Source organism: Dendrobium catenatum, unplaced genomic scaffold (assembly GCF_001605985.2).
Source record: "Dendrobium catenatum unplaced genomic scaffold, ASM160598v2 original_scaffold_21676, whole genome shotgun sequence".
Classification (NCBI taxonomy): domain Eukaryota; kingdom Viridiplantae; phylum Streptophyta; class Magnoliopsida; order Asparagales; family Orchidaceae; genus Dendrobium; species Dendrobium catenatum.
In genome coordinates this window covers 130354-202442 of record NW_021340136.1, presented here as the reverse complement: position 1 = coordinate 202442, position 72089 = coordinate 130354, and the positions used below count along the sequence as shown (strand labels likewise).

The window sequence follows — 72089 nt, the reverse complement described above, 5'->3', positions numbered from 1 at the left end:
ATTTATATATTATTTATAGATGTAAATTATGCTCAATATATAACATAAAACAATTATTTATATAAAATTTATATATTATTATAAATTAATTTTTATTAAAATATAATTAAAATAGAAATAAAAATAAATATATAAAAAATAAATGAATAAAAAATAAAAAATAAATATTATCAACTAACTAAATAAATATTAATCATATTATAGAATTTAATTAAAAAACCATTAAAAAATAGATGTTTTGCTTTGTATCGTGTATACATGAAACCACGGAGGACTTTTTGCTTTGTATGGTTTAGTTTCACATCACTTGTGATGTTTTGCTTTGCATAGTTTATATATCTTTTTGCTTTTGCACATGATAGGAACTCATATGGAGTCATGTGAAACCATGTGAGATTGTTGCAATTAATTATATAATCATATTCTTTAATATTTATTTAAGAGTTTTAATATATAATATTTATATTAATTGATTAAGTTTATCATTTATTTAATATTAAATAAGTTATTTAATTAATTAAAAAAATATTTGGTTCCCGGTTGAACCGACGGTTCAAACCGGTTCTGGTCGGTTTGATGCACACCCGGTTTTTAAGGGTGAACCGGACCGGCCATCAGACCGGTTCACGGTTGAACCTGTCGGACCGGCCGGTCCGGTCCGATTTTCAAAACGTGGGTAAAAACAGAAAATGCATAACTAAATAAAAATATATAATTAATAAACTAAGATAAAATGGAGGGTTATCAGTCGTCGTCGATCTTAGTCTCTTCTTTTGATTAACGTCCACCGTCGGATGTCCGCATCAATTTGTTTACTATTTCTTTGAATATAAATAAAGTAAATTTGGATATATACTCTTTTATATATATCATCCATTTATTTCACCACGGGGACACAACTGCATTCCTTTTTCCTTTCCTATTTAAGCCTTCTTCATGCATCCTTTGCCAGTTGGTTCATTTCTAGTGCAGCCTCAAGTAATCGTTGGAGATCGAAACTGGGTATGTGCAACAGCACTATGCCTTCATCTTCTAGTCCCTTTATCCCGGAGGCTGTGGAATTCTGTGTATGTCTTTTTGGTTCCGAAAAGTACTTGAAGAGAATGAAGAATTTCAAACTCTTCCCTTAAAAAAAAATTTCAACACTGTTGGTGTCTTTGGAGTTTGTTTTGCAGCTGGTGCTATCCTTACTGAGCTTTTTGCTCCTCTTTTATATATTTTTTTTAATCTTTTATTTCATATTTTCTATCTCAATTTTTATCATCTACTTTCTTGACCTTGCAAGGCTCGTCAAGATGGAAGTGTCGATCATAACCATTCTTAACTCCATCACCGCTTACCACCCCCAACTTCACTCTTTTGATTCTTTTCATTCTCTTTCTTTTTGTCTATCCCTCAAGAGCTTACCATATGCAAGAAATTAAACTTGTGATGGCATTTCTAAATTTTATAATCTCTATAAGGTGCAACTTGTTATACTGACGGGAGTTTGCTGCATTTTATGAAGTTTCACACAGACTTGTTCAAACTTCCATGTTTTACACAGGTGTATCTGTAAAATGTATGTTGGTTTCACAGATGATTGGCTCATTCTTTGCAGCTAAATTATGAAATATGATGACAAATTACAATTGCATAATGATTTTGGAGGTTTTTCTTTTGTCTAGATTTTTCAGAATAGAAATTCAAAAATTAAGTGAGTAACGGCTTTCTTGTATGTTGAGAGGACTGATTAATTTGTTATTTAGCGTTTGTAAGTTTATGTGCTAGAATGGACATTAGTAGTTGTCCTAACAAGCAAATCCTTACCTGTGAATCTTATCAGCATCTTTATGTCAAGTACCATTAAATGCGTATGAATACAAAGATCCAGCTAACTGCAAAAATTTGTTGTTTTGATGCCATTCCCGAAATTCACTCTTCTAAAAGTCTTTCTATTTGGCAGACACAGATTTTCAACTTTAGGGGCGATCGAGATAAAACAATGTTGTCATATTGCCTAGTTAAGCTTCCCTATTATGAGGAATACAAGCAGCTAGTCATATTGCCTAGTTAAGCTTCCCTATTATGAGGAATACAAGCAGCTAGAAGCCTTATCTGCCCGAGATAATATAGAATATGTTTTTTTTATTCTGAATTCAAAGTGTTTGAATCCCTTAGTGATATCACTTGATTTCACTGATGCTTAACACCGAATATGATTGAAATCCTACTAAACATAAATTTAATTGAAATCTTACAAAAACATGGGAGACATAGAAGTGTACAGGATCTGCACATAGAAAAATGTGTCGAGATGGGCTTGGCTTTAATGCCACTATCTGTCGCATAGTAGGGAAAAATAAAGTCATCTCATAATACTAACACAAAAAATTGAATGAAATTCTGAGAGTTTCGTTGGTGGCTGAGTGGACATATTAAAGATGAAATGGCTTCATGCTCCTCATGCAAAATGGCAGATGTATTGGAAGTTGATCGGCTCTTGATTGCTATGAGATGTAATCGATATGAACAATAGCAGTAACAAGTACTATATAAAAGAAGTATAATCAACATTTTAATCACTTAATATTATTATACCACTAATGGGAATGCAATTTTTATACCCAGGCACATTGCCGACGCCCATTCATACCCTCTTGCGAACCATCGTTTGTAGATCCACTGGGTATCTACCTGCAATCTCCAACCTTGTGCCAAGCCAGGTTGATGAGGACATCGGATGATATCGACGAGTCTATCAGCGTAGGAATCGTAGATCGATGGCTATGATTCACAGTTGTTATTTTGATGCATTTATGTTTATGATAGGAAACATTTGGATTTCCAAGTGTTTCTCACCAAAACCAACTAGATCCAAGATGAAAACGGCTGTCCACAACAGTAAAACAGCCAAAAACAGTAAAAAATAGGGAAAATCGGAGAGAAAAATGAAGAAACAACTTGTATTTTACTAGTAGATGCAAGGAAAATAGTAAAAATACAAGGATCCTCTATTCGAGAGGAGGATCGCACTCTCCCAATCTCTAGATCTTGATCTAGAGCCCTCACTATCTAAGAAGACAAAAGAAATTCTCACCAAAACATCACATAACCCTCATTCCTCTCTTTCTCCCTACTTAATGCATTCTAATTCAAAACAAAAGCAAAAGGACCTCTCTACCCTTCCTTCTCCCTCCAAAAATACTTCAATTTTGTTTGAATTCCAAGTGGACCCCACTCCCGAGCTCTCCTTCGTTTCCGCCGGCTTGCTGTCCCGCGATCTTCTTCCGCAAGGAGAAGACCCGGACCGGCTTGGCCGGTCCAGGTTGGGCCGGTCCAGGTTGGACCGGCCTAACAGTTTATTTACTAATTACGATTGTATCCTTTCTTTTGAGTTTGTTTGAGTTGTAGCCCAAGGGGCATTTGAGTTATTTTTATTTTATTTTCTAGGCCTATATATTGTGGCCTCTTCTATTGTAATGGGATGATGATGATGAATGAGAATTCCAGTTATCTTGCTTGATCTCTTTGTGAGTTCTTGAGGGGAGAAACCCTAGGTGAGCGTGAGAGTTATACCTGTCATCCTTTGGAGGATTCTGAGGTTTGCGGTTTATCAAGTTTCTTCCTTTCCCCTACATCCAACCTCCTCCTCCACCCCTAATCAAGCCCTTCTCTCTCCTATCTAAATCCTAACACCCATTAAATCAGCCCTAATTCCCTCTATGCCGCCGGCTCCTATATGCCCCATTGAGAAAATTTGAAATTCAAATTCTCTCCTCCCTCTCCTCCCTCTCCTCTTAAAGAAAATACTAAAATTAATTTCATATTTTCTTCTAAAGTTTTCCCTCCAGTCCTAAACCTAGACCTAGCTGAAATCCCCCTCCCCTCCCAATTCTCCCACATTCATCCTCACTCACATACAAGGTTTATCTTCAAGCCGACGTCGCCCCCATGCATGGCCGATCCAGAAAATGATCTCGGGTTCGTATATGATGACCAAGGAAGAACAGACATTCCTTGATCTACCTTCTTTGATTTGAACTTTAACGTCGACGACTCTGTGGAAGGTTACATTGACCGCATCACCTTCACATTGGCACCGTCAATTGAGGAACACCTCCCAATCGGATCGTGGTCGATTGTGGGACACCCATAAATCCATCCGTCCTCGGAAACCTTCCTACCAACGAAGATCATATGCTTCTTCTTCCTAGTGGTGATCTCTCTTATAGTGTGGAGTATATTCTTTTGCTAACCCTACGAGTGAATGAGTGAAAATGTTCTCAAGGTGAAATCTCTCATTATTAAATTGTGGATTTTGTTAAGCCCTCATAAAAGTTAATCTTGTCTTTGTAGTTTGATTGAATTGTCTTGTTAATCTACGTGCACTTCTTTGCCTAAGCAAGTTAAAAACTACAAATTCCTATAATCTTTCTTTGTTGTGAACGATAACTTTATATTGGAAAGCTTTTAACAATTGCTCTTATTAATTTCTCGCTAACTCCTCGTAGTATCGCATCAAAGGTTGTATTGAGTCAAGCTTTGATGAACTTTAGTGTTGTTTAGCTATGCTTGTTTGCAAACAAGCAAAATGATTTTGGTTGTGACTCTTTAACTCATTGAGTCAAACATTAGTTGTTCATGCAAATGTAGTCTACTTGTTATACATGCTTAGCTAATTTATGAATATTTCTTCATAATTTTTGGATATCCTGATTTGAAGATATAAAAAAAATTATATGAATTTTTTGTTAAAAATTGAAGAAATTATAAAATTAAATTTGTATATTTTATTAAGATATTATAAATATCTTTAACCATATACATTTTAAAATTCTATTTTGACTTTTGATTTTCGTTAATGAAGAAGAGATTAGAAGAAGAGAGAAAAAAAGGCAGGAGAGAAAAAAAAGCTTAAGGTTGTAGAGCCATTTTTGTCTGTCGGTCCAAATGAGAAATTTGTTCGTCTCGAGGTAGGTTACATTTCACCTATTTCAGTTTTTAATAATTTTATATTTTTGGGATTTTCCCTTTCAAATTTTTATTTTCTTATTAAAAAATGAGGATGATTTTGTTTTTGTAAAAACTTTTGTACTTAACTTTTTATATGTTATAGAGATTGAAATTATGAATATTTTAAGTATATTCTAGAATTTTTTTACCAGGTAAATTTTTAAAAGCAATAATTTTGTCTATTCAGAAATTTATTTTGACATCTTAAAACATTGTTTTAGTTCAGTTAAAGCTTCAAAATGATGTTTTACATAATTTTTGTATTTTGGTTATATTTTAAAATAGTGAATTTTTTCATAGTAGTGTTTTTGTTGCCTATCGTTGATGCATTTTAGCAATTTCTTAATTTAGTCTAATTATACTTTAATTAATGAAATACATAAAAAAATATGAAAGAAATGTGATGTGATGTGATGTGATGTAATGCTGGTGCCAATGGGCGACTGAGGATTGATTTTATTATGCCAGCCCTAATTAGTGACCGAGATAAGATTCTATTATGCTGGTGCCAGTAGGCGACTAAGGTGGGATTTTGTTATGCCGACCCTAGTGAGTGACCGAGGTGTGATTTTGTTATGTCGGCACCAATAGGCGATCAATGTGGCTAGTAGGAGACCAAGGTGGGATATAATTATGCCAAAGTTAGTGGACGACCGTGGTTGAAGTCTGCATAGCCCGAAAATATATATCAAAGCTCTTCAAAATTTTCCAATACAAAATTACAATTTTTGAAAAATTATTAGGCGCGACCACTCCCTGAACATCAACGTGACCTCCCCTCAAGGCCATGAACCAAATAAAATATTATACTCCAAAATTTTAAAATTGCTTGAAATTGATTGTAGATGCCTCATTTAGCTATAAAAGTTTTAAAATTGAGTCTATAAAATCAAAAAACGATCACAATGACCCAACATTTAGCGTGTCATGAAGTTGGTCGGAGTGACCGTAGTTGGCGGGCGATGGAGGTCGAAAAGACTATAGTTGGTCGGTGGTGGTCGGAAGGACCGTAGTTAGGTGATGGTAGTAGAGGAGACCGTAGTCTAGAGATTGTGGTCGGATAAATTGTAGTTGGCAGGTGACAGAGGTCGGAAAGATCGTAGTCGGACGACTGTGGTCGGAAGGACCCGTAGTCGGGCGACAGTGGTCGGAAGGATTGTATTTGGTCAACCGTGGTTTGAAGGACAATAGTCGGCGGATGATGGAGTTCAGAAGGAGATCTGGCTTGTCTGTCGGTGCTCGGGCTGAAGTCCAATGACGGTCAGTGTTGGGCATAAATCCGGTTTCAGTTGGTGGCAAGGTGGAAGTTCGACGATAATCAGTGGTCGGGCGTAAGTCTAGCGAGTTGGTGGTCAGGCGGTGGTCGAGGAGTCCGGTGGCAAGAGAACTCTATGATTTCTCTTTCTTTCCTCTCTTCCTTCCCCTCCATTCTTCCACTTCTTTGTGAAGAATGAGGGGTCTATTTATAGTTTTTTTGGGGTGGCATGACTAGTAAATAGGAAGAAGATCAAGGGCACGTTGGGAGTGTTTTGAATGGATGGCCGATATCGACTTCCTTGATCATAGACTATTTAAATAGTATTTAAGTGTCTTAATGATATCATAATTCAGTTATTTTGGACTCGTTGGATTCGTCGTCGAGCCACTCGATTCGACCATAAGCATGTCACATTTGCATGATATTTGGTTGTCCAATTTATGCTTTGAACCCTCTAAATATGCTTTGGGCCCTCAATTTGTACCCATTTTGGCTCAAATTGGATAAAAATTGGTGTCGTTGGGTCCATCTTTTCGAAAAGTTCAGTTCAACTATATGTTTGCTGAAATCAGAGTTCGGATGGCCCCAAATTTAATTTTGGAAGTTTCCAATACAAATTTTCCTCGAGATTTGTGCTCGATCAAAAAATTTTTTTGATGATATATCACATAAGTTTTTAGTTTATGCATTGATTTCAGTTGTAGATATTTAGTAACTTGCTGTACTTTTATGCTCATTATGTGATTTTTATATATTTTTGAATAAATGTAAGGAAATAGTGGAGTGAGGTCAATATGGGAAGTAAGTTTAGGTTTTCTTTTTTGCTTCTGTTAATTTTTCATTTTGTGGTCATCATATCTTTTCGTAATGAGTTGTTTGGATTAAATATCAAATTATTGTATATATTATTTTTGGATTATGGATTAATGTGTAAATATTGGTTGAATAGTAACATATTTATGTTTTTCGCTGTTTATTTTATCTGGTATGAAATTAATAAGTTATGGTTGATGTTTAAGAAGAAAAGTGATGTGAAACCACATAGGAATTGCACATAGAAATTTATAACGATCGAATTAGGCGTCGCAACTTAAACTTAATGTTTCACTTTGAAAAGATTTTACGAATTTAAAATTGTTTAAATTGATATGACAAGTAACCACATAATAAAAGACAATATCTCAAAATAATATCAAGATTATAATGAAAACAAATAGTACAACAATCAAACAATCCACCACGTAACAAAGAGAGAAATCACCTCGAGTTTCCCTCACTCACACTCTTTAAGGGTTAGCAGAAGAAGAATCACCACAATCCAGAAGATGCCACCACGAAGGAGAGGAAGTCGGGGTAGAGATCCAATGAAAATTAGCTGAAGGAGGGGCTATGTGTAGACGACCGGTGATCCACCAATGTCCGGAGGGAAGATGCTTGACTTCTTTTCTTGCAAGAGAGCTCATGGGATGAGAGGAATTCCAAGAAGGTGGGCAAGCAAGAGGGTCGGCTAAGTGTGGAGGTAATTAGGGTTTGTGGGTTCTAGGTTTGGGGTTATGTAAATAACATTAAATATGATATTAATTTCAGATTTAATTAAATGAGGAGGGAAAAGAATTTGAAATTCAAATATGGGTTAGGGGAATTATGGTTATTAAATTCTCTTTAAAATTAATTACCAAGGAGGGTAATCAATTAAGAGAATTAAATTAGGGTCGAGGGAAGGATTAAAATTCAAATTTTGAATTAAAAAATTTGGAGTATGGGGAGGGTCGGCGGCATAGAGAGAATAAGGGGAAGATTGGGAAGGGTTTAGTAGTTTCCTAATGTACTCCTAGTAATTAGGGATGAAATATGAATGACCAATCTAATTTAAAATTAAATTAGATCCCAATTTATAAACTTTCCTAATTTAGCTTTCTTAGTTTAGGAAAATATTTGAAATTTGAATTTCAAATAATTTAGATCTTTCCCAAACCAATTGGGCTATTTTAGGTAGGTGTTAATGATGATTGATTTCATTATCCAAGGGGAAATAGGAAGGGGGTGGCCGGCGGTGGGGCTAGGGCTAGCTAGGCCGGCGGTTTGGGGGTGAAGGTGGGGTGGCCGGCGGCTTAGAGGGTGATTGGGGGAAAAGGCCGGCCGATGGAAGAGGTGGGTTGTCGCTTTAGGCTTTTAACGACTCGAACGAGTCGTGCGAACGATCGTGGGGAGAAACGACGCGAGGCATGGCCTCGACGTGCGACGAACAGCTCGGCGTGGGGAGCGACGTGCTCTGACAGGGAGCAGGTAAAGATTTGAAAATTTTTTTTTGTTTCAGCTTTTACGGGTCAACAGATTGGCCGGTGGTGGTGGGAGGGAAGATAAGGTGGCCGGTGATAGGGAAGAATCGAGAGTCCCGGAATCCACCGGCAGCTGACGGGTGATGCAAGGCCCTCTCCTCTTAAGAACCCACAAAGAGATCAAACAAGAAGAGTTGGGATTTTTCATTCATAATCATCATCATCCAAATACAAGACCAAGGACCTAATATATAGGCCTCATAGAGAAAGAAGAGAAATGACTAAAATGCCAATAGGGCTACAACTCAACTCAACACACAATCAATGGTTCAAATGTAAATAAAGAAAATCTGAACTAATACATAAAATATCAAATATATAAGCTCCTCATCGTAGCCGTCGATCTACGATGCTTCCGGCAGTAGACATTCCGGAATCTCCTACTGATGTCATCATAAAAAAAAGATACAATTCTTTTCAATTTAGACAATATCTTTGTAATCTTACTACTGAATCCCATTAGGTAGCCCTTAAAAAGTTCCAATATTATTTCCAGCAAGCTGCTGGTCCTGGTGTTTATGTGTGTTACAAATCAAGTTCCTTCTCATATAGCGAGATTGTGGAGTTTGTAATATGGTGATTGTGGATGAAGTTGGATAATTAATTGAACAAGTGTTAAGCTACTGCATAAAAGGAATGGTTGTCTTGTGTCCATTAATGATTGGATGGAGTCCTGTTTTTTTGGACATTGAGTACCCTAGGACAATACTCACACGCTCATATTTTTACTTGACTTGTGAGATATGGATCTAAACACTAACCAGCAGGACACAACATGGAGGACATTAGATGTAGTTTGAATGTGTAGCTTCAAAGGCGTGGACTAAACCTTCAGCAATGTAGGTATGGTTTATGAATTCTGGTCAACATTGAGTCACTCGGAAGGATTCAGGAACACTGAGTGACTGGACTTATTTAAGCAAGTGAAAGGAGAGATAGGCCTTCTCATGCAATCTTAGAGACACCTACCCTGAGCAATATTACCTACCCTTTTGGAGTTTAAGCAAACAACTTTGGCTCTAATTGAGGATGAATTATTCTGTGCGGACGCCGAACGCCGAAGCCGTCCAGAGCCCAATAGAAATGCGCCACATCACCCTTACTTGGTACCGCGGCTCGGTATTGCTGGGTACCGAGCTCAATACTTCTCAGTATTGGATGACGTGGCTGCACCTTATTCGTCTTTGGACGGTAAGTTGTGTCCGGTATCCGCATAGTATAATCTATCCTAACTTAGCCATGACTACTAAACCAACCTAGGCTAGGCCTTAGCTTAGGTAGCTTTTACTGCAAGTGACCAATACTTGTGAAATTAGGATTTGCAGTTAATAAGACCTGTGATATGGGGTTTACACTCAACTAATAAATGCATTTCATTTTGCCTGGTGAACCAGCTTTGATTTTTGCTGCACAATGAAAGATCTCTTAGATCAACTACGGCTAAGTTTTGATAAGAGTATAAAGCAGATATAAATGCAAAAGGATGTGAGTAGTTCCGCCTGATTCGGTTTTCTGAAAAAAGCGCCATCATCATGACTTATTTAATAGCCTTGTTTAATGTGACCATAGAAATGTAAGTCAACATAAAGAAGAATCAGTCCCTCTCTTTTCTGAATTTGGCCATCTATTGGTCGATAATTTATTTTCCTGTGATATTGGTGAGATTTGATGAATATTTGGTGATGTTGAAGTAACAGAACCCACATGACTGCACATTGCTTTAAGTACTTCACCCACTACAGAACTGAACAGTCACCATTTCCTTGCACTTTGTTCCCTCACCTAATACTTAATCTATTCATTTATTGCATTTTCAATTGAATATGAATGTAGAATAGACTATAGCTTTTTCATGGCTGCAGCATTAGAAACACACGTGGAAATGTCAGTGCTACAAAATTCCTTCAAATCTTACATTTTCAGAAGCTAAATTGTATGCTTGAGAGCATTAACACATCATAAAGCTACTTTTCTTTAGTACACTTATAGCTGTTGCAAAAAGATTAAGGTTTTGTTTGGGACAGCTTTCTTAGTGCTTCTTAAAACAACTTTTTTGTATAAAAATTTTAATTTTTATATTAGAAAGTTGCTTTAAGAAGCACTAAAAAAGCTGTCACAAACGAAGCCTAAGACTAATATATGGATTTGCTTGAAATCTGGTCGAACATAAATAATCCCAAATTTTTTCAACAAATAGAAAATTTCTAAGCTTTGTATATATTTTTAATAGGTGGCCCAAATGGCCTGCATAGCCTCGTATATATCTTCCATTAGCTTCACCACTATTCTACAATTGCTTGCCTTCTTCATGCCTCTTCCATTTCAAGTTCAGTTTCAAGTGATGCTTGGAGATGGAAAAATATATGCAACAGTACTTCTTCATCTCCTCCTCCTCCCTTTGTCTAATATCATCGTCGTTCTTTGTTTCTGGAGGCTGTGGGATTCTTTGTGTTTGGTTTTCTGGTACCGTGCAGTACTTGAAGATAATGAAGAATTTAAACATTTCCTCTAAGAAAAGGACTTCAAAGCTAGTGGATTTGTTTTGCAGTTGGTGCTATCTTTGCTGAGCTCTTCTCTTCTCTTCACTGTTTCTTTCATTTTTTTTTTTTTCACTTTATCTTTTATTATCCTACTTTCTTGACCTTGCAAGACTTGTATAGATGGATGTGTTGATCGTTATCATCCTTTACTCCATCTTCATTTGCTACTCCCAAGTTCGCTCTTCTGAATCTTTCCATCTTCTTTTTCCCCATCTATCCCTCCAGAGCTTATGATTTTAGAAATTACACTTGTGTTGTTATTTTCAAATTTGATAATCTTGTTGTATTTCAACTTCCTGTTTTGATGAAGTCACTCATACAAAGATGTGCTGAAACTTGTCATGTTTTACAATGCTTTTTTACAATGTATAAATTTATTTCACAGTTCTATATTTTCATCTTCTTGATAATGATTATCTCATTCTTTGCTGCTACTCAATGAATTACATGGCAAATTAAAGTTGCAGAATGGTTTGTTGTTTTATATATATTTTTTTTCTAGAATTTCTGCAGTGTAAAATGTAGAAATTTGCAGTGAAACCAATCGATAAAGCAAATACTTAAATGTTATGTTTACATGAAGCACAAAGTTTAAACTTTAGGGGCTAATAGCCTCTTCAAGAGGAGAAGGAGACTCTCATTCAAGTACTGTGCGTTCAAGTGCACCCATTTGTTGTGCACACTTATAGATTTTACTTGGGATTTAGTTATTCCTGCTTGAAAGATTTCTTTTTTAATCAACATTGTGTTCACAACAAATTTGAAGTTTAATTCATTCAAGTCCTACATAAGACAAGCCTTAGCAACTTCTACATTTTTATTAAAGGCCTCTAACTTTTCCTTACTATGGGAATGCAACCCATTGTATAGATACTCCTTGATTATAAGTTTGAGAACCACTATAGAGCCACCCAATCAAGCATCTTGATGAAGGAATTGATGAATTAAATTTCAGGTGTATTAGAAAACTACCGCATCAAATATTGCTATGTGTTCCTTTAGGTTGGAGACACCTTTAGTCCAGATTTCGGAAATTCTGAGGAGCCTAAATCATGAAAACTGTTCGGTAACATTCATAATAAATCTTACTAATGAGCGGACTCTTTCCTCTTGAGCCAATGGATTTCATAAATCTGGCAAAAAATGGGATTTCAGAAATTCAGGATTTAGCACGAAAAGGAGGAATTTTTCGACTACGGTGGCTTTCATTTGCCGTGAGATTTGGTTTTGCATTTTAGGCCGTTTGGCTGCTCAAATCCGCCTCAAATCTGGCATAAATCCTGCCGCCAAACAGCCCCTTAAAATGTTGAAAGCAAAGGGTATTTGAATGTTAGAGAAAGTGGTTTAACCAAGCTTTCAAGGTAAGGGTTGGGGAAGAGTGATCCCCCTTCACATATTTTCTTACTTTCTTCCAATGATACTTCAAGACTTGGGTTGGACAAGAATATATAAATACGCAAATAACAAAAGGATGTGAGTATATTCTGATTTCTAAAAATAAGCCATCATATTGTCTTACTTAGTATTCATTTGGGACAGCTTTTTTCCTGCTTCTTAAAACGACTTTCTAGCTAAAAAATTGTTTTAAGAAGCAATAAGAAAGCCATCCAAACCAAGCCTAAGTTTCTTTTGGGACGGTTTTCTTTCTACTTCTTAAAACAGTTTTCTAGTACAAAAATTTTTAGTTTTCTATTAAAAATTTGCTTTAAGAAGAACAAAGAAAATCGTTCCAAACGAAGCCTTAATCTCCCTGTTTCCACATCTAAAGAAGAATCAGCCTCTCCCTTTTCTGTGTTTGGCCATCCATTGGTTAGATAATTTATTTTGCTGTGATATTGCTGAAATTTACTGAATATTTTGCGATGTTGAAGTTGCAGAAACCCATAGCAACTCAACAGAACTGCACACTGCTTTAAGTACTTCAACCACTTAGGAACTGAGCAGTCACCATTTCCTTGCGCTAATAGTTAATATATTCATTTATTACATTACCAATTGCATTTATTACATAACCCATTTTTATATTTAAAAAATAAGTTACAATTTCATGATATTAACTTGCTCTTATAATACATGAAAGTATTTCTGTCCAAATAGTTTGGAAGAGAAGAGAATATAAACTATAACAAAATTAATTTTGTACTCAACATAAAGTATTAAAAAAAATAATTTTTTAGTATAAAAAAAATTTGAACTAAAATTTTGTGTACTAAAAATTAAAAATGTTCTTTATAAAGAAATAATAAAATTGTCCCAAAAGAAATCTTCTTTATTTGAGATATTTTTTTATTGTTTTTTAAAATAAATTTTTAGTAGTTCTAAAAAATTTTATGCTATAAAAATTTTTGTATTTAGAAGCTAATTTATAAAATTGGGTTTATTAATAGCAAGTAAGATTTCGAAAATTCTCTAAATTCGGGTTTACTAAATATTGAGAGGGTTAAATCCTAAAAACTGATTGGTAAGAAATTTGTTAAATCTTAACAAATCATATGAGACTATTTGTCAATACTATTTAGGATTTAAAGTGATTAACTCATATGACATTTGTGTTTTAAATATGAGTTACTTATTATTTTTATTTTAATTAATATTAATAAATTGTAATCATGAATACTATAATTACGGCTTATTTTAATAAGTATATCAATGCTAATTATAATGATATTTATCCAATTAAATATTTAATTTTAATTTAAAGTAATTAATCATTTAATTACTATTTACACTTATTATTTCATTAAATTTTATATATAATTTTAATTACTAATTATACTTATAATTATCAAGTTAATCGATTAAATATTTTATTAATAGATAATTATTTAATTAATATTTACACTATAAATAATCGTATTATGTATTTATATTTTAAACTATATCAAATAAGCTAATTAAATTAATGTCTTATAAAGAAATTAAGAATTAATGTAATGCTCTCATAGGCAGGCTAGCTTTCCTTAGGGGTGTCAAAATTTGACCGAGTTGAAACCCAACCAAAATCCGATCGAGAAAATTATGGGTTCGGGTCAACTCGTTTGCCATATGGGTCGAGTTCAAGTTTGACATTTGGACATGTTTTTAAAATCAGGTTGAGTTGACCTGGCAACCCAAAAATTTGACCCCGCTTCACTGCTCTAGTCAGCTCGACCCCACCAGTCCTCCCTCCACGTGCATGCCTCAGCCTCACAGTCACACCTGCGGCCCTGCACGGGTTGCACATGCGCTAGCGCTGGCCTCGCTCGGACTGACGTTTGGTCGCCCTGCATGCTGGCGGTTGGCCTCGCTGGCTCTCACACCTGCTCACAGAGGTCAAGCCGGTCCTCGCAGACCTCGCCCGACGGGCTAAGTTGCCCTGTGCTAGCCTCTTGATCCTCTCCTTACACGTTGGCTTCGCCCAACACGTTGACTTTACCTAACACGCTAGCTTCACCCCAGATGGAATCTACAGATGCTTGCAAGCTAGGTTCTCATTTTGTAAATGGGGCGTGGGGTCGGGGTCGGGTCCGGTTGAAAATCTTGACCCGTTTGTAAAATCAGGTCAGATTTGAGTTAGAACCGTTTAGACAAGTCAAATCGGGTTCGACCCCAAAGATTTGTTTTGGCACCCAAGCTTTCCCTCTTCGGTTTCTTCGTTGCCGTTCGCGTGAGGTAGAGCTCCTAGGCTTCGCTGGTTTGCGTAGGGTAGAGATTCGAACAAGTCGCTTGCCATTGCCTGTCTAGGGTTCGCTTTTCCTGTTCTGCATTGATTTGCTGCTGTTCTGCTTCGCGTGAAGTAGAGTTCTGAAAGAGTCGAAACTTCTCTGCCTCCTCCTCCGACTTTGTTACTGTCGGATCGGAAGTCGCGCCGGGAGCTCGCCGCTAAGGTAACGATATTTCCCCCCTTCAACGCAATTCCTCAGTCGGGATTTTTTTCCTGGCGCCAAGAATGCGTTAAACCGCCTCACCAAAGGATTTCGTAAATCCGGGATTTACCACGAGAAGGGGGAATTTTCCGTCGACCGCTGCTTATGTTTTTTTTTTTTTTTTTTTTTTTTTTTTTTTTTTTTTTGCGTTTGGTAGGATTTAGATCAAATCTTGCCGAAATCCTGCATCCTAACAGGCTCCTAGTATTTTTATACTCTTCAGCTCTTCAAAGCCCTAGGAAGCTAAGCTTCAAAATTACTTCTACGTCATCTCCGTATCTTATATCTCCAATGGAGATCAATCTAGGGAAATTGCCATTTGACCTCGATTTCCATCCTTCGAGTCCGCTTGTCGCAGCGGCGCTCATAAGTGGCGATCTCTACTTGTAAGCAGCAAACCCTCGGTTGTCCTGTACTCAAATTAGTGTTTATAGTTGTTTAAAATCTTATTCAATTCATTTCAACAGGTACCGTTATGGCGCCGATTCGCAACCGGAAAGGTATTGCCGAAAACAAGTGATTTGATTTGTCAGCAAGCTTCTACTATTTTTCCAATATCAGTCATTATAAAACTATTCATTCCAAAGTTATTTTAGGTTGTTGCAGGTTTCAGCGCACGAGGAGTCCTGTAGAGCTGTTCGGTTTGTTGATTCGGGCCGGGGTAATTGTTTATATCTTACCTGTTTTTTTTTTTTTCTGGTTGGTAGTTTTAGAAGTTGCATATTGTATGATCTTTGTTTCTTTTCAGCGGTTTTGACGGCTTCTCCTGATTGCTCAATTCTTGCAACTGATGTGGAGACTGGCAGGGCCATTGCTCGTTTGGAAGAAGCTCACGAGTAAGCTGACTAACTCTGCATATATGGGTGTTTAAATACTTTGGTATTAACATAAATTTGTAAAGATAGTAAGGATCTAAGTTTGTGTGCCTTTTCTTTTGATTAAAGGAATTCAATTAATCGTCTCGTCAACTTGACTGAAACAACAATAGCATCAGGAGATGATGAAGGATGCATTAAGGTGCACTTCCTTGCCGCAACAATCATGCCAATCTTTGTGGTTACTTACACTCTAGAAATGCATAGAACTTTTGTTTATTTAGCATCTTTTTGTTTAGGAAGGGCGGAAATCGAAGTTGTAATAATTGACATGATTGATTCTAGAGATGTCATATGATCTATTGATTTTTTTGAGCTGTTCAACTTGATATCACTGAATACCTCGTATGCTTCATATGCTTTATTACTGATACTATTGTTGGCAAATCGGGATTTGTTATTTATTTTGACTAGAAAACAATTACATGGAGAAAATTCTATTTCTGATAACCTTTTCAATGTTGAGTTCAGAATTATTTCAAATGGAACTTGATACAGGACCACTTAGATGACATGCTTATGGCTTCATTTTAGGCATTGCGTAACTCTTTGATTAGAATAATTTTGGATTGAAATTATTAACAATTCTCAACATCGACTAAAACAAATAAAGAGATGCTGTGCGTAGGCTATATCACATGCTCCGAGCTTTGATATTTTCAAGATAAATAAGACAATTGAAACAATGCAAAATAGTAGTCTTCAATTTAATCCCTAATCTAACAACAAGATTTAGGATGCAAAGAAAGTACACTCAATAACCTACGAATTACTAAGCTTAGCAAGAGCACTTGGAGGAGACTTTCGCGATTACAATCTAACCAATTAAGAATTTAGATTCAGAAGAATTTGAATGCAAGTGAAAAAGAGAAAACCTTTGCTAATGAGAGGTGGCGGTCCTCCACTCGATGCCTTCGAAGTCTTCGTCCATGGCTTCCGTCAAAGCAAATAAGAGGCGTCTCTTGAATAGTCACAAAGAGAAAGAAGTTTCCATTGATAGAAAGAGGATGCAAGCTCCACACCTTTTCTCATAAAATCTGAAAACAGTTTCAGATTTTCAACCAGGGAAATCTGAGAGGATTTCTCAGATTTTATTGGGCTAGGATGTAGAGAACTTGGAGGAGAGCCTAGCCTTAGCTGTGACTAGAGAGATGAGAGCAAACCTCCTTTACAGGTTTTGGAAGAGAGGATTTATTCCATGCAATCAGGAAAGATGAGGGGCGGTGGGGAGAGGGATTTGGCGGGCTAGAGGGGGAGTGGGGCCTTGTTTCCTAAATCAAAATTCTAGTATTAGGAAATAATTAAACCAAGGCAGGAAGGAAAATTCAGCCATGAAAGAGGGGGATGGGTGTAGGAGGCGGTAATGCAGAAAAGAGAAACGGGAGGAATTAATTTATTTCCAAAAGTGAAATTATCTCTCAGGAAATAAATTAATTCAATACAGGTGAGGGGAATTTCGGTCAAACAGGAATTAAAGTGATTTCAAATTATTTCCTAAGTATGGTGTGAGCAAGGGCGGAACTCTACATAACCTAGGGGGGGCAATTGCCCCCCCTCAAAAATTTTTTTTTAACTTAAAGGAGAGTAAAAAATTCATTTTGCCCCTCCTAAAAAATCAATTTTGCCCCCCTAAATAGCTTTTTTGTCCCTACTTGTCATTGCTTAATTCATCTCAATCATACATTGCATTTTTTACTTTATCTTCTCCCAATGTATCTATATTCTATATTTTTTAATTGCTATGACAATAGGTAGTAATGAAGGCTCATTTTTCTATGCAATAAATTTATTTTAGAAATACCTTTTGAAAGTGAGTTAATTAGTGCACAAAAAATCTCTAGAACTTGATTAAGAATATCAATTATATATTTTTGTTTCATGTTCTTGCAATTTTTTTTTCTTTTTTTTGTAGCTAAAAATGAAGATGTTGACAGACATTTAGTTTGGATTTGGAAGCTAAATTTTTTTTTTAGATCAAATATAAAGCTAAAAAATTTTAAAACAACTTTTCATAATATTATATATAATATTTTTAATATTTAATTATTTAATTATTTTTATTTTTTATTTAATTATTAAATCAAATACTTTCCTAAAATAGAATACTTAATTTAGGAAATAATTTGAATTCAAATTTGGATGAATTTGAATTTCAAATTAATCCCAATTAATCCCAACCCAATTAAGAAACAAAATAAAAGAGGCAAGGGGATGAGTGGGCCGGTGGCTATGGCCTTGGCCGGCGGCAAGGGGATTGGGGATACTTGGCCGTGGAGTTTGGAAGGGGAGGGGAATCGGGTGAGGTGGCCGGTGGTTTGTGGTGGTGGAGGGTGGGGAAGTTCGACGAGGGGACGATGACAAAGATAAAGAAGAAAACCATGAACCCGGCCGTCTCCAAGGTTGGTGGGTGATATGCCAATCTCCCTCTCCAAGGGATCTCTCCAAAGCTCTCCAAGAACTCTCAAAGGCTCTCAAACACAAGTGCAGGAAAAATTCTTAATAATCATTCATTAACTCAAAACAAAGGAAATGAGACTATAAATAGTCGGGTACAAAGACTCAAGAAAATAAAAGATCAACTTGCCCTTTGGGCTTACATGCGACCACTCCCATGAAAGGGGTACAAAGGGAAATAATAACGACACCTAAGCAAATAAGAAAATGTATAAATAAAATAAAATACAATCATGACTCAGAAATACAAGGACTCGATCGTGGCCGTAGATCGGAGGCCACGTCTCTAATAAACCTTCCACTCTGATCTGATGTCCCCATCAGAACTCTTGTGCTGTGCAAACTTTACTTGTTTTACTGAAATTTGAAGAAGAGTTTAAAGGGATGGTTTGGAATGAAATAAAGTCATTTTACTTCTTGTCCAGGAGAGCAATCTGCATGTTGTCACCATCTCATCGTCATTTGCTCTTTAATCCAGTAAAGTATTATGATACTATAATAATTGACTTTATATAGCATTATGGAATATAGTGCTGTGAGATGGACCTAATGTTCTTTTTTTTTTTGCATTGATTATTCCTTATTTCTTTTCAGGTCTGGGATACTCGTCATCGTTCTTGTTGCAATTCATTTGATGCCCATGAGGATTTTGTCTCAGATATGACATTTGTATCTGGTACAAAGCAACTTCTTGCAACAAGGTTGTTTTTCTATCTTTAGTATCAACAATTTACAGTACTCCAAAATGCCAATATTTCATTTATATTTATGAATTCTCAACCTTTTTTTTTTTGTTATTGAAGATGTGTGGGTGGGTGGGCCGGTGGGGTGGGCAGAGAAGAGATTAGGATTAAGAGGGGAAAGCAAATGAGTTGATTAATAAACCTTTTTCTTTGTTATTAATATTAATTAAAGATTAATGAATAATGTTTCTATGTGGATGATCTGATGAAAAAAAAAAATCTCTCATAATGAGTTTGAATCAATAGCAACATCCTATGCATAGTTAGGGAGTGAGATGGAGAGCATATAGATTCATACAGTGTGGTCTGTTATTTTGTGAGTAACTAATTTGGCTCACAATGTATGCTAGTATTTCTATATTCCAATGTTCATAACTTTTTTTTTCTCAATGTGCTGATTGCTTGTAAATTGTAATCTTTACACCTAGTGCATGTGTATTTTGGTGAATTATTATTGGACAATTTTTATCGCCAAATGCTTATTTATGATTTTATATTTATGAAACAATGAAAAGTGTTGCATTCTAGGATGAAAAAATTAGTAGTCTTAGTGTTCATTGTACTTTCTTTTTCATTATTATTATTTTTTCGTGTGTGATTGAATTACTTTTCATATATTCAACTGTTTAAGCATTTATATCTAAATAGTTGTGATCCTTTGTTTTAGGTATATTTTGCCTGACAGCTTTAAAGCTGTAATATATTGTTTTTATTTATACATGATTATAATTTTTAATTTTATACCTTTTGGCAGTGGCGATGGGTCACTCTCTGTGTGCAGTCTTCGAAAAAATAAGGTTCCATTAAAATCTCTATTTTGCTATAACGGGACTGTTGTTAGTCATTTGTTTGGGAGATATTATGCACTCAACACACATTGCCTTTATGCTAATGTATCAGGTACAGGCCCGCTCGGAATTTTCAGAAGATGAACTCCTTTCTTTGGTGATAATGAAGGTAGAATAACCATTTTTTTCGTTCAATGTTCATATAGTTCGTAGAATGCATTGGATCACAATAGTTTGCTTATTTGAAATAATTTGCATAATATGAAATACTGGTTATTATTTCCTTCAAGCATGCCATTATTACCAGGTGTATATTAGAGCTTATAATTGAAGATCAGAAGAATATGGGCTTGTTTTTATATATAAATTTGGTGAAATATTGAAAAATCCTGAATTTGATATGAATGATTAGTGATCTCATCATTTTCTTTATCTTGTGTATGTTAATATATGTGGATACATAGAGACATAGAGTAGACAAAATAAGTGTGCTGTTGGTGGATTAAATAAGTTACTAAATTATGATTGATATTTTCTTCCCATCTTGTTTAGCATATCCTTGTAGCTTTTGAAGCATATATAGGGACACAGGAAGTGAACCTGGGCTCAAAATATTATGCCATTGAAAATCCTTCAAATTTTTTTACCCAATTTGCTCAGGACGTATGATTTTTTTCATATGCATATGCTTCACTTTGATGAGGACATCCACCGTTCAGTTCGACATCGGCGGGATCGTAGATTGACGGCTACGATTCATTGTTTTATTTAGGTGTTTTAGTGCATTTATTTTATTTATTTTTTCAGTTTTCCATTTGTACCCCTATGAGGGATTTGTGTCATGTTGTAGCCTGAGGGGCTGTTTGGCAACAAGTGGGATTTAACTTTAGTGGGATTTAATAAATCCTGTAAATCCGGATTTAGTAAATTCGAAATGTGTTAAATCCTAAAAACTGTTTGATATGTTAAATGTTAAATCTTGTTAAATCCTGAGAAACTGTTTGGTAACATATATCAAGATTTATGGCGGTTAGGGATTTAAGTTTAAAGGAGATATTTATGAAATTAAGATCATTGCATAAAACATAATAAAACCAATTTTAGGTCATATAAAATGACCGAAAATTCAATACAAAGTTAATTACAAACTAACATGGACCAAAATGAGAGTTTAAATATTAAATAAGCTAATTATATTAATATTTAATTACTAATTATATCATTAATTAATCAATTAAGTTAAATTAGATAATTAATTTATGCACTAATTCTACTATTAATTATTTAATTAATTAACTTAATTATTATTTCAAGATCTCTTTGTGAGTTCTTGAGGAGGTGGTACTTGAGGATTTCTTTGTGAGTTCTAGTGGAGGTGGTACTTGAGGTTTGTAGTTCTAGATTTTCCCTTTCCCCTACACCTATCTTCCTCTTCCCTACCTAACCGAAGCCTCACCACCCTCCCAATTCCCCACCGGCCCCCATAGCTTCACCGCCGGCCCCTCCTGGCCGATCCAGCCACCGGCGGCTCACCCAACTCCCACGGCCGGCTGCCAGCCCGCCAGTTCCAGCCCGCCGCCCCCCTTGCCTCCAACCTTGCCGCCGGCTCCCCTTTGACCTTTTTTTTTTTTGAATTTCAAATTCCTCTTGATTAAATTATTCCTAATTAGTCTTTCTCTATTCAGGAAAGTCAATTAAGGGAATTTAAACCTATTTTGAAATTCAAACCCTTTTCCCTCTCATATTAAACCAAATTGGGAAGTTATTTTAAATTTAATCAAATCAGAAATTAAAATCAGATTTGATTAGAATTTATTTATTAACCCATGGGCCCCACTTACTTAAATCCCAAGCCCCTCTCTCCTCCCTATATGGCCGGCCACCCCACCCTCTCTCTCTCCCATTAATACACTATTAATCCCCCTTCCCTCCTAGCCTATTTCAAATTTAAAATTCTGAATTTGAAATTAATCCTCTCTTTATTTGGAAACTTGAAATTAAATTCAGGATTATTCCCTCCCTCCACCTATTCCACCCGCCCCTAGTCATCCTCACCCGAGCCCCAACCCATCCACCCTCACGGCCCACTTCCTCCCTCTCCCTCTAGCTCACGGTCAATCCCCTTCCCTCCCCAAACCGCCATTTCCACCTCTCCTCTCCCACTTGTCTCCATCGGTGCTCCTTCATTTCCCGACAAGGATGCATGACGGTTCCAGAAGTTGATCACGGATTCGTTTACGATTTTCAAGAGGAAGTTGACATCATTCAATCATCGTTCTTCGATCCCGGATTTGGGTCCGAAGGCACCGTCGAATAATACGTGGAGCGTATTCTCTTTACCTTGGCGGACGTCATCAAAGAGCAACAACCTACAGGATTGTGGAAGATTGCAGGACGACCACCTGTCTCTCCAACTCTGGCCAACTCTCTGTGGATCAAAACCTCTGGCATCCTCTGTCTTGCAGTGGCATCACTAGGCTTGCTTACTTTTGTCCTCCGCTAAACCTACTTCCAAAGAACGATCGAGAGGGAAACTCTAAGGTGAAAGTTCTAATTGTTAAGTAGTGGATTATTTTTAATCGCATATTTGTTTATTATTTTCTTGTCATTATTTCAGATCACTCTGTTAATCTAATGTGTAACCGCATGCTAGAAGCAAGTTAATAACTACAAAAACTGAAAATCCTAACGTAGTGAATCATTAATGTTATAATTTCATTGCGGAAACAAATTTCTTGATAAGATCCTGCAATTCCGTTGGCTGTTTCACATCATTTTTTGGTATCAGAGCATGGTTAGCATGTATTGCATGTGCTAGAAGTTCCTAGGGGTCTAGATTAACCTTTTCTTAAGCTTGTTTGCCTGCATACCATCGCACAGTAATTCTTATTCACTGTTTTGCTTGCTGCCTTCTAAATTCCTGCACCATTTACATCACTTTAATTAAGTCTATGTCATTGTTTAAGTGCTGTTCTTATCACCATAACATCCCTAGTTGTCTAGGCTACTTAACCAATCATTATGACTTGTTGTCCAGAAAATTTCTGCAGCATTTAGAGAACTTTTGGTGACCCAAACCTAGTGTTTAAGTGCTGTCCGCTTCCCAAAACCCATACCCATAGGCATCTTCACCAACTGCTGTGGTTTGCTTTCCACATTTTTAGTGCACCTTCTAGTGACAATTTGGAGAGTCTAGCTTCGCTTTAGGTGTTGTCCCAATTATAGATTCATCCCTAAGTGTTTACAAGTGCTTTCCCAATGGACCCGATAATACTTCAAAAGAAGTTAGATGACATCCTTAACCTAGTGGGCTCTATGACTAGAATTATGATGGAGAATCTTGTTCTCTCTCCACTCTAAGTATGTGCCCCATTCGATCAATCTTGCTAGTCGAAAGATGCCCACTCGACTTATCAACCTAGATCTGAGCCTAAGCCTCAACAACCTCACTTAGAGCCACCTTACCGTCTACCCACCTTTGATGGTTCCTCGGACCCTTACTATTTGAGGGAATGGGTTAGACAACTAGAGAACTATTTTGAATCACGTCATATCCCTGAGTCCCACCAGATTAGTATCGCTAAGTCTCACCTCAAAGGTCAGCCTCTTCAATTTTGGACGAGGTTAGAAGATCATAATAAGTCTCGCGGTGAGTAACCTACCTCTAATTGGAAAGACATGAGGCGAGAACTTAATTTAAAATATCGACCCTCTACCAGTGACCAACCAACTGGTTTTAAGCTTAGGTCACCCCTGTTCATCAAACCTTTGGATGCTGCACTTTCAAGGCCCCTACCCCTAGTGACCGTCATCTAGAGCCCCACCCTACCTCTTTTGTTGGGACGAACCGTTGACATTATTGTGGTCGAGACCACCTTTCCTTTAGTAACATCAGGAATGCTACCCCACCCCGTAGGTTTTCTCCTAGCCTTGATGGCCGACCCTTTATTGGGTCTTCTATTGGATCGGTCCCATATAACTCCCCACTTGGGCCGACTCCTAGCCATCCCAGTCAACCTTTAGCCTCTGATGCATTCAATATTTTTAGTTTATTTTTGTTTTATTGTATTTTGAACAATATTAGTTGTGTTTTATGTTTTTTTTAAGCTATCCTATGATGGTTGGGCATCCAATGATCATGGTAGGAATGTGCTAGGCATGACAAGTCTTGGGTTTGCTTGCTCTTGGGTCTATTTTGTCATTGGGCTGTTTGTTAATTTCGGTTTGGTGAGGTTGCTGCTCTCGGGTGGGCCTTGGTTGCTTGGTTTTGAGCTCAAAATTCTGGATTCTACTTGGTGTTAGCTCATAAATGTTTGAGCTGAAGTTTACCTTAATGATTGAGGATTAAATGCAATTCCTAGCTCATTAAATAAAAAAGGTATGCTTTTATTTCAAGCTAATTATTGAGGAGTTTATTGGAGTGGACTTGTGCCTCTTCCCCTCCCTTTGCCTTATCGGTTTTCCCTTGCTGGCTGGTTTCCCGTGACCTGCCTCTTTGTCTCATGTTCTAGCTTTTCGGGTCCCTTGCTGGCTGGTTTCCCGTGACCTATTGCTTTGTCTCCTGTGCTGGCTTTTCGGGGTCCCTTGCTGGCTGATTTCCCGTGGCTGTTTGGGGGGAATTCCGTGGACTTTTTTCCTGTTTTCTGTGCAGATTTCCTGCTGTTGTTTTGCTGTCTTTTGGCATTCTATTTGGTGACTTTTGGCATTTCATTTCCCTAATTCTAATTGGATTTGGTTGGAGGTGTTATGGCCGTTTGTCTACCTTTTTTCGCCTATAAAGATGAGTTGTTTTGGGATGGAAAAGGTTGTTGAAAATTATGAGCAAAGTCTCTACAAAAACCTGAGGGTTTCTTCTCTTGGAAAAACTTGTGAGCTTGTTCCACCCCCTTTCCTCCTCTCTATTTCATATTGACTTCTAACCTCTTCTTCTCTACGCAAGTTTCACTCCACCTGTATCCTTCTTCTTGAGCTTTGGAAGTGTATGTTGGCTGAAATTTGGAGACATTTGCTGGAGGAGTTTGGTAGGACGTTGGGCTCTTTTGTAGTGGTGGACCCTCGGTTTGCAAGGCTAAGCACAATTTTATTATATATTCCTACTCTCATTGCATGTGAGGAGACTGCTAGACGGTTTTACTGAGAATAGCGTTTTATGGTTTTTATTTTGTTTCGTTCGATTTGGTTTTTTGTTTTTTCGAAGTTTGTTTGGTTGTTTGCAACCTACATTTGAACCGAGTTTGGTTTCAGTTTTGTCCTGGTATTCTCCAATTTGTCTCTTTACTCTATTTTTGCACGCATCAAATTGGTATCAGAGCGAGTTAGGAAATTCTTGGTTTGTGTGTCCCTTGTTTCTTTTAAGTTCTAATATGGCTAACTCGGGGGAATGGCAAAATGTAATGCAACAATTAGCGGATTTGCAAAATCAGATGAATGAAATGGCTAATATCCTTGCTAATCTTAATGTTATTGAGAACGAGGATTTCTTTGAGGATAAAACTGAACTGAGTGATTTAGACTCCCTGCATAACTTAAACCCTGAGTTAGGAGATTTAGAACCTATAGACATTGATACCTTAGCCCTTCCTGATCCTAGTCTCCTCAAGGATACCCCTTTGGATAAGGTCTGCTTGGATGATATTACGTTGATCTCGAAAGAAATTGATTTGACCTTGAATACATTGAAATTAAATTCGGATGATTCTAATTTAATCATATCTCCTACTGAGATGACTCCGAAATAAGTCTGATTTAATTTCGAATAATTCTGATGGTGACGAGGATAATCTTGAGTTAAAAGTGGTTCAGCTGAATTTATTACCTGATTTAACTCCCGATTTAATTGACCCTAAATCCACTTATCCTGATTCTATTGAGAATTGTACTATGAGTTCGGAAGATAGTGATTTGAGTCTGAAAGTTTATGAGCCTAATTTGAATAATGAGTCTCATCTTGTTTTATTGGAGTCTATTTTAGGAGTTGCTCATATATATTTACTTTTTAACGAGTGTGTCTTTCTTGATTGGACTTACCTCTCCATTCCTCGTACCGACATTAATGTTAAAGAGAATTTTAGCCCATACTCTCATTTGACATCTCTCTAACTGTTGTCCCCACATCTGTTTTGGACACTCTACCCCATCTTTTGATTCCCATACCTGTTGGTGACTTTTTGGGCTATCCCATTATGGCTGTGAGTCAGGACTCATCACCTTATCTTATTCCTGATTCATTCGTTTTGCCCGCTATATTCTTGTCCTTCTCTTTTAATGACCATCTCTCTCCTAGTTGGATGAATTTGCTAGATTACACTGTTACCCCTAGGAGACTACGTACGACCCTGACTGAAGTTACCTATAGAAATGCCCTAGTAGCTAAGGATGACTTCATTTCTCTCCCACACAAGTTCCCTTAGACCTGAACACTTTAGATCCCCTCATTTGGTGACTAATCTATATTTATCTGTGTGCTTGTGATTCTGTATGTTTGTGTCTTTTTTCTATCGAAATTGTCTCGGTTTATAACTTTGTGTGAACCCACAATTCTTGTCATTCATCATGCATACCGGGTCTCTTGCATCCACATCTGCATCTCATCTTTAGGAATTGCAAAAAGAGATTAATAAGAAAATTGAGTTAAGTAATGGTAATTATAAGCTTAATGCGGATCCTAAGTAAAGATTTAAATAATTCGAAGTTAGTGATTTTGTTATGGTACGGACTCGTCCGGAGCGGTTCCCATAAGGAACTATTAAAAAAGTTACATGTTAGAGGCGCAGGCCTGTTCAAAATAATATCCAAGAAAAATAGTAACGCTTATATTTCATACCTTTTCGAAGGTTTCTACTTTAATCCTACAGTTAACATCGAAGATCTAGTAGCCTTGAGGGACCAGAGTTTAACCCTGCAAATATAATAAACATTGAGCCTTGTGTGACCATACCTAGTTAGATCCCTAGCCTAACTTCACTCCCCAAAATTTCCTACTTTACCTAATGCGGAGGAGATGGAAGCAATACTTAGTGATGAAATCATCTCCACTAAAGATAGTGGGAGCCAAAGGTACTTGGTCCAATGGAGAGGGAAAACCGGAGGCGGAGAGCACGTGGATGGATCGCGAGGAGATACAGAGATTGGACCCCGACCTACTGGAGCTATAGGAGAGTCACGGGATACTTACTCGATGGGGTCGAGCTTTCTCCCACCCGGGGAGAATGATGAGGACATCCACTGTACATTTCGACATCGGCGGGATCGTAGATCAATGACTATGATTCATAGTTTTATTTAGGTGTTTTAGTGCATTTCTTTTATTTATTTTTGAGTTTTCCATTTGCACCCCTATGATGGATTTGTGTCATGTTGTAGCCTGAAGACATTTGTGTCTTTTATATTTTGTGCTTTGGAGGCCTATATATGAAGGCCTAGTCTTTGTATTCTTGGCTAATAATATTGATGAATGAAATTTTCTATTGTTGATCTCTTTGTGAGTTCTTAAAATTTTCCAAGATCTCTTTTTGAGTTCTTGAGGAGGTGGTACTTGAGGATCTTTTTGTGAGTTCTAGTGGAGGTGGTACTTGAGGTTTGTAGCTCTAGATTTTCCCTTTCCCCTACACCTATCTTTTAAAATCAGATTTGATTAGAATTTATTTATTAACCCATGGGCCCCACTTACTTAAATCCCAAGCCCCTCTCTCCTCCCTATATGGCCGGCCACCCCACCCTCTCTCTCCCTCTCCCATTAATCACCCTTCCCTCCTAGCCTAATTTTAAATTTAAAATTCTGAATTTGAAATTAATCCTCTCTTTATTTGGAAACCTGAAATTAAATTCAGGATTATTCCCTCCCTCCACCTATTCCACTCGCCCCTAGTCATCCTCACCTGAGCCCCAACCCGTCCACCCTCACGGCCCACTTCCTCCCTCTCACTCTAGCTCACAGCCAAGCCCCTCCCCTCCCCAAACGGCAACTTCCACCTCTCCTCTCCCACTTGTCTCCATTGATGCTCCTTCATCTCCCGACAATAATGCATAGTGGATCCAGAAGTTGATCACGAATTCGTTTACAATTCTCAAGAGGAAGTCGACATCATTCAATCACCGTTCTTCGATCCCGGATTTGGGTCCGAAGGCACCATCGAAGAATACGTGGAGCGTATTCTCTTTACCTTTGCAGACGTCATCGAAGAGCAACAACCTACAGGATCGCGGAAGATTGCAGGATGACCACCTGTCTCTCCTACTCCGGCCAACTCTCCGTTGATCAAAACCTCTGGCATCCTGTCCTGCAGTGGCATCACTGGGCTTGCTTACTTTTATCCTCCGCTAAACCTACTTCCAAAGAACGATCGAGAGGGAAACTGTAAGGTGAAAGTTCTAATTGTTAAGTAGTGGATTATTGTTAATCACATATTTGTTTACTATTTTCTTGTCATTATTTCGGATCACTCTTTAATCTAACGTGTAACCGTATGCTAGAAGCAAGTCAATAACTACGAAAACCGAAAATCCTAACTTAGTGAATCATTAATGTTATAATTTTATTGCAGAAACAATTTTTTTAATAAGATCCTGCAATTCTGTTGGTTGTTTCACACCACACTTATGTTTATTTATAATACTATTTAATGCACATATGTATTGGAATATACTTTTTTTGTTTATATTGCGAAGCATAAAACCTAAAAATACATGAAGTGATAAACGGTGTTAAAAAAATAATGAAGAAATGTAAGAGGGAGAGTTTAAAATAGTTTTGATTTGACATACAACTGGGCTATATTAGCATAGTCAAAATGTGTTTGAGCCATGTCTAAGATGGCATTGAACAACTTCTTAGAAAATAGTGGGACATGCCAATGGTATGGCTATACATGGTATCCTATAATTTTCTAATGTTGTGCTTTATATTTTGCAGCAATACTTCTTCTAATCAATTTTGATTTTGTGTTTTATTGATTTTGGTTTTCCATTTTGTTTCTGATAAAGCCTTTATTTATTATCAGGGTGGTAAAAAGGTTGTTTGTGGATCTCAAAATGGGCCATTGCTACTGTACTCTTGGGGCCATTTTGAGGATTGTAGGTATGCATTAAGCTCTGGTCAAACTCTAAGTAATTTCTAGTGGCAACTTATATATCTAGCAATTATTGATTTAAGTTTATAATTCCTTTTAATTTGTCCTATATTCATATATAACTTTTTTTGAAAGATCTAAGCTGCGTGTGTTTTTGTTTGCCTAGGCCTTGCACGACTTGCAATTTATTTAGTTTGAGTTGTTAGACTGAATTTAAAGCTTCATTTGGTAATGTCTTTTATTTACTTTATTTTTCAAAATTCTGTTGATGTTTCATAATTTTAATTTACGGGGAAACATGTGATGAAATATTTTATATTTCATTTGCACTTCTCTATGGCTTCAATAAACTATGTACGTTTCACCAATGTTTAAAATGGCGAAATCGGGAATCGAGGCGTTCTTCCTTAGCCGAGGTGAGGCATAAGCTTCGAGGTGGATCGAGGCGTAAGCCTCAAAATAGAGAAATAAAAACACACGAACTTACAAATAATTCATTAAAAATGACAAAAGTAAAATAAAACATCACATATTTATTTGATTCACCATTATATAGATATAAACTACAATTCCCAATATTAATGTTATTATAAAATAAAAATTTGAAATGAGATTCAAAATAAACACTCATTTAAACTTAAATACATCATAAATATTATAATCCATGGCAATCTCATTCTTACTTTCATATTCTTCATAGTAGCCCTCGTATGGAATAATTATATCATCATCGAATTCTAACCCATTATCATCTTCTAAATATTCTTCAATTATAACATTTATTTTAACTCCCCATATTAATTAACATCAGATTCAATGTAATATAAATTTTCATTCTTCTCATCATCAAATGCATGCCTCTATTTTCAATTTTAAATATTTTATTATTTTTTAGTATTATCCATTCATCATTAGAAAATATATTCTAAAAAATCAAATGACTTATTTTATCATCAGTTATTCGTCTCTATAATTTGAAGTGTTTCTCTTTTTTTTTATTAAATATAACACAACCATTCAACTTTGTTCATTTGTCTATAGCTAATTTGTTCATTCTCTTTGTATTATAGAATAAAGTATATATAATAATAATAATAATAATAATAATAATAATAATAAAATTATAAAACTTAACTATAACGAGGCGTTGCCTCGAGGTGTGAGCCTCATTTAAAAAAAGCATGAGTCTCACTGGCACCAGCGAGGCTTAAGCTCGAGGCACTCATTGTGCGCCTCAATTTGAGGCGAGCCTCAAGGCGTGCTCCTCGAACGATTTTTTAAACCATGCGTTGCACTTACATAGCAGCTCATCAATCCTCTAAGAGTTTAACAGTGACAAAGTATCAATGACATGAGTAGAGTGATGAAAAACACAGCACAGCATTACCAAACAAAACCTTGGGCTTTATGTGACACGGTGATATGCAAAAGTGATTAATGCACAATAAATGAAGGATAATATAGAAATGGTTAGCATTCTCACAAGCTTTAATGTAGGTATGGGGCGCAGTAAATCACGAGTTCAATGTTGAAGGCCTATTTGGCTGTGATAAACAACACATTACAAGGATATGATGCTGCAATAAAAAAAGGGACTCAATTAAGGCCACATTCTTTGGTAAAGCCGAATTGCTATTCAACTCAACAATTACTGACAATTTTTTCACATTGCTTTAGCCCTATTATAAAGGAAATTAAAGTTTTATCAAGAGAATTTAAAAAAGAAATAAACTATGTTAATGTTAGGAGCATATCTTACTAAGTCAGATGGTAGTCAAAGTATGTACACCCAAGAAAATTTGATATTTGGCCTTTAGTTGGTATGTGTGGTTCTTCTGACTTAGCAGATTGGACTGGAGCTTGACCAAATGATGTTGAAACCAGCTAGCTCTTCGACTATGTAAAGAAAAAATTATGCTTCTTCTATCCTTTAATTGAAGTGGGGAGGAGCAAGGGCTTGAACTTCATTTTTTATGATGAGATGGGAAGATGTAAATACCATTCTTCCTCACTGAGAAACCATGAAAGAATTGATTTCTAGATGAAGGTATCCTATTCACTTTCGTAATTGAGCCATATCGTTAGAATCGAAGTTTGGGAAACTTTGAGCTTGAGAGATAGTTTAGTTGTCAATAACAAGAGGAAGTCGGAGAACAGAGCCACTTTTGACATGGCTAGTTTGAAGAAAATCTCATCTTTGAGAGATGAACTAGGATGCTAAATAGTTTTCTAACAACATTAGGTTCTCTCCTAGCTAAAACACTTGTCTTCATTTCAGTAGATATGAAGTGAGAGGTGAAGTTTGTTATGTCATACTCCTCCACATTTATAATCAAGAGCAGTAAGACCCTGGTTGAGAAGAGAACCTACATAAATTTTTAGGAAGTCGGAAATGGTCTGCTCCTACCCTACAAAAGCATTAATGAGTGGACTAGATGAGCAAAATAGTGTACCCTCGTGCCTAAAATAGTTGAAGAGAGACCGTTTCAATTTTTTGAAACCCAATGGATACTCCTTTGCGCCATCACAAACGTTAAATTTTATTAAATTAACCAATGACATAATTGTCTCATTTAAGGAAATTTGAAATCATTGCTCATCATAAAAACAATTATTAGATCCACTCAAGTTAAAATTGAACCAAATAGTTATTCATATGCAAAAACTCTTGAAAGTAGGAGCTTAGAAAGCACTACAGCGTATTATGTGTAGTTTCCTGATTGAGTCCTAGAATCATGAACATTGCAAATTACTTAGACTTAGGATTGACGATCTCTTGAGAAAAGATGGCTTATATTAACATGGTGAACATGGTGAGGTGTGGTGTTTTGAGTATTTGGAGTGAATGCTAGAGATATGGGAATTGATGTCTACATTAAACTCACAAAGTCAAATCACTTATTCTTTTTGTACCTATTTTTTTGACAAGCAACTTCATGTCATGCAATAGGCTTAATATTTAATCTTACCACTATAGATAAGCTGGATCCCACAACAACTACAACATCAACATCCAGCCTTTATCCCACTGTGGGGTAGGCTAAGCTGGATCCTATTTTATTAACATTCATTCTACCTAGGTTTAGGGAAATGTTTGGAAGTCTTATTACAACTACAAACTTAATTTTTCTCTCATTATGTGTTTATGTTATGTGCAGTGATCGTCTTCTTGGGCACCCTATGTCCGTCGATACATTATTGAAGGTACATGAAAGATGCCTTTTATTTCTTCATAATGATAGATTTAGTTGAATATTCCTCATGCAGGAAGCCTTATAATTCATCTCGACTATTTTAGCTTGACGAAGATACTCTTATTTCTGGGTCAGAAGATGGAGTTATAAGGTTTGCATTTAAACTGTTGAACTATTATACATTTTAATTATTTTTTCTCACCTATAGCCGTTAGTAATTATTTTGCACTTTTTTCTTAGATTGGTGGGCATATTGCCAAACAGAATTATTCAACCCCTTGCAGAACACTCAGAATATCCAATTGAAGGCCTTGGTAAATTTATAATGTCTTGCATCATTGTAGAAAAAATAGCAAGGTAGCATAGTTGATTATTTTATTTTATTTTTGTTGCCAGCCTTTTCCTATGACAGAAAATTTCTCGGCAGCATATCACATGATCAAATGTTAAAGGTGAGAATAAAAGAGGTTGATTTTTTTTTTTTAGGTTGATTTGATTTTACATGTATAATCAAATTTATTAAAATGTGATGGAACATATCTTGGTGGGGTGTTATGATTTGGCAAGTTGTGTAGCACTCATTGACGCTCATTTTACTCACAACTCTGATATACCAAGACATTGTCAAACATTTCAACAATTAGCATAATATTTTTAAAATTGTTAAGAAATGTTTTGACGTCTCTGATTCACCCTTAAAACATAGCATATATATAGTTGGTTATTGACAATACTAGGTCTCCTAGCTTTCCTTATTCTCTATTGTTTTTATTATTATTCATTTTCATTATTTTTGACTAATATCTTTGTATTCAATTTCACAAGGTTTTGATTCTTATAGTGATGGCAATTTCAATTTTGATTGTGTTAATTTATTTTAAATTAGTTTTAGGCATTTGGTTTTAGTTTTAAGTTCTATCTTAATTGTTGATGTCACATTCTTTTGCTGCTTTTTCTATGTTTTATGTTCTCCTTTTCATCCATTTTGAGATATCATCTTATATCCTTAGTTAATAACGATATAACTTGAACTTTGATTCCATTATATGTGATGTTGATCCTCCCACTTACAAGATTGCATTTCATCCCTACATTTATCTTCAAAGAGATCGGAGACATGTTGCCAGATTGATTCAATTTAGTCAAATTGGTGTTTGATGCCAAGCTCAATCACTCAAGGTTCTGTTGACAACAAGAATTGTAATTCACTAAGCTGAAGTTTAGCCTTATTGGCTTTGCTGCATCATTGCTCCACTCTGCTATGATTAACTTGCCTAAACTATCCATTAGAGAGGGCTTGGCATTATTCAGTCAATTCTTTAATCTTAAAGCCTACCCATTCCACTCAGATCAAATGGGTCATCATGATGCCTATGGAGTCACCTTGAGTCAAATAGAAGCAAAATAAGCATACAAAAGTTGGCTAAAAGGAATCCAATACTTAGGTTGATTGTATTTGAGTCTTTCCATCCCTTTAAATTACAGAAGTGCCCCTCATCCAAAAATTCTTGGACTAACACTTCGAATTTGGGATCACTATGAATTCAACAGAGAAGATGGCAGAGTTGCTTGAGAAGGAAATAAGTACATCAATAATACCAAATTTGGTCATTCAAGCTATAGATTGATTTGTCAAGATGAGTCGGCTTCAATTTATAGATGTATCTGAATGCTATGTGTCTAGGTTTATGTTCTAAGTAGTCAAGATAGAATCTCTTATTGGCACTATAGTCCAATTTCCTTGTTGAATCTTACATCCACTCGTTTTATAGTGCTAGCTATTACAAGAGCATGTCAACCACCTAGTTGAGTTGACCAAGCACTGTGTGAGAGAAGATGAAAGTCAAAGAGGTTGGGTGACATAGAAAACTTAAAATAAATGAGCAAGAAAGGTATTCGATTTGATAAGAAATATACTTGGACGATTTATAGATAATGCCAAATCGCCATAAATAGAATTTTACACAAAGTACTTACAAAACGCTCATTATTACAGGAAAAAGCCAACTGATCGACCATATAAAACATAGAAATAATTGCTTAAGGTTGGTCAACTAAGCCTAGCCTCTTCTCTATGCACCTTGCTCATGTTCTTCCCATTACATAATTGTAAAATATCTGCAGAGATGATAAGAACTCATTGGAAGATGCGTAACAACAAAATTAGTAGATTCACAGGAAAATCTATCAAAGGGACCAAGGTAGGCTCAAATAATTAACAAGTATGTCTAGTCGACTTGTCATAAAACTACTCAGCAACAAGTCTATTGATTAGATTCCTTGCACGACTAGTTAAGCAATCCTACACATACAGCCTATCTTTATTTAGAAATTTATGATTCTATTATTTACTAAATAAGCATCTTATCAAGATCACATAACATCAACAAGGTTGAAGAAGACAAGGGTGCAATTTCAAAGATCACATAACATTGATAGTGAGCATCAATGCCAAATATCACACAATGTTGGCTATAAATTAATGCTGCATATCACATTGGTGATATTATGTCGTAGAGGTCTGTGCCACACCTGCTTCCACTTTAATGGATATATTATCAGTCCATTCGCACACTCATATAGGAATCAATAATTATTAATGCTAGTGCAAGGGATTCATGAAAATGAGAGTGATCTATTTTGCATCTATTCATACCATTTTGTTGTTCATGCCCATGCCAAAGGTAACAAAACCATGGAAAGTTCATACCATTTATGCAAAGATAGATTGCCAAAGATGAGTTGAGGATCTCCTACTTGACATATGCATGAAATACTAAAGTTTGATTTCTATCTAAGCACTCTCTTGTTCGTTTCATTGGAGATCTCTTGCTCACTTTGATAATGTATCCCTAACTTGTGGCTATTAGGGCATCTAATTTTCTATAGAAAGCATGAGTAAGGAATCAAGGGCTGTTTGATTGTTTGTTTGATATTCGACTAGCATGCAAGATAGCGGATAATGTTTCCTAGTCGTCAGGACAGAACTGACACCTTATGGGCTATTTTTAACAATAATTTGCATATTCTTAGTTTAAGTTACAAACAAGAGGGGATCATTGAATATTCTTTTTCATTTGTTGAAAGTAAAAAACCTAGTTGTTATTGTTTCTACTCGGCTAGGTTTCCCGAGCTATCTTGAATGGATTTCCATCGCCTAGCACAAATGCCGCTGTCAAAATTTATCCAAAATAACTTGTCACTCTTCAATTCTGCTCAATTAGGCTCATAACTTGGTCCATTGGCTTTGCAAGGTGACCCTTTACCCAATCTACTTGGTTATCTTTAAATTGAGTTGGCTATGGTTCTAAACAATTGTTCTACTGAGTTAATCAGTCCAATTTATGTTGGATCACAAGGGGGTTCTATGTAGAAAGATTCTAGGCGGTTACATTTTCCATTCCTTTAGGAAATTTTGTTATATAAATCCAAACTATTATTTTGAATAGTTGAGGAGATTTCTTCCTCATGCCTACTTAAATTACGATGTTGCCTTCAAGTTGGTCTGGTTTTTCCATAACACTTCGTCCGTTAGAATTCCTTGCTATGTGGTTGTTTTTGTCATGCTGATATCTTATATAATACTTCATAAATCAAGTCATGCATCTTGTTCAAGTTAACTACAAGTAAACGCGTTGGTTTGTAACATAATGCTTAAGCATGAAAATGTGAAATAAATTATGCACTCGATTTAAAAGTGGTGGTAAGAGAAGTTGATATTGCAAATTTGCAACTACTCAATATTTCACATGTTCTTAAAAGACGTGGCTTAAGTTTTTCACTTGGTTGGAATGCTCAATTCCTTTCATGTACCTAGCGAACTATTAATCTCCAGTTTCTTATTGGGCATAACCATGCTTTGTATCGAGGCATTTGTATTAACTATCCTATACTATCTGAAGTCATTATTTAGTCGTCTTTATCTTTTCGATAGTTTCTTCGGTCAACTTTGCTCCAAAGTTTGTCGGTACCAACATAGAGGTGATCAATATTTACTCTCACATAATGCTTTATATTGTGTCATGTCAATGCTAGCTTGGTAATTGTTATATGCAAATTTAATCAATGATATTTAGCTCCTAGCTTCCCCCAATAATTGAAATAATGGTTGAATCTTGGGTGAAACATGCATTGAAGGTGGAACTTAAGTAAGAACAAAATTGCTAGAAGGTGAAATTTTCTAGAGCTTGGCTATTGTTATGATGAACACTCTCTCTTATGTCTCTCCTTAAACAACAATGTTTGTTCGAGCCTTACATACTATAGAGGTTGTCAATGCATTACTCCTATCTTGATGAGAGGTACTCTGTCAGCCCCTCCACAAACTTTGCAGCACATTCCATTAGTGGAGGCAAAGATGGTGCTAGTACAGGCGCCAAAGTTGACATTGTGATGATCCATCAATTCTATTTGCCTCTTTATGGGAACGACCTTTTTCATAGGTAAGGGTTTGATAGATCTTAGTGAATCAAAGTAGAAAGATGAGAAAATGTTCTTGCTATAGCTTAAACATGAAAATGTGTTTTATCCATGATTTCTAGATCTATCATCACTTCGATTCATCATGTCAAGGACATGCATAGCCAATATTAGGGACGTTCCTGTCATTGCCTGTGGAGCTTATCTTGACGTTTATGGCATTCTTTGAGTGTCGAAGAAGGTTTGAATCATCTTTATGATGCCTAATGTGTCATTTCTTCTAGCCCTTATCTAGTTTCTGACGGATGAGTTACTTGTTCTCATTTGATCCATGTCGAACATTTGAGCTTTGCAAGGAGTTTGGTTGGGTTATATGGCTGACCAACTTCTACTATGAGCCCTATATGTACATTCACTTAAAAAAATCTTTTGAATTTTCTCTGAAATGCTACTTGGGCATCTGTTCAAGAGTTTTAGTTAAGTATTCATTTGGATTGCATCCCGTCGAGCGAAGTAATGGTCGAGATCATGGTTTCAACTATTCAGCTCAGATCTTTTCTTAGGAGATGGTTTGATTTTGCTGCCCCCATTGAACATGTTGCTTATGTTCACTTGGTGTATGGAAATATTATGATAAAAATTTATGGAAATAAAAAACGAACTTGTATTGTAGGCGTTGTTACTATTTACATGTATGTTTATTTTTTTTGTTGATGTTTTGTTGCGGGTGAAGGAAGATTTATTTGTTGTTTGTTGGTTTAAGAGAGTTGTTTACAAGGCGGGTAACTGAGATTGGTCATGAACGGTAAAAGAGAGCGGAGTGCAAGGAAAGTAAGCCTGCAAGAAAAAAACTTGAGAGCTTATATTGATATTTTTGAGCGATTTTCACCAATTTGAGCCATCTTTAGTTTGCTGAATAATTGAAAGAAAAATCTTTCTTTTGAGCGTTGATTTTTTCAGTTTGTGCTTCTGCTTATGTAGTTGTGGGACGTTGAAGAGCTTTTGAATAATAATCAAACCGAGCCAAACATCAAGCAAGTTGAAGCTGATAGTGAGGATAGTGATGACATGGACATGGATCTTATTCCATGCCAGCCTGCAAAAGGTACGCCAATCTATATCCTTGGAGCTAGCAGCAGGTTTTCTTTTAGTCAATCAAAGTGCCACTTTTTTTGACCTATTCTGCTGAATTAATATGCGAGTAATAAAAGTTTTAAAAACCTCTAAGTACATATAAAAGCCAGTTATCCAAGATCATATATTCTATTTTAATTTTGATTTTAGTATTATTTTCAGTCAATTTTGGTTATTTTTTACTACTTTATATATATATATATATATATATATATATATATATATTGAAGCAAATAAAATTTTATTGAAATGGGATGAAAAGCAGGCTGTCTCCCCTAACACTTCAGTGCATGCCAGAGTCCCATATTTTGGTCTGTTCTTGTATGTGCAAATACAACCAGCTAAACAGCCCTCTGGGACAGGAGAAATTATTCTGTGTGGACACCGAACGCCATTCGGAGACCTACCAGAAAGAGCCAAGTCGGTACCGCAGCTCGGTACTGCTTGGTACCGCGGCTCAGTATTGCTGATATGGCTCATTTTGGTTGGTCTCCGGATGTAGAGCCGCGTTCGGCGCCCGCACAGAATAATTTATCTTGGGATAGATTGGTGAGGCGATTGCTTTATACAACCAGTTTTTGCTAAAACCGTTCGGATTCAGCTGAAATGGAGGACCAAAAGCTGAAACAAAAGTTTTTTTTTTTGCTCTGTGAACTGATTATACCCTTATGTTCTGCATATTTGACAGGCTCTACTAGAATGGATGGCAATAGCCGGTATTCAACTGCAAATTTCTTTGCAGACCTATAGCTGAGGACATTTGCCATCAAAACACTACATTTTTACGTGTGATGGAAAATTTTGCCATGAGATAGTAGGACTGGTTTACTTTTTGGTACGGATATTGTTTTATTTTTCAACACGATTGCACAATTTTGTCAGTCACCCGGTATTTAATTTGGTATTAAGCATGTAGCTGCTAATATATTTGTCCAAAAGCGTCCGTTATTTTAGATTATTCATTTCCTAAAAAATTATTGCATTAAGACAGTTCTTTTCTTTTTTTGAATTTGATAATCTTGTTGTAATTAAACTTCCTATATCGATGAAGTCACTCATACAAAATGTGCTGAAACTTGTCATGTCTTACAATCTATAAATTGGTTTCACTGCTGTCTTTTCATCTTCTTGATGATGATTATCTCATTATTTGCAGCTACCTAATGAATTAGCATGGCAAAGTAAAGTTGCAGAATTGGAAAAATTAACTGTCAGCGAACTCTTAAAAGTTGACAGAGGTAGTAAGTTTTGAAAACTACCTTAACCTTCATCCAATATTATTAGGACTAATCTACATTATGTGATCTATGATGCCACCTACAAAGCTTACATAGCTTAGAACATAAATAATTTTTTATAAGATGTAAGACATACCGTTAGACTTCCCAACCTCCTATGATTAGCATGTAAGTCTTTCTATGAGCATCTTCTCAGGGGGTCAAAGAGTAGTCTCACACATCTCTATTACTTGCATTAGAAGGCACTTATCATGGATGTTATTGTAACTTCCACTCTCATGTTTTGGAGCTACTATTCTATGCGTGCGCCGGACGGGAGAACTGTCCGGTTAAGCGTTGGGTACCCAGCGGTACCGATTGCAGGTACCGAGCTGGGTACCCAACAATGGGGTGACATGTGCAATTTTATTGGTCTCCAGACGCCCTTCGGACTCCGCACAGAATAATAAATCCATGTTTTGGGTACTCACATTTGAATTAGTAAGGTAATCACCATATATGGTATTGTAACTCCAACTCCCACTTTTGTTAGTCATAAAAGCTTATACCTACCTTGGGTATTATGAGTTTAGCTTGAGCATTCTCTCTCTAGTTTTTGAGGTGTTGTAAACACCCTCTTTCAATCTTTTTGGGATACTTAACTACTCATTAAAATATTAGTCCTAATTTTGGGTTCCTCCTTAAAGAGTCAAGAGCTGCATGACTTAATTTCTTTTATAAGATAGAACTCATCTCCCATGATACATATGGCTTCTCTCTCTGTGCACAATCTATTAGACTGTACTATGTTTGATTCTCTGATAATCTGCATTCAGCTTATGCTTTAAAGTATGAAATATTTTTGTAATGTGCCTCTGGAATAAGTATATAGTTATACATGTTCTTACCTGATCTGATCCAGGATAATCAACCTCATTTCTGCATTTAATCCTTCTGATTGTGTATGGGAATGTTTTGCATGTATGTGAAAGTCTGCATGTGTTCTAATGTGAGTCATGGGGAATGTGTTTGCGTTATGAAAATTCTAAAAAATTTCCCCAGGGTCGCCACAACGCTGGGATAGGTGGTGCCGCGACACTAAGGAATTCGGAATTTGACAAATTAATTCAATGCCGCGGCATTGAGGGTGGCGTTGCGGCACTGAGGGCTCCTAGTGGGAGGAATGTGGCACGCATGGTTGGGCGTCACGACGCTCGACCAAATTTTAATATTAAAAATACTATTTTCTGCTATTCAAAGTCATTTCGCCTTTAAGACAGCCGGCTAGAGAGAAAAAATTAATTTTGGGTGACTTCGTTCTTTTTTTTAACTAACCACCTTGCTCTAAAAGTTGTCTGGTTCGAGGTAAATTGCATTTTGGAAAGTGTGCTATTTAATTGTCTGAAAAATATTTCAGACTCCAAAAATTAAAGATGTGGTACGATTAAAGCTTTGTACCACATCGTTGCCTCCTGTATTACCACATGATGCTTTGAATTGAGCCATGTGTTGTTTTGATTCTATTATTGTACACTAAATTTACCAATTAATATATAAATCATATAAGTTATTATTAGGACTATGCATCTAGTTTAAGAGGGCCATGGGTTTTTAAACTGAATGATCAGACTTACCATCTATTTCTTTATTATACAATCAATACGTATAATAAAAAAATAAAAAATCTAAAACTACTCTCATAAATTCCTCTAAGTAATGGCCTGTTTTCCTTGAATTGCTGAGATGATGCATCTACCAATCTAATTCGAGTAGGGACAAATGGGCCATCTTATGGGGAGGGCCCATTTGGTCAATTTTAGGTGAAAGAAGGCTTCGATCTTGTCCGCCTTTCATTTCCAAAATCAATGAAAATTTGAACAAGGTGTGAATAAAGTAATCTTCTCAAAATTAAGAATTAATTTCTAATTAATTTCATTAGGATAATTCTCTATAATTCTTGAAGCTTTGAAAAAGGTTTTTGGACCTTCACGTGGGGGTGCAAATGAGTCGAGTTGAGTTTGAGTCATGCTTAACTTGAGCTCGGCTCATCGGCCAGATCGTGATCTCAAACTTAAGCTTGAGCTCGACTTGAGCTCAAATGACTTTCTCGAGCTTGGCTCGAAGCGATGGGTGTGAACTCACGAGGCTTAAGGCTCTCTTCTCACTTTGATCCCGCTTCTGCTTTCCCGGTTCCATGCGATTGCACCCAAGCTTCCGTTTATTCCCTTATTTGAGCCGCTCGACGAGTAATTGAGCCGAGCTTCATCTCAATTGAACTTTAGCTCCATAATCAAACGAGCTTGAAAATCTGCTCGAGCTCGAAGCTCAATAAGCTTGGCTCGCGAGCTCATTAACAAGTTTAGTTCGAGTAGGCTCGTGAGTCGGCTTGACTTGTTTGAACCCCTAATAGTATGCCTTGAGATGTAAGTGATAGATGTGTCACACAACTATCAATTATTAAAGTATATATAAGTAAATATAAGTGAGTTACAAGAATCAATTTTCATAGTGGAAGAAGAATAATTCATAGTGGAAATGTATAATGAATTATCTTCTAGAATATGATGTACCAATTCGATGATTGTTATTTTCAATTTTTAATAAAAAACAAAATGAATTACTTCCTCGTGCCTAAAATTTGTACTAAAGCAAACATGTGGCCGACAACACATTTGATAGCAACATAATCACATTAATATATGAATGACCCTTAATCTTAATTAACATAGTAGATCATTATCTTTAGTAGATTTTTAATTGAATGCCTTCTTCTATATAAATAAAAATAAAGTTGGTCGTGCTTGTAACTTCATAATATTGATGAACAAAAGATAGGTAATAATTTCATTATGCCAAATTAGCTCAAGCCAAAAAAATTATTTGAGTCTTGTTTTACATTCAAATTCTTTTAGAAGAAGCTTTTCATGCGAGGAAAAATCAATTAAGTTTTTATTATTTTTTTTTTTGACAACTTTTTTACCGCTTTCTAAAGCGGTTTTTCAGTTCAAAATTTTTTATTAGAAAGCTGTTTGGGAAAGCAGTAAGAAAGTTGTCCCAAATGAGGTTAATTATTTGGTGTGGATGTTGAACGTCGTTTGGAGACCAACCAGAATGCGCCACGTCATCCTTGCTCGGTACCGCACTCGGTACTACTCGGTATTGTTGTTGTGGCGCATTCTGGTTAGTCTCCGGACGGTGTTCTGCGTCTGCTCTCCGCACATAATAAATTCTCCCAAAATGAAGCCAAATGCTTCGTCTGAGATTGCTTTTGGCCACTTTTTTTTCTGCTTTTATGAAATTTTGATAATAAAAAATTGCTTTAGAAAACAATAAAAAACTATCCCAAATATAAATCTAAAAATAATATTTGCAAACAAATTTAGTAGTGGTTATTTTTTATCAAAGAAAATTCATCTTTTGCTAAAATATATGACAACATTATACGCCTTCATGACTTAGACCAAAATTATTTGAATTTAATTTTAGTGTGACCCTAATTTTAATAGAGCTAATAAAATTTTTAAAAGAGTAATATAAATCTCAAAAGTAGCAAATGTATTACATGCTAATATCAAAAGTCAAGAAAATGTGAGGTATTTTAATTATTTGATAATAATTCTCATAAGAAAGAGAAAAGTAAACACCTATATCAAACATCTAATATAAATCACAAAAATTTAAATCAACTTGTAATATTGCAAAGTCATGCAATTTAATCATTACAAAATTTTTTGTTTTGCAATTCATATCATACATAAAATTGTATTTTATGCGCAAAATGCAAAATTTACAACATTTGATAATTCAAATGCAAATAAATATTACACATTTTGTTTAAATACTAATAGTAATGTTATCAGATGATATCTGAAGGGGTGCTCTAGGGTTCCTTCCTCCTAGCGTCGCCCTCTGCTGCTGACCTCTTTTCTGCCTTCTCCTCCTCCGGCTTGGCCGGAGGACTTCTTCCTTTTCTCGTTCTTTCTATGGCAGATTTCCCCTGTTCTTCTGAGTTTCCTCCTCTCGGCTCCTCGTCTGGAGGAGTGGCTCAAGTTTCGCCTAGGAACTGGAATCAAGTGTTTGCTCCGGATGCTTCAGCTCCTAAAGCTTTCCATTTTACTCACCACCCGTCGGAACCAGAGATCATTCCCTTCTCAGGTGATAGGTTGAGTAAAGGGGGTGAAGACTGGAAGCTATGTCTTATTGGTTATTCGATAGGTCGCCGACCTTTTTATGAGGCCTTGTTGGGAGCTATTAATAAAACCTGGAGCTTAAAGGGATCGTTGCAGCTTCTATCCCTAAATGAGGGGTTTTTTCTTCTCAGATTCTCCTGCCAAGAAGACCTAGATATGGCGTGGTCGCGTGGAGTTTGGTTTCTTCTTGGCAAGCCATTCGTCCTCCAAAAGTGGCACCCAAAGTTCAAGCCTGTAAAAGAAGAGTTTTCCTCTGTTCCTATTTGGGTGAAAATCCACGACCTCCCGCTTGCATGCTGGAATTCCGAGGGTATTTCTCGCATAGCCAGCAAAACTGGTATTCCTTTGGCCGCGGATAAGCTGACGGAGCAGAAGACTAGGCTTACATTCGCTCGTGTATGTGTTCTTGTTGACAATCTTGCTACTTACCCAGAGGAAATTCGTGTTTCCTTGGATGGTGATGTGGTCACCCTGAAAGTGCAGTATGAATGGCGTCCAAATCCCTGCGAGCACTGTAAGTCTTTAATGCACGATTCTTACATATGCCCGACAAAACCGAAAATTCCATCTAAAGCTCAGGATGGAGTTAATAATGGGAGGAGAGGAAGGAGTTACAGCAGGAAGCCCCACCATAAACACTTCCAGTAATATGAATCATTCCAGACCTCCGCCCTCTAAAACTCACTCAGAACCACAAAACTCTGGTTATTTAAGTCACTCCACTCCACAACAGCCAAATCCTGACCAAATAAACACAAATGCCCCTTCTTCTTCACAGCCCTCTATCCTCAAAAATGCTATAGGGCAAGACTTGCATTTCCAACCTCACTCCCCTACCTCCCTAAATATTCCACCTCCGTCTGCTGCTGGTGTTATTCCAGTTACGGAACTTCCCTTGTAAGCTGACGCTGTGGTATCGGGTATCCCCAATCTCAACTCTCCCCATGAGACTATCTCCTCATCCTCCACCTCTAAAAACATCTCAACTTCTAAAGACATAATATCTCCTAACAAGTTTGAAATCCTGAATTCTGAAGAAGAACTATCCTCTCACCAAGATGAGAGATTGGATGATAAAATGGGCTCCAAAGATTGCGGTCATGCTAAGATTGTGGACAAAGGAAAGCAAACTCAAGCCAGTGTGGCGTCGAAAAAACCTGCTAGGGGTAAGCAGAGCAAAAAGCCCCAAGCCCTTTCACATTCCTAATGTACTTCCCCCCCATGGCAGCGTGGAACATTAGGGACTTCAATCACCCTGATAAAGTCTTGAGCTGCAAGCGCCTCATAAAATCTTTCAATTTACATTTGGTCTGCATTCTGGAAAATAGAATTAACTCTAATTCTCTTCTAGATCCTTTCTTCGACTCATCTCATTCTCTGTTCTTGAATGAAGATAGCTGTAACAACTTTACCTTATCTTCCCCCGGTCAGATTTGGGTAAAGTGGGACGCCTCTAAACTTAGCTTCAAGCCATCCTACATATTGGACCAGATTATTTCGGGTATTGTATGGGTCGGTTCACAACCTCTGTTGCATCTCTCTGCTATTTACGCTTCCAACCATTCTATTGAACGTAAGGTTCTGTGGGACTCTTTAGCTCAGCTATCTCCTTCTATTGATCTCCCCTGGGCTTTAATTGGGGACTTCAACTGCTGTCGTTACGCACATGAAAAGTCTGGTGGCAATGCTATCAATCATACTTCTTTGTTAGACTTCAACAATATGATATTTAACAATAGTCTCGTGGACTTAAACTCTGTTGGACTCAAGTATACATGGTTTAATCAGCGCACTACCAATCCTATACATATCAAACTTGACCGTGTCCTAGTCAATGAATGCTGGTTGAACTCCTTCATGAATTCTTACTACGCCATCCAAAGTCCATCCTGTTCGGATCATTGCCCGATCATACTCAATCATGGTATGACAGTACAAAGGCATCATCGGTTTCTTTTTAAGAATTTTTAGACTAACTTTGATCAATACTGGTTTTTTATTTTGGATATTATCTCTAAACCTTGTGTGGGAAACCCTATCTCCCACCTTATGGAGTCCTTAAAACAGCTTAAGAAGGAGATTAAAAGTCAGGTTTGGTCTTCCTCTTCCTCTGTTTCGAGGCACTTGGATGGTCTGAATGCCATGCAGTTGGACCTGATGGTTAAGTTGCAGGAGGATCCTAATAGTGTAGCCATTAATCACACTTACAAAACATGCACTGTGGAGCTCTCTAAATTTAACTCTATGCTTTCCTCTTGGGCTATTCATAGGGCTAAAGTTAATTGGATCAGGCACGGGGAGGATGACTTGAAGTTTCTTTATGCTAAAATTAGATCTAGAAGAAATGCCTCCAACTCTGTGGTTAATTTATTAGCTAATTCTAACCCGGCTTCTAGATCTGATGTGGTTAACTTGATTATTCACTTTTTTCAAGGGTTATATAACCCTCCTGCTCCTTCTAATATGAACTTTACTCTTTTTCCTGTTGGGTCCACTCTGCCTATGTCTGATGCTTCCTGTCTCACTTCTTTGGTGTTAGATGAAGAAGTGAAATATGATGTATTCTCGGGTAAATCTAATTCGGCTCCTGGGCCCGACGGGTATAATTTTCACTTCTATAAGTCTGCTTGGCACATAATTGCCCCTGTGGTTTGTCGGGCTGTTAAATCTTTTTTTTCCAAAAATGCTATATGCCCAATGGGGTTAAAGCTACTGCTTTGGCTATTGTCCCTAAGCATAAGTATGCTTCTGATATTTCTGATTATAGGCCTATTGCATTATGTAATGTTTTTTATAAATTCATTGCAAAGGTTCTTGCTGAAAGAATGAAACCTGTGATGAATGTGATTGTCAAGGACAATCAAGCCGGCTTTGTTAAATCTAGAGTTTCTACTGATAACATTTTATTAGCAAATGATCTATTATTTTATGCTGGTAAGAAGAGGGGATGCAAATACTTTTGTGACAAGCTGGACATCAAAAAGGCTTTTGATTCTGTAAGCCGGGAATTTTTGTTGGAGCGAATGTTACAGAAAGGCTTCCCTAGTCTTTTTGTTAATTGGATTAAAGTCTGTATCTCGGATGTCAATTATTTCATTTTTCTTAATGGGACTTTAGAGGGTTATTTTTCTTCTTATGCTGGACTTAGACAGGGTTGCCCTCTTAGTCCATATCTCTTCTGTATTGTGATGGATGCCTTTTCCACTCTCCTAGAGAATAGGGGCTTCAGAGGTATTTCTCATAATGATTACTCTTTATCTCACTTGCTGTATGCAGACAATGTCTTAATGTTTGGTGAGGCCTCTACTGAGAACTGTAGCATCCTGGCTTCTATTCTTACGGAATTTGCTAATACTACTGGCCTAAAAATCAACTATGACAAGTGTTCCATTATGTTTCCTAGGAATCTGAGGAATGTTCAGGAGGTTTGTCAAGCCCTCTCTATTCACAACATTGTCAACAATATTACCTATCTTGGCATCCCGCTATCTTTTTATAGACTGAAAATTGTTGACTTTTTGCCCCTTATGGATTCTGTTAACAAGAAAATGAATGGTTGGAAGGCACGCCTGCTGTCATTTACGGGTAGAATGCAATATATCAAATTCACCATCCAGAACACTATTGCTTATTGGATCAGGGGATCTATTATGCCTAAAACTGTTTACAAATTTATCAAGAGATCTAGCTCTAAATTCTTATTTTTTGGGGAATCTATGGCTGTCAAAAAATTGCATATGGTCACTTGGGACAAGATCTGTTTACCCAAAAATAAAGGTGGCTTGGGTATCCCCTCTATCTCTGCTCTACAATATGCTTATAACTGTTCGGTTATCTACAGGATGTACAATGTTCCCTCCCCTCTTTCCAATTGGTTGCTCTGCGTTTATAAATCTCCTTGGATGCCGCCTCCTGCTTTTGCTTCCAAACTCTGGAAATCAATAAGCAAAACAGCTCTGGATGTCAAGCATTGCTTTACCTTTAGCATTACACGATCTGCTCCTATTTCCCTCAAATTTGACCATCGGTGCCACAACCACACTATCACTGATTTCTTGGGAGGTTCTTTTCAGGGCTATTGCCCTGATATTACTCTTGACACCTTAATCTGTGGAAATCAGTGAGTTTTTCCGGATACTTTTCCTATGTCTATGAGAAATATCATTGAGGGTGTCAACATTACTGCTACTGATGGTAACTGTTTGTTGTGGAAAAACATCAATTCATATAAGTTTAAAAGCTTCATTGATGAATTCTATTCTGATTATCAAACCTGCTATTAGTATAAATCGATTTGGGCAAAAAATTGCATTACTAAGCATTCTGAATTTGCTTGGCTGGCTTTAGTCCGTGGACTGAAAACTGCAGATGCTCTTATTATCAGGAATATCAATGTGCCAGCTAGTTGCAACCTGTGTCATGCTTTTAATGAAACCATCACTCATCTGTTTTTTGAGTGTGATTTTGCTTTTACTGTGCTCACTGCAGTCATCCCTGGCTTAAAAACTTTTCTATATAGACCCACTATAATGCAAGTATTTGAATGGATTAAAGGCAAATACAGAGGTAATAAGAGGGTAAAATACTTCTTTTATATGACTATTTGCTGTGTTATATATCACATTTGGAAAGAAAGGAATGGTAGAAGATTTGGAAGTGTCTTTAACTGTCAAACTACTCTGTCTTTTAATGTTAGAAGAAACATCTCTGATAGAATTGTTGGCTGGAAGTACTCACGGTATTATCTGGAGCTGCTATAAAATGTTGAGATGTCGGATTGATGATTCTGCTGAGGGATCTGTTTCGGTTTCTGTCCAAACGTTGTGTGCTTTTGCAGAAAGCCGAATCTGGACTATGATGCTACTCCCGTATCTGCCTCCCTTGGATGGCCTGTGGGCAACCAGGGAACAATGGATCTTATCGAGCTCATCTTTTTCATGTCTGAGTCCAGGTTCTCGATGGCTTGGGAGTTTTTTTTATTGATTGGTGGGATTTGCAATATCTATGTAGCAGCCAGTTTTGTCTGTTGGGCTGTTATTTTTGATAGGATTAATCTATTTTACTTGTACAAGTAATGCTTTTTGTATTTTCAATTCTGCAGCTAAAGCTGATAGTGTGTAATAGGTTTTTTACTTGTTATGCAGCTTTTTTAGATGCTGATAAGGTTTTGTTGATTGCTACTGGTTAGCTATGGTAGTAATCATTTTACATTATGTATTCTTTTTGTTTTAATGATATGGGCTTAGGCCCCAATTTTTCCCAAAAAAAAAAAATAGTAATGTTATCCAATGAAATAAATTCACACTTAAGAAAATATATTTTATTTGTTTTAATTTCATTGAAGCTATAATAATCAAAGGGCCCAAAGTGATTGAGGAGAGTAATAATGAGGTTATGAAGGGCAGGGATGGGTGAAAGTCTAGAGAGATTATTACATGCGGAATCTGGACCCAAAGAATCATTCGGATTTGTGAATGTAAATAGTAAAAACGTAGTAGTGTACAGTAAAAGCGTAACAGTGAACGATAACTGTACTTTTAATGTTCACAATCAAAAAATCAAATGATTCAGATTTTACATGTAATAATCTCTCGAGAGAGCCGGAGAGGGGGATGAGTACAAGTAAATTGTCTTATTCCACGTGTAGGCCTAAGCTTTTATAAGGTATTGGTCAGTAGCCCATAACACTACAAATTCTTGGATGTGAGGGTACACTTACCCTTTCCATATCCACGTGCATCCTATTTAATGCTGCCCACGTGCGAAAGAGACACCCACATGCTTTCCTTTGTTCTGTCCTTCTCTATTCATTTATCTCATCAATAATATATATATAATTTATGTTATTTTTCATATAATTGAAAACTTTGGGAAAAAGTTTTAAAATATGATTGATATATTAATGAATAAGTTTAAACATTAGTTTGTTCATTTATATTTGTAAATAACTAAATATGATTTTTTTATTATAATAATTTATTAATAAAAAATTAAATGAAATACTTACTTAATGATATCTATTTAATTATTTGATAATTTAGTTTATATTATTCTATTAATTCCTTTTGTATCTTATGTGTTTAAAAAATATGTATATTCTTGGTCTTGGCTATGTAAATATAATAAAAGTATCAAATAATTATTTAGAAAATAGATTAATATTTGATTAAAATCTATAAATTAATAATAATAAATATTTAAACTATCATCATCAAATATATAATTAGTTAAGCTTGATTAAAATTATATTATATCTAAACTCAATGAAATTAATAAAAAAAATTAGAACAAAAAAATTAAAATTTAGATTATATTTAAATTTCATTTCAACGTAATAAAAAAATGACGGTGAATAAAATAGTACTCAATTTTATTCAATTTATTTAGAAAAAATATATTTTCTATTTATAAAATTTGGACAAAATATCTTAGAGTTTTTAATATGTAGACTTGTATGGTGGACCAATCTTTTATTAAACAAGCATGTGTGGAATTGATTGGCCGATAGGGAGAAAGAAGGAGAATATATTTTAGAGCTAATAAATTTGACTGAACATAAATAAGAATATTAATATAAACAAGATAAATATAATATGTAATTTAAATTATCATTTTTCTAAAATTTCTAATTAAATGTATTTAATTGAAAATAACTTCTCTCTCACTATGAACATTTTCGGTCTATAATATGTGATAAAAGAGTGATAACAATATTTCCGCTTTCCTTAAAGATTTACAAAAATAAATTTAATTTGAAATAATAATTTACAATTTACTAAATATATAATACAAGGAAACCAAAAATTATTTTCCGCATTCAATAGAATGTGGATTTTCCGTTTTCGCTAAAACCGTAAATTCATCTCACGCTTTCTTATAATATGCAATTTCGTTTTACGTACCTACTCCGTTTTAAATTAATGCTTAAATCTGCTTTTGCAACTGAAACAAAGGCTTCGATTGTGATAGTTTTCTTATTGCTTCTTTAAATAAATTTTTTAAAATTTTGTACTAAAAATTATTTTAAGCAACAGTACGAAAGTCATCTCAAACGAAACCAAAACTCATTACATCTACATAATTGCATAAATAATGAAATTTTATTAAATTCAGATACTCTTGAAAGAAAAAATGGTAAATAAGAGAGAGAGGAAGAGAGAGATCAGATCCAATGGGATGAGAGAGAGAGAGAGATTCAGTGGGACGGGACACAGTGGAGAAACATGAAGTTATGTACAATAATTGATGATCTTATCAGAGATCAATCAATGATAATTTGTCCAATTCATAGTTCAAACAATTTGCCTTAACCTTTCACATAAATTACAAGAACACGTGCAATGAATTATACACATACATGCACCAATTATAGATAGATATTAAGAGAATTGACTATACTAATCAAAATATTTTAAAAAAAAAGATATATTGATGAAATGAAATGACTGATGCCTGATGGTGTTATATAGGAGAATTTTATATTCTGAACATTTAGAGAAAGAGAGAGAGAGAGTCAGAGAGAGAACTGTTCCCCATGACGCCATGGCTGGTGCAGTGCATGGAGCCATGCAGACGCTTCCACGTGAAGTTCATAATATGGCTGTACGTACCACAGCTAGCTGTACAAACATAAAGTTCCAGCTCATGTGCTGACAATTATCATAAATTTTGTTCTAAATTTTTCAAAAAGGTTCTATTGTGTATCTTAGAAATTATTCGGCGCGGCATTCGGATGTGAGTGTACATAGCATTATGAATTGTGTATAAAAAAAATCAAAGTATATATAAAATTATACTCAATATATACATATATTGTGTACACACATCCGGACGCTTCTTTATCGTCTGATTTCCGCACGGAATTGAATAATTTCTCGTGTATACGTGAAGTTGATCAACTATGTCTGCATCTGCAGCTTCAGAAAAATGTCATAAAAATCACGATTTGGTCATGTTATGATCGATCCAGTGATAAAAAATCTGCTAAAAATCATTTGATGATGTATCAGCAAATGGATTTGCAATGGCATTTATGGCCTTGTGAAGATTTTCTGGTTTTGCTTACATTGAATGTGATGAGAGTGATAGCTGTGCGAGCATGATCGTCTCATCAGTTGTTGGAATGCAGCTTTTGGATTTAGATTCAAAGGATGTAATGTTTCACATTTTTGGGAACTATTTTTGAGCAAGTTTTAGTACTGTCGGTCTTCAATCACTTCACTCTTTAAATGATTTTTTATGTATATTTTTTTATGTTTAGGGTTTCTAAAAATAATATCGAGTAAAATTCATTTCATGAGTGTTAGGAGAAGTCAAGTTTGAGAAGTGCTCAACAAGGTCTTGGGGAGATGCCCAATAGCTCAGAGACTGTGTGACCAAGAAGATTGTTATAATGCTAGCTAGCTAGTATTCTACAAAGGAAATATCATATTTGGTGTCCTCACTTTGAATCTCATGGATTTGTAGCCATAAATTGTTTACATACTTCGTAAATTTGTTGACGAAAAATATCGCTATGGAAATCAATTATTTCTTCGCAGTGCTTTATAAGGTCTTACTAGGGGTGTCAATATTTGACACAACCTAAAACCCGTGGTTGACCCATTTTTACCCGAAAATTGAAGATTGACATATTTTTTACCAGAAGACTTGCAATTTTTGAACGGCCTCAGGTCATTCGGGTCGTGTCGGGTTAACTCAAACCCAAAGTGAGTCTGGTTTAGGCCCGAAAAACTGACCTATTTGCAAAATACGGGTCGGGTTCGGGTTGACCCCACTAGTGACGGGTCAATTCCGGGTTCGACCCGAACCCGACCCATGACCCGAAATTGACACCCAGCCTAGGTTTTACCACCATATTTTATTCATACATGATTGATAAAGTTATTGCAATCTTATTGCCTAATTGATGTGATTGTATATCATTATATATCCTTTTTCTCCAATAGACTATTTGCCCAACCTATCTTGCTCTATTTTCATGTCAAGGATCATGATCAAGAAAGTTAAAGCTAGTCTAAAGGTCTTATCTTACTCACAGCTGAGGAAGCCAAGGTCAATCAATAGTAAAATTGAGAAACATCTCAAGTACAAACCTCAAAAATTGACCTTAGGCATAACTAGAGAAGTCTGGATAAGAAATTATTCTTGACGTTACCCCTTAAGAATGTATTGTAAAGTCCATCTTTAGGTAGAACTATGGAAGTTTTCGGATGAACTAAAGCTAATCTTAATAACTTGTAACAAGTATTAATTAGTATAAGTTAAGCTATAATTTTAAAATATAACAATAAATGCCTAGGTAATGAACTAACCTTGAAAGATTATTTCAAGCATAAGTTTAGAGGTCCAAACTTAGTCGAAATTAGAGAAATCTTTGTCAACAAATATCAACCTAAAAAGATAACATAAAAATAAGTCATAAATATAATTACCTGCAGTTTTAGGTTCATTAATTTCTGGTTGTTTTAGCTGCCGGAAAATGACAGCCGGTTTTCATTTCCTACGCGGTTTATTTCGGCGGTTTATAAACAGCCGGAAATTTTATAAACCACCAGAAATTACTGCCGATAATGAGAGATTTTCATGTAGTGTAAGCACTACTAGAAAAAAAAATGATTTAACTAATACTATCCTTCAAAGTTTACCTCAAGCATGAGCCATTTGTTCCAAAATAAGGCACACACAAAAAAGTTTGGGTCATCCATCATTGCATTCAAAGCACATTTGAAGTATAAGTCCTAATTAGGCCAAATTTTAGGTACAATAACAAAGTTTGGGCTAACTGATGCTAGCCCCAAAAGTATATTTAAATCATAAGTCATAGGAAAGAGACTTAGGTGCAACAAAAAAAATTATTGGAGTATGGCTTTAGGCAAATTTAGGTAAGCATAGGTAACTAATACTATTATTGAGAATTTGAGATCATATCAAAAATACTAGTCTTGCAACACCATTTTAGGTACAATTAGAGGAGTCCAGTTAATAAATACCATATATAATAGGTTTCATTCCAAGTAACAAATCTTAAAATTTTATATTAAGCATAGCTAGAGAATCTTTCCTTCTTGCTTCCTTGCTTTGGATCGCTTTTTCATGAGAAATAAAGGATTTATTTATAGATTTTCTAGAGTGGCATAGCTATTAAATAGAAGAAAGATTAAGAGTAAGTTGAGAGTGGTTTGCATGGACGGCTGATGCTGATTCCCTTGATCATGGATTTTACTTGACATTTAAATGACTTAGCGACGTCAGAATTCAGCAATCTTGTGCTCATTGGATTCGTTTCGTCAAGCCGCTCGATTCAACTATAATCATGTCACGTTTGGTAATCCAAATTGTTGGTTTGAACCTTCCAAAAGCACTTCTGGTCTTTGATTTGGACCCATTTGGGCTCGGATTGAGTTGAATTTGGTGTAGTTTTGTTCGTATTTTCGAGACGATTAGTTCGACGAACGGTCGCAATATTAATTTTGAAAGTTCATTTCCAACTTGATTTTGCCTCGAGATTTGTGCCCAATCAAGATTATTTTTAGATGATATATCAAATATATATATTGAATTGATAGTGATTCAATCCCTGCCTAGCTTGAAATCGAACCAAGCCAAAAATATGGCTTGTAACTTGGGTCATTTGGCTCAATACAAGCTCAATTTGAGCTAAATCGGTTCGATCTTCGAGCTAAATTCTCAGCTCCAATTAGAATGACTCTTCTAATACCTACATTAGCATACATGAAACAGATAGATGTCTTACTTAATGACTTATAATTGACATCTCAAATAAAATTCACAGCCATTCAAAAGAGCCAGATCTCTAGCTAGTCATTTACATGTGCACATGTGCATCAATAAATAGCAGTTATCATCCAAAGTTTGTCTGAAATAAATATTAAATTTAAAAAAGAAATAACAATTATTCAAGCCTCTTAAAGGTATCTTAAATTTTGTTAGTTGAGTAAGTTTAAAACCTTGTAATATACCAAACTATAGTCGGCAACATATGTATTTTTCACACTTTAAAGGGTATATGTGAGATTTAGACTTTATTTGGGACGGCTTTCTTACTACTTCTTGAAGCAATTTTTTAGTACAAAAGTTAAATCTTTTGTACTAAAAAGCTGCGTAAAAAAAACCATCCCAAATGAAGTCTTAGGATTTATTTGGAACAGCTTTTTTAGTGCTTCTTAAAATAGTTTTTTAATAAAAAAATTTAATTTTTTACTAAAACTCTATTTTAATAAATCCAAACGAAGCCTCAACCATTGCTACAAATCAGACAACATATGTATCTCTTGCCTATTTAATACTCAGCAAAGCCTCTTCTTCTCCCCCCACACTTGCTTTTTCTAGCTTGCTGGTATTGTGTGACTGCAGTAGTACTGGAGATGAGGAGAAGATCTTCAGTTTCTAAAGGGAGAACTGCTGGGGCCAGGAGGAAGAGAGCTGTGACAAGTTTGGTGATTAGGAAGCTAAGGAAGCTGAAGAGAATTGTGCCGGGATGCGGCCGGAGCTCCGGCGCAGACTCGCTCCTTCGAAGAACAGAAGCATACATATCTTCCCTCGAAGAGCAGGTTCTTCTCCTGGAGAGCCTCTGCAACCTCTTCGGTGTGTAGCTCTCCTGCAACCTCTTTTTACCATATATATACTGTGTAAAAGAGGAGAGTGTTTTGGGAATTGACGGTGCTGTATATTTTTATTATCTTCAAGCTGTATATGTCTTATTGAAGCTTGCATGAATGATTGGAATTTCAGATGAACAAATGAAGCACTTTTGCTGAAGAGTTATTTATTTGGAATAGTATAAGATTAGTACAAGTTAATTCGCTCGAATTGATACTAATGGCAGGGAGAAAAAAGACTATCGAGCTTCTTTTCCAGCAAAGAGAGAACAAAAAATAAAAATCCCTTCTTTGGTAACTGGGCTCCCTGTATCAGTTCTACGATAAAATAAAGGTCAAAGCTTTATGAAGGAAATTAATGCATCTCTGAGATCCAATCTTTGACAAGTTTTGATTTTTTTTTAAGCCTCTTTCAGATCAGAGAATCCAGGCAAAGCTCTATTTGAAAGCAGCTTCTATGAGTCGCTGTACTTAATTTTCTGCAATCAAAGCTTAGGTGTTAGATGAAATTTATTAGCACTTATAGTGATATCTTCGTTTACTCAGCACAAGCCATTGTTTTCTCATTCAAAGAATTTTTGTTATTTTTATAAGTTTCCTTTTTTTACATATAATATGCTCTGTTTTGTTTGAAGTAGTCAATAGAAAGGAAATGAAAAGTGGAAATTGATAGTTGAAGAAAATATTTTCTTATTAAAAATTATGAAGTTGATGTGATTGAGTATCTTCACTACTCTGATTGAAAAATATATATTTTTTATCATAGAAATTTTGCAATATAATGAGAAAACAGTAATAAAATAATAGTGAAATAAAATTATAATTACTATTTGAAAAGCTATTCACTGAGAAAACTATTCCAAATATACTCTTAGTTGAGAAAATATAAAAAAAACATATTTTGTATTTTTTTATGTAATTGATGAAGATTAAACTTTAAATTTATTTATGAGAAAGTGGCATTTTAGGCTTCGTTTGGGATGGTTCTTACTGCTTCAGCTTCCTAGTTAAAAAAATTAAAATTTAAAAACTAAAAAGCTGCTTTAAGAAACAATGAAAAAAACTTCCCAAACGAAACCTTAGGATTTGTTTGGGACCGCTTTCTTGCTGCTTGAAGATTTTTGTACTAAAAAGTCGTTTTAAGAAGTAGGAAGAAAGCTGTCCCAAATCAAGCCTTAGGCTTCATTTGGGACGGCTTTTTCATTACTTTCTAAAACAGAGTTTTAGTACAAAAATAAAAAAAATTTGTACAAAAACTCCATTTTAGAAAACAATAAAAAAACCGTCCCAAATGAAGCCTTAGTCTCAAAAATGAGCCTGACATAAAATTTCTTAATGTGTTTCACTGATTAGAGAGACAAAAATTCTTAGTAAAGTATGCATTGACCATTCCAACTAAATCTAATTATTTATATCCTAATTACAAGCAAATCAAATACTCAAGATAAAATTATGATGTAAAATATATTTATCTTTCCTTTAATTTCATTAAACAAAATGCAACCAAATTACAAATCTATTACATTTATAATATATTTATTTATTTATAATACCCAAAAAAAGGAAATCTATCAAATCAAATATTATTTCATATTTCTTAATATCAATCCATAATACTTGTATTTAAAACCCTAAACACAGAGGCAAGAATATTCTAATAAATATAATATTGTATATTACAGTGATTTAAATCTAGGTTTATCCAAAGAGTATTTAGGATATTACTGTTTGATGTGCAATTAATTAAGCATGAAATTGAACAGCTTTTTAGAATCATGACAAATGATATTAATTATGTTTATAAGAAAATTTAATTAAAATTTCAATCTTATTTTGATGATATCACTTTCTATGTTTCATATAAATCTATTCAAATTTTATAAAGCTAATAGTAAAACCTTAATATTTATTTATATAATACTAGTATTTTATATTTTCTTTGGAATAATTTTTTGATTATTTTTATGATAAGAAAAATATTCTTAAGAAAATAATATTTGTTTGACCACTATTTCAAGTTTATGAACTAATTTTAGTGATATCTTTTATTTTATTAACAATTTAGATAATATATAGATAAATTCAAAGATTTTGGGTTTGTTTATGACAGTTGCAATTTTTTGGTAAAAGTAATAATAAATCTACTGCAGTGAAAGTAAATTATTTTAAAATTGTTGTAAAAAATAACTTCATAATGCAAAAAATTGTTGAAACTAGCAAAACAATAATGGCTAAATAAAAACTATAATTATGACCGGAAAAATAAAGTAATAAAAAAGTTAATCCAAACAAAATCTTAGATTTTAAATAATAAAAATATACATAAGAAATTATATATCTTATTTCAATAATATATCTTCAAAACAGCTATAAAAATATTTATTTTTGAAATAAAATTTAAATCAAAGATAAAATATTCAATCACATGATAACTTTAAAATATCATTTATCACAATTTAAAGTGCTCCAAACAGGAAATGGCCTAAAAGCTTCTGCCATAAATGTTTTCCTATTTTAATGCCAAAGACCACATGAAAGCTTCAAAGGCAAATATAACTATGTTGTCAAGTGGCTATCTTATTTGCAAGGCAACTTTGCTATGCTAATATCAAATGATATATATATATTTTTTTTTTTGCTTTATGATTGCAAGTCGATCTGATTCTAAGGCTTTGTTTGGGACGACTTTTTTACTGTACGTTTCTTAAAACAATTTTCTAGTACAAAAATATTTTTTATACTAAAAAATTGCTTTAAAAAACACTGACAAAGTCATCTCAAACAAAGCCTAAATCCACATTAACCTGTTCCAGCAGATAAGCTGGTTTAATTTTGTTCAGCAAAACAGAATAAGTTTCTACTCCAACCAAATAAGTCAGTCTAAAAGCACTTGCACATTTAATGGCTGAAATAGTTGGTCTATAAGCACTGTAAGCTATGAAAGAACACTGATGTAATGCCATAGTGATTTGTCTCTGTCTGTAGTTTTCAAATATTAAATCCTTTGTCGAAGTCAAAATGGTGTGTGATTATCAGTGTATGAGAACCATATCTCTAATCAATGCCATTTTCAGATGATTATTCATACTTGGCTCAGAAAATTTATTGTAATCTTGCATGAAATATTTGGACAAAAATCATGAAGCAGGTAGAGTTTTTGTTCTGGAAGAACAGTGTTGTCTGCACCATGAAATGGAATTAGGCAATGATAAAGATAAGCGCGAAAAAATATATTTTTTACTTCAAAATATAGTAATAATTATATTAAATAGTAATTCATCTTCAACTGAATTCTAGTTCTAACATCAAAAAAGAATATTATGTATATATTCTTTTTCAGATCTATTTTATATTTATTTTTAATCAAAATGAGTGAATAAATAGTGTTTTGAATAGTGCGATGTCAATATTGACACGGCACTGTTGATAGTCAAGATTAAATGCAAAAAAAATGCATTTTTATATGTTGTTCAAGTGGACACTCGCCGGAGCTGCAAACGGGCGAACAAAGTTTGATTGGAGAGGCCCTAAAAAGTGATTTACAAGTCAGCAAAATAGAAAATAGTACTCACAAGTCCTTCTCAATGGGCACAAATTTAAATCATGTTTATTCAGTCACATGTCACTTTAACGGTACAGCACATCTCAAGGGCAAATTATTACGGACGTCCGGACATCCAATCCAGATGCGCCACGTCACCCAAATACACTGGGACCAGTTATTATGGTGACGCGGCGCATCTGGATTGGTGTCCGGACGAATCCGGACACCGGACGTAATAATTTGCCCATCTCAAGAGGTAGAAGGTTTTGCAGTGTTCTTACTTTCCTCATGGTCAATAAAAAAATGCTAATTTTGGCAAGATTATATATACGAAGCCTAAATTGATGTAAACTTTTCCCAAAAAAAAAAAAATTGATGTAAACATAGCATCAAGTTGATTTGCATAAATTAGATTTACAGAACTAAGTGCCAAATAGTTCATAAAGCCTGACTCAGATAATTCCAAAGATGATTGTGATGAAGAGTAAACTCAACTTGGAGCAATTTTCATATTTTAATTGAGTCACAGTTTGTCTCTTCTTCAAACAAGGACAGACAAAGATGAGCTTGATGAGACTCAACAATTCAATGGAGAAAAAGGAAAGAATGACTCCATACGTCTGTAGCCTCTAAAGAAGGGCAGGTGCAGGGATTTATTGCTGTCAAAGTTCACGAAATTCATGTGAACACCATGCAATATTAAAATTAATTCGTTTAGACCGAGTTTTCGATTGGGACGGGTTTCATTCTTCTTTTTAAACAGCTTTCTAATACTAAAAACATTACTTTAAGAAGCAGAAAGAAAATCGTCCCAAACGAAACCAGAGTGATTCAAGACTGAATAGGCAAGTAATGGCCACCTTGGGATGTTTCCTATGTTCATTTTTACCTTATCTCCTACCATTCTTCTATGTGTAAGCAAGTATTAAATAAAAGTTTCACACTATAGAACCTTTGGCCCTTGCAATAAATGATTATAAATAGATGAGAAATTTGAAATCCTTATAAAAAAAAATTCTTCTTATTAAAAAAAAAAAGTGACTTGCTTATCAAGATAATCTTCTTATCTTTTCCTTAGTATATCATCTTCACCCATCGTCAACAGAAACTACACTGTTTCTTGAACAGTAAAATCTGTCCACAGAAACAGTGCTGTACCTTTTTATGTTCTTTATCCTGCACATATATCAAGATCAGTAAACAATTAAGGCCCCCTTCCTATGTTGTACTCTCTTCAATTTTTATTGTGGTTATGATTAATTTTTTATAATTAAATATTATAAAATTTATATTTAAGATAATTATCTAATTGAAATTCAGGATATGAAATTCAAATGGATCTTAGTAATAAAATTCACATAGAAGATTGGATTAGAATGCATTAGAAATGATAATTGTTTAGTAAATTTAAATTAGAATTTGACTTTTAATAAGACAATTGCGAAAGCAAAAAAGAGACTAACCCCACATAGTGAAATAAAGACTTAGGCTTCATTTAGAACGGCTTTCTTTCTGCTTCTTAAAGCAGCTTCTTAGTACAAAAAAATTTATTTTTGTACTAAAAAACTACTTTAAGAAGCAATAAGAAAGCCGTCTCAAACGAAGCCTTATTGTTGTTATTGTTGTCATCATCTTATGATGCGTTTAAGATAACTGTAATTTTTTATAAAGGAGGTTGTAAAACTACTTTAGAAAAAAAAAATTAAAAATTGTCAAGAAAGCAATTACGAAACAAAACCTATGATTATGATTTAAACAATAAAGCTATAAGAAAGCAGTCCCAAATAAAACCTTAGCAATAGAATGCTTACAGAATTTTGAACACCATCCAAGAATTTTAGTTAAGCTTGTTAAAATAACTATATTAGATAAAATCTCATTAATCAGGAGACTTATGAGATTAACGTTTCTTAATATTTTAACCTGTTTATTCTTTTACATAGTTTTCTTCTAATTATTTGAAGTATGCCTTGCACCAGAAAGCCTTGCGACAAGCAAGGAGTCCCTGAGAAAATCTCATTGCTGGTTCAAATGAGAGCAAGGCATTTCCAAGCATTCCCAGCCTCATAACTAATATAATCCTAACAAGATGCCTCTTCATCTTCCAACAGCACACATCAAAATAATGGAAAAATTATTATTTTTTTGTCATGATAGATTTCAAAATCATTAAATTTATTTTGAGATATGAATATAATACTAATTTAATTGATTTATGCTAAATTTGACTAATAGAAAACATCAAGACAATTCGATTGCTCCCTCACTAAATTTTGGCAAGAAGGAGAGCTGCTTCTTGTCAAAGAATGGTGAAATCTAATAGAAAGATGAGAAAGAAGTAAATGAAGAAAGTAAATTGATAGCTAATAATGATTCTATAACAAATCTAGCTGATCAATCATGTGAGTAGAATGATAGAGCAAATGGCAACCATGATGGAGTGGCTGAGGATGCAAACAACCACTACTGTGACTAGTGGACCAACTCATCCTCTTTTCATCCAAATGCAAATATGATTGGAGAGGATGAAAATGGAGAAATGATTGTGACTCAAGAAGGATGAGGCAATTCAAAGTATAAGCCAAACAAAGTAGAGATTCCGATTTGTGATGGAACAATTAATATCAAGAAGCTGGATACATTGATCAACCAGATGGAGACTTCGCATTGTATAGGTATAACACCCATGATAAGATTGCCTTAGCCTAACTGGAATTATGCCATTATGAAATGATGGTGGAATTCTCAACTAAAGATGATTGAACATGAAGAGGTGTGGGCTCCGAAAATTCGGGCCCCAGCCTACCCCGTGGCTTTCGAGGGAGTTAATAGATTAAGTTCCGGGATAATTTTTTAGAAGGTAAATTGGGTTTGTAGATAAGACACTGCCAATCGATTTCGCCCTCATTTTGCCAGGACTTTATGATCTATGTTCTGATTTCATATAGGTGCAAGCCCCTTAATTAATTACCCCTCCCGATAACAAGAGAGAACTTTCGATTAAGACTAGTCGTCAAATGAATATATTGTATTCGTAGATACGTGATATCCGACATATAGTAGCAGCATTGGCTGATTTTAAAAAATTTGACATTTAAAATTTGAAATGTCACCATCTTGCACTTGATGAGCCCGATCAAGATCTCATGGTTCCGTCATCCCGAGCCATCATCGTCCCTAGTCTACTTAGTCAAAGGAGTCGACCCAACCTAACAGAAGGATCCTTGTTGGTAGCCATAAGTATCTTGTAGACCTGGGGTGGATGTTTGTCTAATGGAGCAAATTTAAATCCACATTAGCTGATAGAGGGCTTTGTGCCCTATCGATTATATCTTATTGATTCATATATTAAGGAATTAATGTTATTAGGGAGCATACGCGCTCTGATCATGACCGTAAAATAATGGTGCAACCACCCGATTCAAAAGGCCCTATTCATAACGGTTTACATACTGTGCCATTTAGCAGCGAAACCCATAGTGTGGTGTCATTCGGCGGCAAAACCACCGGTTAGAGTACACGTACCACGTTCTTACTGGCAACAAACAGATTGAGAATGAATCCTATTGATATTCTCGACTAGACATTAGCTCTTTGTGAGATTAAGTAGTTTTCAGATTTGTCAATTTCGGCAAACTTTTGCGAACGGTGGATGGGTATTTGCTTGAAGCATTTGATGATTTATTTTAATTTTAAATATCTTCGATTTTGAAAGTTTGCGAGCATTTGAAAATATATAATCTCATATGATTGAGATTTACATTCAACATGATCATCATCGGGGAGTTCATGTGTTATTACATTTTTACTCATCCTCTTTTCATCCAAATGCAAATATGATTGGAGAGGATGAAAATGGAGAAATGATTGTGACTCAAGAAGGATGAGGCAATTCAAAGTATAAGCCAAACAAAGTAGAGATTCCGATTTGTGATGGAACAATTAATATCAAGAAGCTGGATACATTGATCAACCAGATGGAGACTTCGCATTGTATAGGTATAACACCCATGATAATATTGCCTTAGCCTAACTGGAATAATGCCATTATGAAATGATGGTGGAATTCTCAACTAAAGATGATTGAACATGAAGAGGTGTGGGCTCCGAAAATTCGGGCCCCAGCCTACCCCGTGGCTTTCGGGGGAGTTTTAATAGATTAAGTTCCGGGATAATTTTTTAGAAGGTAAATTGGGTTTGTAGATAAGACACTGCCAATCGATTTCGCCCTCATTTTGCCAGGACTTTATGATCTAAGTTCTGATTTCATATAGGTGCAAGCCCCTTAATTAATTACCCCTCCCGATAACAAGAGAGAACTTTCGATTAAGACTAGCCATCAAATGAATACATTGTGTCTGTAGATACGTGATATCCGGCATATAGTAGCAGCATTGGCTGGTTTTAAAAATTTTGACATTTAAAATTTGAAATGTCACCATCTTGCACTTGATGAGCCCGATCAAGATCTCATGGTTCCATCATCCCGAGCCATCATCGTCCCTAGTCTACTTAGTCAAAGGAGTTGCGACCCAACCTAACAGAAGGATCCTTGTTGGTAGCCATAAGTATCTTGTAGACCTGGGTGGATGTTTGTCTAATGGAGCAAATTTAAATCCACATTAGCTGATAGAGGACTTTGTGCCCTATCGTTTATATCTTATTGATTCATATATTAAGGAATTAATGTTATTAGGGAGCATACGCGCTCTGATCATGATCGTAAAATAATGGTGCCATTTGGCGGCAAACCATCCGATTCAAAAGGCCCTATTCATAACGGTTTACCTACTGTGCCATTTAGCAGCGAAACCCATAGTGTGGTGTCATTCGACGGCAAAACCACCGGTTAGAGGACACATACCACGTTCTTACTGGCAACAAACAGATTGAGAATGAATCCTAGTAATATTCTCGACTATACATTAGCTCTTTGTGAGATTAAGTAGTTTTTAGATTTGTCAACTTCGGCAAACTTTTGCGAATGGTGGATGGGTATTTGCTTGAAGCATTTGATGATTTATTTTAATTTTAAATATCTTTGATTTTGAAAGTTTATGAGCATTTGAAAATATATAATCTCATATGATTGAGATTTACATTCAACATGATCATCATCGGGGAGTTCATGTGTTATTACATTTTTATTGATAAAACACTTTCAACTCGATCCACTTGCCAACAGAGGATCGGACTCGAATATAAATTTATTTCTTAACCCACACGGCATTCTCAGACATCACGTGTGTACTTACAACACGCTTGCAACGGCCTACGTGGGTATATGCCGTTAGATGCATTTTGCACGATGCATTCACGTGTGTACATGATATGATTTTTGAAGTGCAATTGTAGTGTCACAAAATATACTAGAGTGAAACCCTTTGCTTATTGTAAATGCATGAAGAGGCATTCTTGAAATATAATTATAATATCAAATGACATATTGGAGTGAAACCCTCTGCTTATTACAAATGCATGTGGGGGCATTTTGGAATGTAATCATGATGTCAGATGACACGCTAGAGTGAAACCCTCTACTTATCGTAAAAACATGCAGGGGTATTTTTGAAATGCAATTATAGTATCAAATGACATGCTGGAGTGAAACCATCTACTTATTACAAATGCATGTGATGATATTTTGGAATGTAATCATGATGTCAGATGATAACAACAACATCATCAGGCTTTTATCTCACTACATGGGGTCGGCTATATGAATTATTTTTCTCTATTTTGTTCAATTAAGAGTCAAATTCTCATTTAAATATAAAGAAGAAAGGTTATTTCTAATATTTTGTAACCAAGTATTTTTAGGTCTATCTCTAACTTTCTTATCATAGGCCAAATCTAATACATCTATTTTTCTAACCGGATCATCGAAAGGCAGCCATTTTATATGACCAAATCATCTAAGCTGACACTCTCTAGATAGAGTGACAATTTATGTTATACTTATCTATTTAAAAGTTTGATTTCCTATAAAAAGTTCAATCTGAAAATTCAATAAAATATTTCCACTTCCTCGCACTTACTCTGCCGCTTACAATCTTCCCATGTTCAACTGTAGCAATGTCACAACTACAGTACCTGGGGTGCCGTAGCATGTTCAGGACTGTAGCTACAGCACTCAAACTCAACCAAATCGCAGGCCAGACATTCAATTCTATGCCACTGACCACCACACCCTTCCAGAAGACGGATACATCAAGCTTTACTGCTATCCACATCAAGAAATAGGATAAAAGACAGAAGAAAATTCGTCTACAAGGAGTTGCATTTAACCCAGGTCATTAGAGATCCCAAAAACAAGAGAGAACAAAAACCCCAACCCTTTTTTACCTTTTCTAATCTCTCAATATGAGCTTACAAGACATAATTTTATTTTTTTTTTCCTTTTTTATTCTTTTACAAGCTTACAAGACATAATATTGATACGTTTATACAGCAATCTAGGATAGTAGAATGACTAAAAAATCATGTAAACCATAAAGCCACAATGGCAGACTGATTCTTTAGAAGCTTAGCTAAATCCTAAGAGAGAAGGAAAGCAGAAAAACACAACATGTAGGTCATTTTCTCACACTTCCTACTCTACCTTGGTCATAGACGCACAACTTCGAAAAACATGCTATCTACCTTACAATGTAAAAAGCAACTGATTATGGCTTCCTTTGGAATAGCTTTTTTGTTGCTATCTAAAACAGTTTTTAGTACAAAAATATCTTGAATTAAAAATTTTTATAATAGAAAGCGATTTCATGAAGCAGTATGAAAGTTATCCCAAATGAAGCCTATATCTGTTGAAAGTTAAGCATACAAATCTAGAAGCACAACAGAACATTAGCATAAAAAAGTAAATTACAAACGAAACAGTGTAGTTTGATACAGAAAAAAAAAACTCTGCAAATTGGTCACTTCACAAGAAGCCTGTTCAGCAACTGTGCCCCACGAGCCATTCTCCCTGTAAGGAACCATCATAAGACATTATAAACTAATAACAAATGGCACCAAAACTAAAGCATGAGCAACTAAAAAGCACATCAAGGAAACTAATTTCTTGCGATAAAATCACAACTGAACCTCATGTTTAGAGACAGAAGATTTTTGCCTACTGATTCATCAGTTCCAACAAAGAATAGGTGATTAGATGGCTCGCCTAATATTGTTCTATTACTTTAATAGGAGGAGGGTAGTGTTAGACCGGTCCGACAGAACCGGCATACGCGAACACAAAGGTGAATTTCTCCGCCTCCTATACGCACCGAAGGCACGCACGGCGTGCGTAAGCTATTTTAGGAAGGTTTTTTGAGGGAGTTAGGAGGGAAATTTGAATGTAGGGATTGTTTAGAGATTTCTTTTTGATTTATATGTATTAAATAGTTTGTTTTCTTAGGGTTAGGGCATCTTGAATTTCGCTGAAATTTGAGATCTTCTAGATTTAGGTTTTCCTTTGGGCTCTAGCGGCGTCTAGAGATTGGGAGAGATCGATCCTCCTCTCGAATAGAGGATCAATTGTATCTTGGTACTTTCCACTTCTTTTTCATCAAATAATACAAATTATCTATTGTTTTCATTGTTTTGTGTGGATTTTTTGGAGAATCTCGCTGTTTTCCGAAAATTGATAGGAAAAACTTGAGATCTACAAGTGTTTCCTATCAGGGACTTATTTATCTGAGCGGTAGCATGCAATACTTGATGCAATTTACTATTTCTATATGCAAAAAGACTAGTTAACCGAAATTTAAGAGCAAGGCAAGATATAGGAATTTTAAAGGTCTCCTAAGCATCAGAGGTAGAACTACAAGGGAACATAGTTTCTTAGTCGCTTCTGTTGAATGTAATGGTTACATATCCATTGAAATGACTTACTAGTTTATCATAAGTAAAGCAAGCTGAGATAGCCACCACATAAACAAAAAGAAATCAAAACATTGAATTAAAGTATCAAACCAAGCAAATATGGACACAGCCTTCAAATAGATGAAAACTAGGCCATGCAATGGAAAAGTACATCCTACTATATGAACACCATTGACGCAGTAATCCAAACAGCATTCAACTTAACAATCCAAAGAAAAAAAGCAGAATATTTCTCCACGTGAAAAGACTCAACAGCAACAAACAGTATTATATTAGACTAAAGCAGCACAGTACTGCGGTTGAACTTCCCTTTCATAATTGATCATTTGATTATGTTTGACTCTCTTGCCACGATAAGTCATCTCCTTGGATAAGATTGAAAAGATAGGGCTATATAACAACTAATTGTTCCAAAGCACCACGTGAAACATTCTTCAAGTATTGTTCAACTAGTCAACCGGCGAAAAAGATAGGATAATCCTAAAACTCTTATTTTTAACTTAATGACATCTAAAAAGCTCGAGAGCAAATATTGTAATATTCACCAGAAAGTGAATACCTCGTTATACTATTACTCAAGCTAAAGAAAATGACTCGTTGAGTATAATTCAAATATGCTAATTTCTTATGCTTCTTTATAGTATTACATATTGAGCTCCACATCTTCCAACTATGTTTCCTAAACCAAAGTATAAGAAATTTACTGTAATAACCTAAATTTCAGGTATGATTACAAATATTTTTTTAATTAATTAAATTCTAATTATGATTAGCAATTAATTACTGGTAACAAATAGATTCTTGTTCTATTAATTAATATGTTATTGTTAAAGAATTAAGTAATTAAAAGTTATTGTTAATATTAATAAACTATGTTTAATGTTTATATTGCTGTTAATCTAAAAAATAAGTTATGTTAATTAGGCCTCTAATAAGATTCCCGTACTCCACTAGCACTAATATTATATTAATTAATATATGCTTACACTCAGCCATTCCCAAACAATGCATGCAACGGTTCAGATGAATGGGAAAGGATAAGCATTAGCATATATTAGAGAAATACCATAATCTACTATTCCATACGGTCCTTCAAGCAGCGGTTAGCGGGATAATTTTTGTTGTGTGTGAAGCGAAGGTGGAGAGGAGCACTAGAGCGGAAACAGTGCAGATTTTCCTATATTTGGCATATTACTCTGCTTTGAAGAAGATATGGCATAGTGCAATGGGGGATTCGGTAAGGTTGATTTTTGTAGCAGAGTTGGCTAGGAATTTTGGTTCAGACAAGGAATTCCTGTACAACAACAACAGTTACAGCCGAAATTTCTGTGAGAACAGAAATTACAGAAGTGTAGCAAACCCAGAGGAAAATGCCTAGGAAAATTTCGGCACAGTCCCTGTAGCAGGAATAGGTTGAAGAATTCAGCATTTCCACTTTGCATTGGAGAGGTTTGGCATGCACAGAAATTTTCAATGAACAATAGTGCTTGGAAGGATTTGGTACAAGAATAAAAAGGAAGAGTAGAGATATAATAGAAGAGAAAAGAAAGAAGGAAATTGAGGGAAGACAAGAGGTAAGCAAATTGTTAGTATGATAATGTTGTAGTTGTCTTTTAAATTTTTATAAAGTTGATAATAGTTCCTAAAGCAAGCATATCTATTATATTTTTAGGATTCATTAATTATATGCATAAGGGAGGTTTTGAAGTTACTTATAATCGTAAAAGAAGGCGTAGTAGAGAATCGGAGTGGACGTCTCGGCAAGAAGGTAAGTAATGCAATTTAAAGTCTAAAGAAAACTTTTGTAAATTGATATTGCATGAATTTAAGGAAAATAAGCACTACTAGTTAGTTTCCTTTTTCTAAAGGATATTCATAGTCAAGTTTCCAAGTATGATTAATCCCTTACATAAATTAATTATGTGAGTTTAAATTAAGATGTATTATGTTCATTTAAATATTTTCCTTATTGATATTGTTTTGAAAAGAGATCTTTTTCTTTACTTATTATGTGCATATTCAAGTTATACAATGAATGAATAAGAAAGTTTGTAGCATGTCTAGTATGTATAATGAATATGGAGGATATACTGAACATCAATTTAAAAGTAAAATTTGGCTAAATATTTATATATAACTTACCAATGTAGGTGGGGCAAAAGGGTCCCCATATATTAAATTGTTTGGTAAGTGAGGCAAAAGGGATCCCAAGGAAATAAAACCTATAAAGCTTGTGGGGCAAAACGGACCCCAAAGAGGCAAAAGGGACCTCTATGTAATTCAATAGCGATAATGTCAGGTTTACCTGTGCTCCATTGAATATGTTTATGAATGAGTAGCCAAATCTTTTAATGAATAAAATTGATATTCAGTATGGATGTAAGAAGAATTTATGGGTAATGTCAAATGAGAATTTATAAAGTTTGCTCAAGTAGTCTAACTTTATTTATGTTTTCACTATTTTAAATTTTATAATCATGCAATTTAAATGTTACTTCAAGTTGCATCAATTATGGAGTCTTATAGCTCACCAGTAGTTTATTAATGGTTTTGTTACATAAAAGGAAAAGGAAAAAATGGAAGATGACTAATCTGCAAGTATTTATATATTAAGCTAATGTTTATTATATGTTTGAAGTCTATTTTTGAGGTTAGTAAGCAATTTACATGTTGTACTACTTTAAGATTTGTTTGGGCTTCCTTAGTGGCTCTGTAAATGTGTTTATTGAAGTTTTAATTTGGAAGATGCTTCAATTGATGTATAAATGGACTTATGGTTGGATGTTTCATATGAACTTCTAAGAAAAAGTTGTATTAAATGTTTTTGAAAGGATAAATGATTATGTAATGCATGTTACACTCAATGGTACTATTTAGGGGTACTGTGGGGTGTTACATTTGATGCAGTTATTCAAAGCAAAAATTAAACATCCATAAACAACCTAACTGCCAAAATCAAACAACGATTTTGTATTCACAAATATACATGGGCTCACGTAGATGAAAGCTTATATTTGAGCATGCTGGACATGATCTAAAGATAGGTTCCCAATTAGCCAGATTTAAGATTGCTAAAATGGGTGGAGCTCAATTTCCCCATGTTTCAAACATGCAAATTTGATGTCAAAATCTTTTAAAATCCATGAAAATCTTGGGTAAGATTTGGATCAAATTTGGTCATCATTTTCAAGTTTGGCGACTATGAAACTCAAGATCAAATTCACAGTTTCACACCTTATCTACTTGAATACATATCACCCCATGGTGTTATACAATAGGAGATCAAATCAAAAGGTATAATACAACTCAGCTTCTCCTTGTTTATGCCATCAAGGAAAGCAAGAACCTCCCTCAGTGCAAGAGGAAGATCAGGTGGTGAACAAATAAGCTTATTTGATGGAGAGCCTAAGGTCAAGCATCGGTAACAATGACTAGGAGGTGGTTGCCAAAAAGTATATTGATATTGAGGGAGCTTACAATTGAAACAATCGAAAAAAATTAAAGAAGCTTAAATAATATACAATTAAAAAAAGCCAAAAAAAGGTATATTAAGTATAGGGTACATTATATAATATTAGCTTACACATTATATCTAAGTATAGGGTATATTATATAATATTAGCTTACACATTATATCAAAATATAATGTCAAATATAACTCGAGATTTATTTATGATTTAGATTTTTTTAGTTGTTGTATTGATAATCAAGAGAGTGGTAAGGTAAAATAAAGCCAGTGCAAAGTGAGAGTGGAAATTTAGTTGACCAAAAAGAGAGTATTTGGGGTGTGGAAAATATATTATATCTTATATGTATCTCTGAACTAATAGACAATTTATCTCTCTGTACAACTACAAATGTAAGTGAATTTTACCAAACCACATAAACCCATATATATACATCCCTTGCGCAATTCCCACAATGGCACAACCACATGCGAGAGTCGAGACGTCAAAATTTCTCCTGCAAGCAAACTGGAAGACACTCAGCTAGGGTTTCGTGTTGGGTCGGGTCAACTCGGAAACCCGGCGGATCGGTCCGAGTTGTAGTTTTTTACCCATTTGCGAAAACGGGTCGGGTTCGGGTTGTGTCAAATAGTAGTGGGTCAGTGTCGGGTTCGACCTGAACCCGACCCGTAACCCGATTTTGACACTCCTAGTTAAAATGTGTGGAGCTTACTTTCCCTATATTTCTCCCATATAAATTTGATTTCAAGTTATTTTAAATCTATTAAAATTTTGAACAAATTTTGAAACCAATCTGATTTTAATTTTCAAATTTAAAGGCAACCAAACTCGAGATCAAATACACACCTTATCTAACTTTACACTGATGGACCGGCTGAACTTGTTGGCCCCACTAGTGTGGGCGACGAGCAAGAAGAGAGGGGGGCTCAAAGGGGATTAATTACTTATCATAGAAGACTAAAATTGGGAGAGAATTATGAATGTTTACTTGGGAGAACGGGTGCTGGTTTGATTGGGAGGGAATTAGGAAGTTTCTTAATCAAAAGGGAGTTGTTTTGGAAGGTTCTTAATCAAGGAAAAATTGTTTAGGAAAGTTTTCATCACAATTGGGAGGGAATTATTTAGGGCAAGAGATCTAATTTGAATTCAAAATCTATGATGGAATTATTTAGGAAAATTGGGGAGGAATCAAGGGGTAATTGCTTAGAAATTTTTTAATTACAATTGGGAGGAAATTATTTAGGGCAAGATATCTAATTTGAATTCAAAATCTAAGAGGGAATTATTTAGGAAAAGGGGGCTGATTTGGGAGTGAATTGAGGGAGCCAATTTAAGGATAGCTATGTTGTTATTTTGGGGGGAGGTGATGTGCATTTTGTAGTCTTTTTTGAGAGGGCTCTAGTCGATGCCTAGGGATTTGGGAGAGTAGGATCTTCCTCTCCAATTGAAGATCCAACTATATATTGCGGTTTTATTTCATATATCTTGCAATAAAAAGAGTTTTGGTGTGTTATTCTTTCAAACTTCTTATTATTTTTAGTTGATTTTGAGAAAATTGCAACCACTTCCTATCACACACCTACCACTTCATAATGTCCCAGAAAAAGAGTGAAATAAAAGGATATGACGCAACTCTCATCATGTCCTTGTGAATGCCATCAAGGTTAGCAAGGATCAGCTCTTGGTTCAAGATGATATAGTCAATTGAGAATTTGAGGTCAAGTATTGGCAACAATGCAGCTCTTTTGAGTTCAAGATGATATAGTCAATAGCAGGGAGATTTCTACTGAGATCATTTTGAAGGGCGACGACAGTCCTGGTGGTTGGTAGGCAATTCAACAAGGATGACAACGACTATAGCAAGAGGTGTCAAGTGGCTTTTGGAGAGGAAATGACACTCGAATGTGAGGACTTGCAACTAAAATAGTGAAGGAAAGCAAAGGAGCTCAAGTACTATTTAATTATGAAGAAATAGAAAAAATAAGGGTATATTATGTATATAATATAGTATATATACATATAGCTATTGATGTTATTCCTTCTTGAGATTTCTTTATATTTTCTGTTTTTTTTTTTTGTTGTATTGTTTTAATAATAATAAAAAAAAAGATAACATAAAATAAAGAGAGTGAAGAGATTGAGAAAGAGGAAAAAAATCTAATGTGACCAAAAAGAGAATATTTGAAGAGTGCAAATATATTTCATCTTATAATCATCTAGTGGTAGTTAATCACTAAACTTTTTTCCTTTCTCTATGTAGTTGTGGATATAAATAGATCTCATTAAACCACATACTCTATTATGTTCTTTTTTTTTTGGGTGTTTTTCTTGCATATTATTTTGTTCATTCTCGTGATCATAAATGTTATCAAGCATGCATTTTTCCAACAAAGATTTGTTAAAGCCTAGTCTAAACACTACATAACTTGGCTTAGCTCCTAATTGTAGACATATCTAAGCTGCTCCCTGTAA

At 35.2% G+C, this 72089-nt stretch overlaps 2 protein-coding genes across 4 annotated transcripts; both read left to right on the top strand.

Annotated features, from left to right (window-relative positions):
* Positions 1-14726: 14726 nt before the first annotated feature.
* On the top strand, positions 14727-38835 carry LOC110111821 (WD repeat-containing protein 55). Of its 3 annotated transcripts, none has more exons than XM_020843860.2 (16): positions 14727-14998; positions 15243-15423; positions 15505-15537; positions 15634-15698; positions 15786-15873; positions 15982-16054; positions 18961-19067; positions 19864-19906; positions 20010-20066; positions 28897-28973; positions 32124-32169; positions 32264-32310; positions 32400-32473; positions 32556-32611; positions 37560-37683; positions 38401-38835. In XM_020843860.2, exons 2-16 carry the CDS (start codon positions 15329-15331, stop codon positions 38460-38462), a joined length of 1047 nt encoding a protein of 348 aa, XP_020699519.1. In that variant the 5' UTR covers positions 14727-14998; positions 15243-15328; the 3' UTR covers positions 38463-38835. The 3 variants fall into 3 exon arrangements, with proteins under 3 accessions (XP_020699519.1, XP_020699514.1, XP_020699505.1); XM_020843855.2 differs by having other exon boundaries at positions 15195-15423; XM_020843846.2 differs by having other exon boundaries at positions 14728-14998; positions 15261-15423.
* A 15641-nt stretch (positions 38836-54476) lies between these two features.
* Positions 54477-55291, top strand: LOC110111909. The gene is made up of 2 exons (XM_020843976.2): positions 54477-54726; positions 54874-55291. Exons 1-2 carry the CDS (start codon positions 54507-54509, stop codon positions 54897-54899), a joined length of 246 nt encoding a protein of 81 aa, XP_020699635.1. The 5' UTR covers positions 54477-54506; the 3' UTR covers positions 54900-55291.
* Positions 55292-72089: the final 16798 nt, after the last annotated feature.

Excerpts from the sequence above, each read along its gene's own strand:
- LOC110111909 (XM_020843976.2), top strand. The coding sequence starts at position 54,507 with ATGAGGAGAAGATCTTCAGTTTCTAAAGGGAGAACTGCTGGGGCCAGG. Across the intron at positions 54,727-54,873 it reads GAGCCTCTGCAACCTCTTCG|ATGAACAAATGAAGCACTTT; the intron begins GTGTGTAGCTCT and ends TTGGAATTTCAG.
- LOC110111821 (XM_020843860.2), top strand. The coding sequence starts at position 15,329 with ATGGAGATCAATCTAGGGAAATTGCCATTTGACCTCGATTTCCATCCT. Across the intron at positions 19,068-19,863 it reads AAGCAACTTCTTGCAACAAG|TGGCGATGGGTCACTCTCTG; the intron begins GTTGTTTTTCTA and ends ACCTTTTGGCAG. Across the intron at positions 28,974-32,123 it reads GGCCATTTTGAGGATTGTAG|TGATCGTCTTCTTGGGCACC; the intron begins GTATGCATTAAG and ends TGTTATGTGCAG.